We start from the raw sequence: 53,375 nt of genomic DNA, 5'->3' as shown, positions 1-53,375 counted from the left end.
AAAATTTGTATTCTCTAGGGTTGTTATATAACAACCATAGGGAACATATCAAACGTTATATTTTATATTTAATATAAGAGACATTTAAATAGGAGACATATCAGATATCAGCCTAGGAATTGGCAATATAATATAAAGAGTAAATGAGAATATTTGCATACGATTATGAATGTTTAGGGTCTAATAAGCCTTTCTGGAACTTTAAAACAACTTTTCATTTTTTGAAATATAAGTAAAAAGAGTACTTTTCTAACATTTCTTTTCCTAGTTTCATGTGGGCAGAATCCTGGACATCTAATAATATACAAAGCTTCTTCAGTATAACAGAGATGGTAGTTTAAGAAATTATAATTTTTGCCATTGAAAGATTCTAATTTACCTTGTGGATTCATAGCTTTTCTGAGTCAATGAGAATGATAGAAGTAAGAGTTTATACCTTTTCTTAACACATCTTATTGTGATATCCATAAACCTTGTATGAAATATCCATGCCTTGATGTCATAAGCACATGGGAGAGGTATACATATACTTCTCTGTATTTCACAGACATATTTTTAACATTAACCTAGGGAATTTCTTCTCCCTGGATTGAGAAATCTTTTGAGAATTATTTTCAATGAGTAACTATTTCCACAGCTGAGATCACATTTGAAACTTGACCACCTGACATGATCATGCCTTTTACACCTCCAAATAGATATTTTCTTATCTTGAACTGTATTTGGTTATTTTTTAACCCATAATATATTTTATGTTCAATCCTATTATACTTCTATAAATACACCCAAGTTTCCTTTACATGTCTCCTATGGAACATGAAAGCCTCCCACAACAAAACCTAATTCCTGAGGGTAATTATATTTATTTCTATAAAATACGAAAGGCTCTTAGTGTAATTATATATATATGGTTTCTTGAGACAGGGATTTCTGTATAGCCATGGCTGTCCTAGAACTCACTCTGTAGACCAGGCTGTCCTTAACCTCACAGAGATCCACTTGCCTCTGCTTCCTAAGTGCTGGGATTAAATATGTGGTGCTGAGGAAGATACAGGATGTGGTATTTGGAGAATCCCAACATTAATGAGGTTGGAAAATTAATAGACAGGTGGTGATTGTGTCCCATGTTATTAATTCCAACACTTGTGAGTTTGAGGCAGGTAGATCTCTATGAGTTTGAGGCTATCTTTTTCTACATAGTGATGTTTAGGTCCTCCAGCACAGCATAATGATATTCTTTCTCAGAAAACCGATACTTTCTCAGCCTAGATACATAGCGGATATCCCTAGGCCCTGCTCCAAATGATGTAACAGACTTTTAAGATCCCCCACATAAGGCCTCACTCCCCATGGGGAACACAAAGGTGATGAAACAGGGGGTCCATGGAAAGCAGGGCAAGAGGGGAGGGAGAGGGAACTGGGATTGACATGTAAAACAAGATTGTTTCTATTTTAAATTTAAAAAGAATTAATAAAAACAAAAATAGATTATACCCTATTGTTGTAGATCCATGTAAAAAGTAATAAAAATTAAAGAAAATGAATTTACACATTGGAATTGTCAACTGAATTTGGGAAGCTACAGCAAATCTGTCAAATAAAATTCAGGAGTTTCAACAGTTTCTTGTGATCCTGTTCTTTTAACAATATGTCCTCACCATGTCATGGACCATCTTTACATTGACACACTTTGACCCTTTGCTAATATTAGCATAGCTCCACTACTAAATACCTGACATTCGAGGATATATTTACATTATAATTTTTTATATACAAGCAATTAACAAGACTGATCTTATTGAGAAAAAATGTTTTCTTGGGCCTATAAGGTTAAATTCATTAATAAAATTAATCTGGACACATAAATATATTTACAATAAAGAAATAATTTCTATTCAATTTATTTGATGTCCATTTAGCTATTATGGATGAAAATTGCTTTATTTGGGCACACTAATGGGCATAGATGTAAAATACACAGTTTATAAATATGTCTTTTAATAAAATTCTCCCATTTGGTAAAGTTCAGCAAAGAGACTCATAAACCATCAAAGTTCTAAGAATGGGTGGCTGTTCTGTCCCTATCCCTAAACTGGACAACAATATCTCTTTTGTAGGGACCAGGAATAGGGACTGGATGGTTTTATGAACCAGAAGATGCATAGAAAATCTACAAAACTTTGTCTTCTGAATATGTCTTGCTTTTAAATCATGGACATATTAAAGATGTAGTTACCTGTACAGGCTTGCAAACACATACACAGAGAGAGAGAGAGAGAGAGGGAGAGAGACAGAGAGAGAGGGAGAGAGAGAGAGAGAGAGAGAGAGAGAGACAGAGACAGAGACAGAGACAGAGACAGAGAGAGAGAGAGATAGAGAGAGAGAGATTTCACGCACATGCACACACACATATATACACAACACAGAAGGAGGACGAAATGGGTCAACCAGAGTGGGAAATGGCTCAGGAGAGAATATTAGGTTCTGAAAAAGAACAAAATACAGTGAATACTTATAAAACTGATAAAAATAAACAAAAACATTATCAAAAAAGAAAATAAATTCTAGTGATTCAATTTCTGCTTTGTATCCAAGAAAAAATAATTTCCTTGCTTAGATAGAAATTTGCATGCTATACCAAGGGAATCCATGCATTCTATAGCTATACATTCAGCATCCTGAAGGTACAATGTGATACTTCCCTTATAGTTTTATTCTTAGTAAATATCTCCACCGATTTTATGCAAATTTCATGAACACATATGCACCATGCATGGGAATGGATAAAACAACTATATTTACATTCAATTATATAATGCCCTCTGACTACATTCATACTCCAAATTTCTCTCTTGTCCCCTTTTCTTCCCTCCTGCCTGTGTCTTTCTTACCAAATAGTTCCCTCTTCTATGTCTGCATCATATGCATATACTTGTGTTTGTGTTGAAATATTTGTTTTGAGGTGTACCACCATACACAGGCTTATATGATTCTTACTAATACTAAAATTAATTATTTTCTTTGAAAATTCACTTTATTTCCCTCCGATTAATGACTATCTTCCTGCAAATACTAAAAGATTAATAGAGAAGGGATGAGCAAATGAGGCAAGGCTGTGCTGGAGAAACCCACAGAAACAGTTGATCTGACCTAGTGAGGGAACAGAGACCTTAGTCATAAATCTGGGGAACCAGCATTGGACCGAACCAAGCCCTCTGAATGTGAGTGCCATCTAAGAGGACTGGGCAGTCTATGAGACCTCTCACAGTGGAGCCAGTGTTTATCTCTAGTGCACAAATGGACTTTGGGAGCCCATTTCCTTTGGAGGGATACTATTGCAGTCCAGATACACAAAAGAGGGCCTAGGACCTCCCCAAAGGATGCGACAGACTGATGATCCTCCATAGAAGGCTTCACTATCCTTGGAGACTGGGTGGGAGTGTGGGTTGGGGATTCCTTTGGGAGCATGGGAGGATGGGAGGATGGGAGGATGGAAGGGAGAGGGAACAGGGATTGATATGTAAAATAAGAAATAATTTAAAAGTTTTTGATGAAAAGATTAATGGAAAGTAAGATCAACCTATCTCCCATAAAATTAAATACCTATCAACTTTCCTTAAAATAAATGATGTAAATATACTTACTTATTTAATTTAGATATTTTTAATATTTAATAATTACAAATATTTCAATATTACAAATGTTGTTAATTTTAATAAGGTGGTAAAATATTCATACTAAATGACTGTAGAAAATGCAGTGAACAACAGAAATGACCATGAATTTTGACCTTAAGTGAAATTATAAATACAGAGACATTTGGGATTAAACACTGATCTAAATATAAATAAAATTACTAAAATTACATGAGAAAATATAAGAGGATAATCTCTTATTTTTAGAATAAGTTTCTTAAATTATTAGCTTTCCCTTTATGGCCACATAAGTATCATACAAGCTTACTGGGAGTACTTTGTGTGGTTTTAATAAATATAAATACACGTTGAAACATAACAAAAAGAAGGACAATTAGATATCCATTCTTTCAATACTGTATATTTTCTGGTGAAAACATTGAAAATCTTCTGTTTCAACTATTTTATAATATATGATACCCTTTCACTGTAGTCATTTGTCTTTGTAATTGCACATTTGAATGTGTTTCTCCTGCTATCTACCTAGATTCAATACAATGATTGACTAACTTTTTATCACCTTCTCACTCTACTTCTATTTAATGGTAGACATTCTTCTAACCTCCTCTATAAGATCCACTTTTCTGGTGCTAGATATGAGTGAGAGCTTAACATTTATCCTTTTATTCCTAGCTAATTTCACATAGTTTCTTCTTGAGTCATCCATCTTTTTTTAGTCTAATGATGAGATTCTTCTAGAATATTGAAGAAAATTCATATAAAATAAAGTAGAGCAAAGGCTCAAAGGATTCTCACAGGTAAACCATCATGGGAGAAATGGCAGTGAAATTGAAATTAAGGTATAGAGGATGAAGAATATCTCAATTTATTTTTCAAGGTCTGTGGACTTTAAGGATTATTTAATATGGCTGAGCAGGGGGCATTACACTGTTCAGTGTTACATGCTGTTCTAAACACTTTCTCTGTGCTCCTGGGTATTCCACAGGACATCTCCTCTGTGAATCTAAGGAGCCTCATGAGCATTAGATTAGCACAAAGGAACTATGGCTACTGAACTTACAGAGTGCTTCCTACATGATGCAAAATCATCCTCACTATATCATACACTATAAGAGAGTATCCCGCTTAGAGAAGATCAAGGCAAGTGAGACTTGAATGCTGAACACAAATAAATGCATTGTATGCTTTGTATTTGAATCATAACTAATAGGTGTTTGAAGAAATTGCCTTGCTAGTTTTAAAGATTTTTTTTACAAATATCTTATTGTTCATGAAAGAATTGTTTTCTGTTATGGGGTGATTTCCTGTTATGTCACTTTTGATACAAATTGGAAAAACTGTTCCAAGAAGTCAGTTGAAGCAAAGGAAGTTTGGACAATAACTGTGAGTAAATTGTCTGTGTAGGCATGGTCAAAGTCTTTAGGTAAAAGTTGGAAAAACCTGTGAAATGTTTGTGAAAATATACAGCATGATAGGAGGTTCTGATGTGCCCTAAGAACTGAGTGTTCATTTGTTGGCTTCCTGTAAGCTCTCTCTTGGGCTCAAAGTGTGATGAATTAAACTGACATAGGAGGGAAAAGAAGGAAAACTAACAGGTCAATAGTTAGCAACTGGTGATCAAATAACAGAGTTAAATTAATCCAGGTGACAAAACACCCTTTAACACATCTGATATTTATTAATGGGTGACTAGTTGCCACCAAATTAACTGCCACCATATGTGTACACCTAGGAACCTAGGGAAAGATGTCTTAGTAGGAACCATTTTACTTATTTTCTCTGGATAGAGATTATACACATTGTCATCATCAACTTAAACTTATAAGAAACAATGATGAGCTTGTAATTATTGCACATATTTACTGAGATCTATTGTATTATTTACATCAGTAAGGTTTCTTGACTAAACGTTATGAGAAAAAAACAAGGTGTATTCATTTGTTTTCTTATGTTCATAATTGTGCTTAAAATAATGCCATCTTACATCCAAATTATGAGTCGTATATTTGATTATCTAATACCAGATGCCATTTTTAAGAGGTTTATCTTCTTTAGTAAAAGTTAGGGAAGTATGCAATTTTAGAGTAATCCCTTTTCCTGGACATATTAAAAATCAGTATTGAGCCATCTATACTAAACTTCCAAGTTCCCAAAAATGAAGCCCAAACCCAACAAGTAATTTGGAAGAAATATCAAAATTCACCAAACAAGAAGAATTTAATTGATGTAATACAAATATGTCATGTGTATTTCATGGAAAGGCAGCCTGTGTTGTGTGGTTGGTAGCTAACTAACAACAATCCTACTGATAAATCCTTCTCTTCCTATCTAAGAGTGCAACTTTAACACCACCGGTCAGCTTCTGCTTACCCTGTTTGTGTTTCTTTAGGATTTCTGTGTCTGAAAATAAAACACCTCTGCACATGGAACTTTTCCTGTTCGGCCAAATTGAATGGTCACCCAATGCTAAAACAGAAAATGAAGTTAGGAATATTTAAAAAGTAGTATGTTTTCCCCTTGAAAATATGAAATTTGTATAAGTTTGACTTTGACGGATGTTAAATCATCCCTTTCATTTTCTATGATGTTTGGTCTTATTATACCTTATTTGAATGCTCAAATATTGAGTAATGATACCAAAGATTAGCAGAAGCCTTTTCAAAGATGACATATCAAAATAGTTAGTAATCAGGCATCTGTACTGACCTGTCCTTGGGGTTCTGACAGGATAAGCCCTCAGCGGCAGCCACTAAGAGCACCAACTGTGCATATTCACTATGTTCCCTTTTAAAAGAGGTCTGCTCACCTCCCATTCTTCTCTCTCTCTTTCTCTCCCTGTCTGTTTGTCCTCCTTCTCTCTGTCCTCTCTCTCCCCCTTCAATTTCTCCTTTCTATGATTCCTTTCCTTGATAAAACAAACCCTTCTGCTTGAATTCTGTTGCATGATGTCTTTCTCTTTTGTGCTGTTTTTCTGAAATTACAAGGAAAATGTCTTCTAATTCTTGAAGCACTTGAATATTTTAAAGTCTCCATATTTTATTTCTATTTGGCAAAAAATCATTTCCTTAAATACAATATATATTTATCTTATTAACTATACTTCTATAAAATGAAAAATTTACAATACATTTAAATATTTAATAACAAAATCAGAAATTTGCATCTGTAATAAATTTAATATTTTTCTTTTCTTCTTTTTTCATATTTTATTTAAATTAAAAACAAGCTTGTTTTACATGTCAATCCTAGTTCCCTCTCCTTCCTCTCCGCCCCCCTCTCCCACCAACTCCTTTCTGCTCCCCAGGGAGAGTGATGCCTTCCATGGGGGATCTTCTAAGTCTGTCATATCATTTGTAGCAGGGCCTAGGCCCTCCCCAGTATGTCGAGGCTTAGAGACTATCTCTCTATGTGGAATGGGCTCCCAAAGTCCATTCTTATATTAGGGATAGATACTGATCCACTGTCAGAGGCCCCATAGATTGCCCAGGACAGGTTCAGGGGTTCTGAGTCAGTCCTATGCTGGTTTCGCAAATATCATTTTGGAGTCCATGAGCTCCCCTTTGTTCAGATCAGCTGTTTCTGTAGGTTTCTGTAGCCTGGTCTTGATCCCTTTGCTCATCACTCCCCCCACCATGCAACTGGGTCCCAGAGTTCAGTTCAATGTTTAGCTGTAGGTGACTACTTCTGCTTCCATCAGCTACTAGATGAAGGCTCTAGAATGGAATATAAGGTAGTCATCAATCTCATAATCAGGGAAGGGCATATAAGGTAGTGTCTCCATTATTGATTAGATTGTTAGTTCATGTCATCGTTATAGATCTCTGGACATTTTCATAATGCCAGATTTCTCTTTAAACCTATAATGTCTTCCTCTATTATGGTAGGTCTTTACTTGATCTCCTCTATTCTTCCCCTGACTCAATCTTCCTGCTCCCTCATGCCCTCCTCTCCAATCATCTTCTCCGCTTCTCTTTCTTCTAACTCCCTCTTCCCTCCCCACATGCTCTCAATTTGCTCAAGAGATCTTGTCCCTTTCCACTTCTCCAGGAGACCAGATATGCCTCTCTTGGGGTCCTCCTTGTTTCCTAGCTTTTCTGGATGTTGGGTTATAGGTTGGTCTATGTCTAAAATCCATATATGAGTGAATATATACCATGTTTGTCTATTTGTGATTGGTTTGGCTTGCTTAGGATGGTTTCTTCTAGTTCCAAAATTTGCCTGAAAATTTCAAGATTCCATTTTTTTTCTGCTGAGTAGTACTCCATTGTGTAATGTATCACATTTTCTTTATTCATTCTTTAGTTGAGGGGCATCTAGGTTGCTTCCAGATTCTGGCTATTACAAATGATGCTGCTATGAACATAGTTGAACAGATGTCCTTGTGGTATGAATGTACATCTTTTGGGTATATGTCTAAGGGTGAAATTGCTGGATCTTGCTGATTCCCATTTTCCTGAAGAACCGCCTTATTGATTCCCAAAATGGCTGTACGAGTTTGCACTCCCACTAGCAGTGGAGAAGTATTCCACTCTCTATATATCCTCTCCAGCATAAACTGTCATTGGTGTTTTTATTTTAACCATTCTGACAGGAGAAAGATGGTATCTCAGAGTTGTTTTGATTTGCATTTCCCTAATGGCTAAGGATGTTGAGCACTTTCTTATGTGTCTTTCAGCTATTTTAGACTCCTCTATTGAGAATTCTCTATTTAGTTCTATACCCCACTTTTTAATTGAACTATTTGGTGTTTTGATAACTAGTTTCTTGAGTTCTTTGTAAATTTTGAAAATCATCCCTCTATCAAATGTGGGGTTGGTGAATATCTTTTATCAATTTGTGGGCTGCCATTTTGTCTTGTTGACTGTGTCCTTTGCCTTACAGAAGCTTCTCAGTTTCAGGAGGTGCCATTTATTACAATGAGTATATCTTCTAATTGTTGGAGCACTTGAATATTTTATTTTTAAATATCACTTTGTCAAAAAATCATTGCCTTAAATAAAACATATATTTATCTTATTAATTTTACTTTCTATAAAAAATGAAAATTTGAAATACAATTTAAATATTCAATGACAAAATCAGAAATTAGCATATGTAACAAATTTAATATTTTCTTTTGCAGATAAAGCTGTTGATACTCCATAGGATGGGATAGATTACCTGAGCCTTTGTAGCATTTTGCCAATGTGGGTTTGCAATTCTAGATTCCACACCTAAGAACCTTCAAAGAAATGATCTGAAATCCTATCTCTGAATTTTGGAGTTTGTCCTTGTCATTACTTACTAAGCCTGAAATATCCCTAGTGTTAACATGGTAAACAATACAACACATCACTATATTTCATTTTTCTATCTAGTTGGTATTCCTGGCTTGGAAAATTTTCATTGCTTCATCAGCATTCCTGTATGTTTCCTGTTTGTCCTGACCTTGCTGGGAAACAGCATAATCATTGCTACTATCAAACTAGAACCAAGCCTCCACCAGCCTATGTATTTCTTCCTTTGCATGCTGGCAATGACTGATATGCTTCTTACATGTTCCACAGCCCTGAAAATGCTGGGTATTTTCTGGTTTAATGATCACTGGATTGAGTTTGATGTCTGTCTAACACAAATGTATTTTATTCACACACTTTGCATTTTTGAGTCAGCCATCCTGGTGGCCATGGCTTTTGATCGCTTTGTGGCCATTTGCATCCCATTACATTATTCAACCATCCTTACAACATCTATGGTTATTAAACTTTGTGTAGTTGGCTTGAGTCAAGCTCTGTTCATGGTTTTGCCATGTCCTCTTCTGATTAAGCGGCTACCATATTACACAAGCTATATTATTCATCATGCTTACTGTGAGCATATGGCTGTGGTAAAGTTAGCCAGTGCTAACACTCTCATTAACAGAGCATATGGAATCTCAGTGGCCCTTTCAGTGATACTGCTGGATCTATGGCTCATAGCCACATCCTATATAAAAATTCTCCAAGCAGTGTTCCGGCTTTCTTCTCAGAATGCCCGCTCTAAAGCCCTGGGCACCTGTGCTGCTCATATCTGCACCATTCTTGCCTTCTATACACCTGGACTGTTTAGCTTCCTAACTCATCGAATTGGCAAGAATGTACCTCCAAGTGTCCACATCATCTTGTCAAGCCTGTATCTTCTAGTGCCCCCCACAGTGAATCCCTTGGTATATGGTATCAAGACAAAACAGATTCGGGACCAGGTGCTGAGCCTCTTCTCACATTTGAAAATTACTGAATACTAAATTATTAAAATAATGTTTGTGATGGAAAAACATGCCTCATGAAATCATGGAGCCCGAACTTTTACTATGATGCCATTGTAAAATGCTACTTCTCTTTTATGTTGTATTTCTTTCTTTTTTTCTACATTGTTTTGGAGGCTGTCCTGGAACTCACTCTGTAGACCAGGCTGGCCTCAAACTCACAGAGATCTGCTTGCCTCTGCCTCCCGAGTGCTGGGATTAAAGGCATGCACCACCAGCTACTGGTTATGTTGAGGTTTATGGTGGGAAGCAATATTTTGTATAAATGTTCTCATTTTAACTTTATGTAAACCACGTCAGTTTATTTTTTCATTTAGTGTCTTCACATTACACAGTCCTAGTTCAGATTATGTTTATGTTACCCATCATAATATTTCTTACTATCATTTTCTCTATAGATTTAAGTATATATTGTAACTCTATGTTTAGTGTCAAGTTTCAGAGCAAAACTAAATGCAATGATTTCTGTTTTAGTTACATATGTAGAAATTTGAATACTGTCACTGCTGTCTGTACTTCAGAATAATTCACAGCACTTGTGGCCATCTGCACAATAGCTGTAAGAGATCAAGTCAGTGAATGAACAATATATATCTCTTATTATGCTCAAGTATGATACTTTTATGTCTAATGTCAGCTGAACTTTTTGAAACATTATCTTATTTATATCTTAGAGAAAAAACTCAAAACTGCTCCTATGTCTTCCTTTCATCAGAAAAGTAAGGTTAGCTAGCAAGTTTCTGCTTCAACATCTGGAGACTCAATGAATATAAGCAACATGAACTTACTTAAAACAAGAACATTTGAAGCAGGTATGTTGTGCTGTATTAGAATTTTAAATAGAAATTTTCTGAGATACTGAAATTAAAAGAGGTAAAAAAACTTGAGTATATGTGAAGAAAGAACATACCAGAAAAGAATCATGCTAAAGCATCAATTTTGCCTCAAAATATTTAATTTATTATTGCCTAATTGTATCAAGAAAAATATATGTAAGCATAGATAAAAAGGAGAACAAATTACATGTTGTATTCAGAATTTAATTTTTTCTATGGAAAATCTGGTATTGCTTTTCAACATTCATTTTAAATTATTATTAAAAAACATGAACAGTACTTGTATCCCAAGTAGAAATTTAGAGATTTTTGTCTATTAATAATGGAAGTCATTTCATGAGCTTCAAATTTTTGCTCTCTTCCTGATTGAGATTTTCTGAATCTCAGCCATGGCAATAACAAAAGAGAAGGCCTGTCTTCCGCATAAATAATGATTGGTTGAATTAACTGTTAGTTGCCAAATAATGAGTTCACTGAATCATTTTGCATTTTAATAACATTTATCAATGTGTTATGAATATATATGCATATATATATATATGTAAAAACAGTACTTGAAGCTGGGCAGTGGTGGTGCATGTTTTTAATCCCAGCACTCGGGAGCCAGAGGCAGGCAGATCTCTGTGAGACCAGCTTGGTCTACCAGCTAGTTCCAGGACAGGCTCCAAAACAATACAGAGAAACCAAAACCAAACCAAACCAAAAAAACAAAAAACTAGTACTTGAGAATGAGTACATGAGTATGAAACAGTGTAAGGATAGATATATGTGTGGATTTTAATGGAGGAAAGCAAAAAGAAAAATGATGTAATATACTATAATCTCAGAAAACAATTTATTAACATTTTTACATATTATTTTTATTACATAGTTGTACATATTTACATAAATAATTACTTCATTTTCCCATTTTTCCATCCAACCACTCCCATGTGACCTGTACCTTATTTAACCCCTTCTTAAGGTTTTTGTTTTATATGTTGTCATTTACACACACACGCACTCATATGTTTGCATATACCTAAATATAAATATGCTCAGTCTGTGTAGTGTATGACTTCAGGGTTGACCACTTGATAATGGCTAATGAATCCAGAGGCTGTTTCCTAGGCAAGCTATTTTCTCCCATTCTTAGCATACCTTAGCTTCCTGTAGGTTTTTGTCTAGGCTTGGTACCCATGAAATGTATCCCCTTCCATATTCACATATCTGTTTGTGTTGTTCTTGTTCAGATTTTGTTCAGGAAGCCATGCTATTGAGGCTTCATGCTATAGTTTCCATGGCATTCCCAGGAGATGTGGTCTCACAGCCAATAATCTCTTTCTCTAGCTCTTAACATCTTTCGTCCACAATGTTTCCTGTGCCCTGGGTACAGGAGTTGTTTTGTGAATGGATCAACAGGGACTGTGCACCCACAATCACTTATTTTCTCCTTTTTGATTGGTTGTGATTTTCTGTAATTGTTTTTATCTGTTACAGAGAATATTCTTCGTGACAAGAGCTACATTTATCTACAGGTAGAAGCATAAACGTTTAGAATGAGGTTAGGAATTACACTAGTTAAATAAAGTGGTGACTATATGTTTTCTTCTGTGGTGATATATCATTTATGATCTAATTAAACCACTGATGATCAGAATGTAAAGCCAGTCACACTAGTTAGCTATAGAAGCTAGGTGGTAGTGGCATACACCTTTCATCCCAGGACTCAAGAGACAGGCAGATGGTTCTCTGTTAGTTCAAGGCCACAATGAACTAAATGAAATTGATCCAGTTCAAAAGAGAAACAGTTCACACAGAGGTTATCTCAGCACTTGGGAGGTATAAAAGGAAGAAGCAAAGTGTCTCATGAGAGAATTTGTCTTTTGCCATTTTAAGGAGAGCCAGCAGTCTGCGATTGGAGTCTTAAGTTTGGCGGTGACAGGATTGCCATTTCAGTCTGAGGCAGAGATAAGAACTAATTGCTTGGCTGCTTTGCTTCTCTCATCTTCAGCTAGAAGCTTTAACTCCACTATCAGTCTCTGGGTCTTTTATTATTATGGTATACTCCTCTATGACCCATGACCTTAAAAACATAGACAATTGTCTGGGTTTCAGATACCAGACAGATTTCCTTCTTGCCAAATCGGATTAGAAAGCTGTTGATTACAACCAAGAAAAGACTGCCACTATGGCATTTTGTTTTAATTCATATGTTTCTTTTTCTCATCTTATTGCTCTGGCTAAGAATTCACACACTATGTTAAATAAGTGATGAGAATAGAAACTATTGTCAAGTTTAATATTTTATTGGGAATAGTATATGTTTTTTTACACTTACTATAAATATTAGCTAGTTTAGTCTTATATACTCTTCATTATTTTAGTAATTTTTGTTCATTTCATAAAATGAATTTTGATTATAATTTTCCTGATATCCTCCCCTTAACTTCCATATTAATTAAATTTAGGCAGTGTGGGGAAAACAAAGGAGGATTGAGTGGATATAATGATGTTTATTACTCATATATGAAATTCTCAAAAATTAAATTGTCTAAGCAGTACCTATACAAGATCAAGCCAGGCAACGTGTCTAGTGTTTAATATACTGATATTCTGGTTTCATCTGGACTTAATTTTTTTTCTAATTTTATTTATGTCTACTTGTGTCTCTCTTTGTTTATTTGCAACAAATGTCTGGGTACTTGCAGATGCCAGAAGAGGGCCTTGGATGCCCTGGAGCTGGAGTTACAGATACTATTGGGCTTCGCAACTTGTATACGTTGAATCTAGATTCATTCCAAATGGCTTTCATGGTGCTGGAATGTTCTTTGCATGCTACTAGGGGACAAAAGTAATCAACAGTGTCACCAAGCTATGAACTCTGTTTGCTATACTAACAACTGCCCTAGCAAGATAATCATGTCAGTACAACTAAGTATATGGGTGCAACCAACAACTTTCTGACTAGATTTAATGTCTGCTCTCACATTGCAGAACTCATACCAGGTACCTTTAACTGGAGCTTAACTAAGTCAGGGTGGTTGTGTTCCTAAGGGACAACCTAGTAATATATTACTGCTTAATAGACAGAGTATTAATTTGTCTACCACAATGCTCTTTTCTTTTAATCATTAGTTAGTGCATCTCTCACTCCTCACCAGAGAAGCTTCTTTTTAGAGTAGAGAGATGGCAATTAATATAGAGATCTATAACTGACTAATGTACAGAGAAAAAAGACTGTAGGGAGGACATTGGTTTTGAACCATCCAAACAAGCTCATAGTCCATCATGCAAGATATTATGGAAAAATGTTAACAGCTAGAGGTAGCAATCTTCAGTGGGGAACTACCTGCTGTATGACAAGGCCACTGCACACATGACCTCATAGCAGCTGTGACTGCAAGCACAAGACCTACACAGAATCAAGGCTGCCAAAATAACAGTATGGATGTGGGGAGGGTTTTTGACATCTTCAAACAATCTGAGGAGCTATTGTCAGTGATGGTTGCTGAAGCAAGGAGAGTCATATTTTTCACAGACTCACCCCAAGAGAAGCTACTCATGATCCAATTTGATAGTCCTACACCATGCCTACATGTAACTCCAAGTGAACTCATTGTGATTAAAGACGAGTACATAAAGTTGGTGGCTAATATTAGAGAGGAGTACATTGTGGGTAGAATTGATCAAGGTAACTATGTATGAAAATCTCAAACAAAAAATGAAATAAATGTCTAAAAACATTATTGAGCAGGAAGTCAAATTGAACAGGTTGAAATGTATGATTCATTAACTTCATACCTATTTTTATTTCTTAATGTGCATCAATAACATTTCTGAACTATCAGTAAATGAACTTTCCTAAACATGATAATTTGGGAAAATTTGGGAATTTCAATAAATAATTTATATTTAAATCCAACTTTAATCTTAATTGGTTCATTTATGACAATGCTATTCTGTAAATACTGGAAAGAAGACATCTGGTACCATTTATCAAGGAATTAAGGCTTTTGGGGGAATTAACAATTGTTAGTCATTTCAGTATAATAAAGCTAGATTTATTTCTCTTAACCAAATAACCCAATCATAAGTTACATATATTAAAAACAAAATAATTGTCTTGTCTTCTCCATTTTAATCATAAATAAAGCACATTAAAGGATACAAAATATACTTCCCTTAAAAGCATGTTATTATATTCCAATATGTAAGGAGCTTTAAAATTTTATTTGCTTTTGTGAACATGATGTACATGAGGTGCATAGATATACATGCAGGCTAAACATTCATATACACAAAATAAAAGCAATTAAATCTTCCAACAAGAAGATCTTCTATGTTGTTTTGCATAAAGATCAAAACAAAGTACCACATGCTTCACAAAGCTCAGCAAGGTATCTGGAACTTGGAGAAATGATAAATATTTGAGTAGATATGTTCAAACAGATTATAAACTTACCCAGCGTATATATACATCAACACATCAAATTTACCACCTTTATATCAATATATATATACATATATATCAATTTGGATTACTTTAATTTTTAAAAGAATCTTTTCTCATTAATTAGTAAATAAAGTTATATGGATATAAAAGAATAGGAGGCAGATATTATTTTTAATTTAATTTTAAGGTTTTTTTTGCATACTAATCCCATTTTCTATACCCTCCCCTCCTCCCACTCTCTCCACCTTTCCTCCACATCTACTCCTCAGAGAGGTAAGCCTTCCCATGGGCAGTCAACAAAGTCTGTTGCATCATTGTGAGGCAGGACCAAAGTCCTCTCCTCTGTATCTAGGCTGAGCAAAGTATCCCTCCAAAGCGAATGAGCTCCAAAAAGCCAGTTCAAGCACTAGCAACAAATACTGGTCCCACTGCCAGTGGGCTCACAGACTGCCCAAACCACACAACTTTAATGTAAATGTTGAAAAACTGTAGTCCCTTTTGCAGTAGCATATCTGAAGAAATATCTAAAGATCTATAGTGTGGGCATTTGTTCTACTTGAAGAATCTGAGAAGTGGAATTTAATATGTATGATTTCAATAAATGAATGACACTAACATACACACTTACTCACAAACACACACACACATACACACACACACACACACACAGAGAGAGAGAGAGAGAGAGAGAGAGAGAGAGAGAGAGAGAGAGAGAGAGAGAGAGAGAGAGAGAGAGAATAAGAGACTGAGAGAATGGGACATCCATAAAATTTTCCATTCTTCTTTTGTGAAATTCAGTCACAATTATAGTAAATATTGAACTATGAATGTTGTTATCACATCTGTCATCATCTCATTACAGGAAACATATTTCTTAAGAATCTGTCTGTGCTATTTGTAAACTATTTGCTTATCTTACCAGTGTGGAGGTCCTAAGACAAGAAAGGACAATTCCATACTTGAGTTCTGAGTAGAAGCCCATGGGAAAGTTCACCATGATTGCCACTGCATTTAAAAAGATTTATATATCTTAAGCTGATATGAACTGTTAATTGATGACTATGTTAACCTTCATGATTCCCCATGATCTCTTTTCAAATAAGCCAGTGTATTGTGTTTTATTTCAGTTAGCATCAAAACAGTGGATTTTATTAAGGCAGATCCACACGTGCGTGCGTGTGTGTGTGCGTGTGTGAGTTTATGTGTGTGACTTCATATTATGTTCACCATCCCCAAACACACATGCTTTCTGCCAGCCTTCCTCCAATTTCTTGCCCCCATTGTCTCATAATCTTGAATTTGTCGCATTTTATTCTTGGACTATTTCGCTTTTTGACAATAAGAGGCATGTATTCATTTTAGTTTTCATGTATATAATAATAAGTAATAAGACTATAATTGATGTCTTGATTTATTTTCTGAGTCCATTGCATACTTGAATCACAAAAAGGTATATAATGAACTTGATATCCTACCCGCATTCATTATACTGCCAATGAAATGTGTTACCAATTCTCATTTGGTAAATTGGAAAAAAATCTGAAAATGATTTTTAAAGATTGTTTTCATAAAAGTTGAGATTAGAATAGTGGTTACCAGAGGTTGCAGAAATTATAAAGGCAGTAAAGTGTGAAAAAATATCTCCAAGGAATCAGTGTTAGAGCTAGACAAAATATAGCTCAGATGATTCATTTTACAGAGGATAAATCTATTCAACGATATTGAGTTTTATATTTGAAAAATACTAGAAGAGAATATTTGGAATACTTTCTCCAGGATAAAGATCACTGTTTAAGATAAGGAAAGTGCTAATTGTCTTCTTTGATCATTTGTCAATTCATACATACATTTAAACATCATAGTTTATCCCATAATTATTATGTGTTATTAAATCAAAATAATATATAATTGAGCAATATGCATATTTAAAGTAAATGTATTGCTACACTGAATGACCAGTACTATAATGTCTTTTATATATAGGAAAATAACTTGATGTAATGAACAAACAAGATCTTTAAATAACCAAGATATATGCAAAATTGCATTGTTAGGCATTTTATCATTGCCACGTGAAACTATAAAACATATATTTTTGTAGCATATCCACTAATATTTTAGATCATGAACAAATACCAAAAGAATATTCAATCTTCATTCTTCTGATTCTCTTACTTGTTCTATAATTCACTTTAGCATGACATTTTGTTTTCTTCTGTTGTCTGCAGTTAGACAGTTTGTTGCTTAGGTTCTACCTTAAATGCCCTTTAAGCTCTTTTCTTAATTGGATGTAAATGAGATATTCAGAAAGTGAAGTATATACAATGAAATAGGGACCACATTGTATTTGACGTACTGTAACAGATCTCATGTATTTGACTTTCAAGCTATCTACTGATCAACTGGTTATGTCAAAGACTACTGAGATTCTCTAAGGAGACTAGATTGAAATTGTATTTACTCTTATACATTAAAAAAACTGTTTTGCTAACTGAGACAAATAGTTTTGTAGCTGTAGCATCTTTGAAATTTCTATTGAACAAGATAATTAATATGAAGAAGTGGAACTGTAGCTCCATGCTTTTATTTCTATGGGAGAAGATTTAGTGACCCTGGGTATCTCCAATGCTTGCTCCACCAGACCAGAAGATGCGAAGAATCCTCAGTCGGATTGGCTTAGTCTTTATGGTATAAACAACTGGATTGAGCACTGGAGGAGTGAGGAAATGAAGATAAGATAACAACACACGACTACACGGAGAAGCCCACTTGCCAAATCGGTGTATCATGGACAGGCCAATCATAGGTGTATAGAACAGCAGTACTGAACAAATGTGGGAGACACACGTGTTGAGGGCCTTGAGGCGCTCGGTCCTGGAGGCAATGGACAGCACTGTGTGCAGGATCAGAGCGTAGGAGAGAACAATGAGTACAGAGTCCACACCCAACGTGGAGAGAACCACAAAGAGACCATAGGCACTGTTGATGTGGGTATCAGTACAGGCCAGCTTCATAACATCTGGATGCAGGCAGTAAGAGTGGGAGAGCTGGTGCTTCTGGCAGTAAGGCAGCTTCTTCAGCATGATGGGGGCAGGGATGTGGAGACCAATGCTGCGAACCACAATGGCCAGGCCCAAGCTGGCAATCCGAGGGTTAGTGAGGATGGTGCCATAACGTAAGGGACTGCTGATGGCCACAAAACGATCAAAGGCCATGGTCAGCAGCACAGAGGACTCCATAATGGAGAAAGTATGAATGAAGAAAAGCTGGGCAAGGCACATGTCTAATGCCACCTCCCCAACACCCATCATGTAGATTGTGAGCATGGTGGGCAGTGTGGAAGCAGACAGGCCCAGGTCTGTCACTGCTAACATGGATAGAAAAATGTACATAGGCTGGTGCAAGGAGGATTCTGACTTTACAACCCACAGGATCAGGCCATTCCCTGCCAGAGCGGCAATGTACATGATGCACAGGGGAATGGAGAGCCAGACATACACAGCCTCAAGTCCGGGAAGGCCAGTAAGAAAGAAGGACGTGCTGGAGTGGTTGGAGTGGGCCATGACAACTATGTGGGAAGGCTTCAAAATCAAGTGTAATCCAGGACCTGATCCCAGAGATTCTGTGAGCTGGGTCTAATGAAAACTCTTCAAAATGTTGCTGTCACAACCAAGACATCTAGTTTATCTCAGCTTTACTTTTAGTTCACAATTAAGGAACCCTTTAAGAAGATAAATTTGTTCAATTATTAGAAAAAAAGTTTTTGTATGTAGTAAGACTGCATAATGCAAAGATATTTAATGCTTAAGTTAGAATTTTGCATATGTCCTTAGAAATGAGCTAACCTTGTTGGTTCCAAGTCTATACTACAAATATTGGGAATTAAATTCAAGCTACCTCCCAACATAGCTAGTATATCAAACCCAGCCTAGAATTCAAGGCCCCCTTCCTGTTAATTTCTTCACATTCCTCTCCTTTTCCAAACTAGTAATAATGATGAATTCTGTCACTTTTTCCACATATAAAAATACACTGTTACAATTCATTATATGCCTTTCACTTAAAGAAACAATTTTATAGGCACCATTCAAATAATTTTTAAGTTCTATTTGTTTTATTTTGTTTGCATAAATATTTTGTATGATTGTATTGTGTTTCTGGTGACTGCAAGGTCAGAAGAGAGCAGTGGGTCCTCTGGATCATGGTTATTATCCATCATGTAGGTGCCGGGAAATCAAAGTCTGGTGTTCTGCAAGAGTAACAAGTGCTCTAAGGCAATTAGCAATATCCCAACTCCATCTTGAGGCAGATGAGTATTGGAACATGAGGGATTAAGTGTGTGTGTGTGTGTGTGTGTGTGAGAGAGAGAGAGAGAGAGAGAGACAGAGACAGAGAGACAGAGAGAGACAGAGAGAGACAGAGAGAGTACATGGAGAGAAATTTGGACTTGAGGGCATTTGGGAGGATGTAGAAGTCTAGTGGCATCGAAACTTCCTGAGATCTATGAGGATGACCCTAGTGTAAACTCCTAGTAGTGGAAGATACACAGTCTGAACTGACAAGTATTTGTAGCCAAGTAAGTCTTCCAGCTGTGGGACTGGGTTACATTTGACTGACTTGTTGGCTGAGGTGGTCCTTTGGAGAACCCTAACCATCCCAAACTGATAGTAGGATAGCAGGTCATTCTCTGAAAACTAACAGTAGTTCCCATTGCCTAGGAAAACTACCACAAAGCTCTTTGAACATAGAGAGGTTGAGCTGGTGCCTGCTTGAAGCCTTCTTCCCTATGTCCTAGTATCTTTGGTCAGAGAAGGTACTCTACAGGCTAATAAAAGTGAAACATGGACTCCAAACCAGCCATGAATCCCTCTACCTGCAGTCTCTCCTGCCTGCAAGATGTGCTAGGGTAAATGGTACTTTAGAACTTGTGAGAGTGACAAACCAATGTTTGGCATAACTTGAAAGCTAGCCACAAGAAGGATCCCATGGCTTATACTGCCTGGATGGCCCCGAAATGGACTATATTTCCAGAGATTTGGGGTACAGCCAAACATGACTGGAAAAAATAAAGAAGGAAGGAAGAAAAGAAGGAAAGAAACCAAGAGGGGAAGAGAGGAAATCAGAGAGTCAGAAAAAATAGTGAAAAAGCTTCCTACTGCTATACTCCTAGATTTGTGCCTTATCTAGTAGTCATCAGAAAGGTTTCCTGTGACAGCAGACAGGAGCAGATGCAGAGACCTACAGAGAGACATTATGTGAAGAGTCTATGTTGAAGGCCTCTAATGGGAGGTCAGGAAGGGGTGGGAAGACTGTAGAAGTCAGAGGGGATGGTGGACACTAGGAGATCAAGACCCATCAAATCACTTATCAGGACGCCAATGGACTCACAGAGTCTATGGCAGCAATCAGGGACCTTCTTGGGTCTGTACCACGTCCTCTGCATATGTTTTGGCTGTTAGCTTGGGATTTTGTGGGACTCCTAAACAATTGGAGTGGATGCATCTCTTACTCTTTCCTGTTTTTTTCCTCCTATTAGGTTGCCTTGTCTAGCCTCCATAAGAAGGTTTTTGCCTTGTCTTATTGTACCTTCTTTTGTCCTGTTTGACTATTATCTCTTGGAGGCCTCTTTTTTTCCTGAAGAAGAAACAGAGGAGAGTGAATCTGGGGGAGAAGAAAGGTATGAGAGAAGTTAAGAGGACTGGAGAGGGGAAACTGCGGTCAGGATGTATTGTCTGAGAGAAGAATCTATTTTCAATTTATTAAAAAGAAAGAAAAAAGAATTGAAGTCTATAATTTTGACTTTTGGTCTGTAAAAGGAGGATCCAAGGCTAGAAATAATTTTGAGTGACCTCCTGCTTTGAATTATGAGTATTGTGGTCAGTAGCTACAAACAAACATCAAGTTCTAATGAATATACTGAAAACAGTCAGAAAGCCTATTGTCTTTAAAGATTTATTTTTATTGTTTAATTATGTGTGTATGCATGTGGTTTTATATACACCAGGCTTAAACTCACATTAATTCTTTTTTTTTTTTGGCTTTGTTCTTTTCTTCCATTTCTTAAGCTGTATTCCTCTTATAACATATTTTCTTGCCCTTCAGCCAGATGCTTGTGATTTTATGCAATAGTAAAGGTATGTCAGGTATTGTCTTAGATACAGGGATTAGAGCTATAACATGCTCAAATAATAAAGGGGTAAATAAACATCACAATCAATATTATATCCAATATGAGGAGAAAATAAAACAAAGGTGAAAGAGAAGGAAGTAGCATACTAGAATGAGAATTTGAGGAAGAAGAGAAGATTCAGATCATTAAAGTCAATTCAGTACCTAGGAACACTTCATGTCTCCCAGCTGAATAAGTGCTAGCTCCCTGCTATATTAAACATTTATCTGTTTGCCCTGGCAATAGTGACACAGAACTGGGCAGCTTTAGTTTGAATAGCAATCTGTGAATCATGCAGCATATTAGGTCTCTTTCAATCCCCAGCAAGTCATTGTTTCCTGGGTTGAAGCCTTGCCTTTGGTGTTTCAACATTGCCTTAAGATGACTGTGTAGCATTTCAAAGTCTGAACTGCTACCACCATTAAGTGTAGGATTGCAGTGTAAACAGCTAATTGTCAAAGTCCCAATGAAACAGATCCAGGAGAGAAATCAGGGCACCCCTACCCCCAGAGTTTGGTCCATACAACAAAGTACTGAGATGGTTCCAGCAGGCAAATTTACATATAAACTCAGATATATTTAGTATTAATTATTAAGGACCAGAATCATGATTACAATAAATAATTATGCCAAGAACTGACTAAGCATTTACTAGGAAAAGAAACGAATTTTTACTAAGATAATCAGTCTGGCTGCTAATCTGGGATGTTGAAAATTAATGAAAATCTGAAAAAAGATAGAATATTTGAGGACATTGACTGGGGAGAACTCAGCATTCAAATGTTTCTATGGTGGAATAATTCTTAAATTTAGCCTGTAGTATGTCTTTAAATCAGACAGAAATATTTTTAATAAGTTAAAAGGGTCTCCTTTTACCTGTGGATCACAGTTACAGCGGCATAAATACAACAAATGCCCTTGTAATATTTTTCAGATTTTGGTTTTATTATCTTTTGGAAAGAAATGACTTGTGAAAATAGACAGGCACCAGATTATTTTTGTATTTCTGTATATATTAAGCTCAAATACTGCCTAGGAAGGAATTAGTAATTGTGTATACTCGGGTTTTTTTTGTATTTTAATTGTTTATGCATACTTTGTGGAGGGGAGGGATTGAATGATAAGTAGAGGAATGTTCTTGAAAATTCAGGCCATCTTTCTAGTGGTGGGTTCGACACAAAGACTAGAGGAGAAACAAAAGTTGGATAACAATAGTCCTTAAATATGCGTTATTTCTCTAAAAATGTCAAAAAGGTATTATGGAATTTATCCTTTGGAGAAACTCTGCACCTGGCTCACTAGTAGAGTTTCAGTTAGTTGAGGTAGGATGGGGATAGCGAAGTCAGAAAGCCATGCTGGACTTTCTAACATTGGCATCTTTACAATTTGAACCATAAATTTCCTTCTATACTGGAATGAAAAAATACAAATAAAAATTTCATGTCCAAAATATTTTCTTGTATAATACATATTAATAATTGATTACATATTTTGTGCCATAAAGGTTTCATCTTTATACAAGGGGAAATTTATAGATTGTATTACTTCTCATAGAACAAGATATGTGTGTGTTTGTGTGTGTGTGTATGTGTGTGTGTGTTTGTGAATAAAATAAAAAAATTGGAATGAATGTTCTCTAGCATTCTGGCGTGTTAGAAAGTAGACAATGATTGTGAATATTTGTCTTAATTTCTCCTATGTTCTCACCTTAAAAGCTACAAGGTGCCTTTCATAGATGATTATTCAAGGATATAGAAAGGGCTGAAGTCAACAGGGATCACAATGGATTTATTCATTGAGATCATGTTTTTCTTAAAAGAAGAAAAAGAAATTAAACTATTTCCCAAGTCAGCAACTTTACATGATGATTCTGTTCCTAAAAGTTTCCCCAATTTTAGTTCAGATCTGCAAAGTTATACATATTAAGACTTCTACCGATTCACATCATGATTCATTTAAGTGAGGAATTGTTGCTGGTAATTTATCAGTCTGTCTAACATTTTTGCATTTAATTGACTTTCTTTACTACAAAAGGACATTTAAGAAATTTAGTATGAAACCTATCCATTAGTTCCATGATAGCTGAAGCAAAAATATTCTCTATTTACTCTTCATAGTCAATGATTTTACTTCCTTTTTCCCTAGCTTAATTCAAATTTAGCCCTTTTGTTCTTCAAAACCCACATTATTTACTCACCCACAAGGAAACAAGGACAAAGAGCATGTCTCCTCCTCCTCCTCCTCCTCCTCAGGAGTCCAGTGGCAGGGAGTGCTCGGTGAAGAATATTTTACAGCAAGTTAGTCAATGCCCAGGTTGAACCCTGATGAACACAGCAGGGACCATGGGCCTGGTGGCAGCCAATGACTTTAATCATGCCAATAAAAACAAGTTTTACATGTTCTAAAGAGACTATTATAATTGTTAGTCACGTGGTTCTTCAACCATCTGAGTTTTTATTGTTGGTGGAGAACATTTAAAGAATAGCTAAAAAAACACATGACCAAGACATTAACTAAAATTTATCTCTATTTGCTTGCATTCTTTTCAGTGATGCAATTTTGAGCCTTTTTATGTGTATGAATTAAAATAATACAGTATGTGTGAGATGTATATATGGTAAACAACAATCATCTGAAGCGAAACTGTGTTTTGGAAATTCAACACATAAAGCTTTTGAATATTTGCATGTTTTTGTTTTGTTTTGTCTTTTGATTCTGAGTCCTTCCAATGTCTTCATTGGAATAGTAAAAAACACAAAGATAATTGCATTGACAATTAAATAGGATATTATATTTAAAAACTCAGGACACTTGCTAATACTAAATCAATAGCTATGATACCATATTTACTGACAATATTAGACTACATAATATAGCTATAAAAATAGCTATGTATGGGAATCACTTTCTAAAAATTTTAAATTATTCGTTAGACAATAAATTATTATCATTAAATCTAAACAACAAAGGAAAACTGAAGCATTGTCTAAATTTGCAGAGATAGCCCTAAAGTTGGAAAACAAGTGGAAAATTACCCAGACTACTAAACACAAAGGAACATAACTAATGCTGTTCCCCGCTAAAAAAATGCTAAATAATATGTTTGACATATAAGAAAAAAGCAAAAATTTCAGTCTTAGTTTTAGGCTTACTTATTTGGCTACTCTATGAATACATCAAAACAGAAATTTATAAAATCATTGAAGTAAACAATGGCTCTCTTGATTGGATTAGAGGATTGCTCCACAGGAAGTTCTGCAAACATGGTCCCTGCCCATGAATTGGGAGTTTCTAGGCCCCAGTGAGGAAAATACTACTATTGTTTTGCTAAATAATCATGCTGTTATACTGCCATCTAAATGTGTATATTTATATGCATAGATTTAGGCTGCTTTCAACTGTTAAACTCATAAGCTCAATAACAGCTATGGTTACCTGCACAATATCTGCACAAGACCAAGCCAGTTTAAAATAACAATATGGCAGGGGATAAAGAATGTCCCATGCACATGATGAATTTTCATACATGCAGCCAAAATACACATACAATATAAAGTTAAGTAAATATATAATTTTTAAAAATTCCAGCACATAGTGAGTGGCTAAGGGCTCCTATCCTTCACTACGGAGCTATTTAGCAGCTAATGGTACGATGGAAGAAAGGTTACTTTTCTTGGTTGGAGTAACCATTAATAGGTTGTTCACCTCTTAGCTGACAAGCACATACCCCTGTGCATACTTACAACACCAACTGAAAATAATGGGTTAGAAATTTATATATACTGTCATGATCTCTATGAGTTCTTTATGTGTGTCAACCCTGTTGTGCCTGGAAGACACTGTTTCTTTGCAGTCATCCATTACCTCTAAGATCTTAATGTCTTTCTGCATCCACTTTCATGTAATTCTAAACTTTGAGGGGAGGGGGTTGAAAATGACATCTAATTTAGGGCTGAATGTGATGATGTTTCTCACACTTTGCACATGGTCTACTTGTGGGTCTCTAGAATAATTATCATCTACCGAAAGAAGCAGTTTCTCTGACGAGGAGTGTTGTGTGGTGTACACATAAGACTTGCACAAGTTCAAAACAGTCAAACATTCCAGGACAGGAAAGAGCAAGTGTAAACAAAGTCCCAACCCTAACCAAGAAGCTATTTGCAATCTGTATCTCCTTGGAAAGGGAAAAGGGAGTGGCACTCGGTATATCAACCACACTCCAAGGGAAGGATCTATGCCCAAGAGCAGTTGGACAAAACAAAGTGAACTCCATTTTTTGTGTACTTTAAGGTTTGCTTTGGCTTGTATTAATTGCCCCTCCACAGTAGAGAGAGAATGTGTATGTGTGTAAAAGAGAGAGACAGAGCTAGATAGAGAAACAGATAAAGATTATGAATTTGGATAAGTAAGGAGACAGAGGGGAGCTTGAAGGAGTTGGAGAGGGAAAATATGATCAAAATGTATTTTATTTTAGTAATAAAATTATTAAAATTAAACTAATTTTAAAGGCAAAGTTTGAGGATTCTTTAGAGAATTGGAGCAAAGGAGAATGTGGACATGTTCAACATACGTTGCATATTTGTGTAAACTATTAAAAATGAATGGAAATTTGAAACTTTTAAACGCAGTAATGTACTAGAACAAAAGAAAATAAGTCCCAATTTAGAACATCTGAAATGGAGCAAATACTGGATAGGAAGGAATTGCTAAAGAGGGAGTCTGAAAAAAATGCTTAGCTGTCCATTTGAGATCTCTACCAAGTACTAACATGAAAGTTCATAATGAAGATGCAAAAAAATCTGGAATGAATTCAATGGATACTGAATCTGTTAAAATACTGAAAACATTAGGAAATTAGTCTTTGTGAAATTAGAATATGGATATCTTTTTGAATGTCCCAGATTTACTGGATGGTACAATAAGACCTAAATTTAATTTTTTCAAAAGTAGCAATATAAACATACAGTACCTCATCATCAGAAATCAACACAAGCAAGTTTGCAACATATTTGGGAACCACAAGCTAAAGAATAAAAAGAATTAGACTTTTATCTGAGTTGGTACATTTATATCTGATAAAATACAGATTAGCAATTCTAAAATTATGAGTGATGACCTGATGAAAAAAAAAAAGCTGTGAAAAACTAGGACCAGACTTTTCACTGCTACAGAAAGAAATTGCAAATATGAAGAAATATTTTTAAGGATGCATGAAAAATGAAGAATTTTAAGAATTTTGCAACTTCTAATCGAACATTTTTTATCATTAAGGAAGTACTGCAAAGTTAGACAAAATAATACACTATGTCACTATATATCTATGCTAAGGTAAATTTAATGACACAATACTAAATATTCACAATTTAAAGTTTAACTATGTCATTAACTTTTGTATATGTAAGGTTGAATATAATATTGTTCAAAAATACAAGAAAACATTACATGAACCACATAAATTAATCTCAGCAGGGTCCTACTTAGTGAAAGAAACAATATCAAAACAAATCTATTTGATTGACACACACATTTTAAGCTGTGGAAAAACACCAACTAATGTACTTGAATTGTTTGTGGAAAAGGTGTCAGAGGAGTATAAGTGGCTACCCTGAGACTTTGAAGTTAGCAGATATATGGTTTATCTTGACTGTGACTATGGCTCCAAAAATTGTATACATTTAAAAAACATACCAATAGGTGCATGGTAAATATGAAGCATTTAGTTCATGCCAATGTTACCTCAGTTTTTAGAGTTTACATAAAAATAAGTAAAGTAGACATGCATAAGGTATGAGACCATGAAGGAGTTTTTCTTGGACAATTAGAAAAGTATGGCAGGAAGGTAATCAGAAGCATCCCCAGTCCACTGATATTGGATCTGTACATGTAAGGAAGGGAAAGAGATACAGGGCTATCAAAAGAAGAACATTGGGTACTACAACAGACTTTGAAGAAAAGCTTTTGTAGAAGCTTGTTACCAGCAACTGCAAGATTTTCATCGAACACTTAGCTAACACTGTGTGACTGGAAGGCACAAACTGAGGCAGGATCTATGGAGAGGCATGGCCATCATCAGGAGCACTACATTTCCTACACATGTTTCATGTTTGTAGTCTTCAGTTGAAACTTTTTGTTTCAATAAAATGGCTCAAAATCACAGTGGTCAAATGGGCTCACTCTGCCATGTGTTTTCAGTGTAGAATTCTCCTTCCTTCTCTAAGGACCTAAGACAAACTGAAAAATTATACTCTTATACAGCATCATTCCCCAGTCCTTTTAGTATTTCATGCCTAGAAAGTAGCAGTATATTTTGTTTTCTTTATACTTTAATCAAGAGGTAGCTTAGTGCATTTGATTACATGTATTCATAGCAAATAGCTAGGGTGGGATTTGTATTCTGACATTGTATTTCTTCCTATCTCTCTATTATAACATTTCAAATGAATTTGAAATATAATCTGACCTTAAATATCAGCACTTAAGTTAATTCCCTACCTGACTGATTGGTATTTGTTTTCTCACTGAAATGATTTCATCAGGGAAGTTTGTTAAAAGTCAATCTCAGAAAGCAGCCATTATATATTGGGTCAGTTATGAAAACACCCTTCTAAGTTTCCAACCAGCTTACTTCTTAACATTGATCCTAAAGGATTGAAGGAAATATAAGCTGTACTCTGGGTCATTTAGCCAATAGCTATAGTGATCCTTGAAAACATGGTGTTTCCATGTATATACTGAAGAATAAGGGGGTTGGTTAACTAGACTGAGAAAAATAGATGATGTTAAGTTTCTATCCATTTCTCAAATGATGACCTTTAAGGAAATATAAAGTTGCATATTTAGTGTTTGACACAACATAATTCAAGAATTAATAATTTTATTTCTTTAAATATACATAGTTTCCTTTGGGACATTTATTCAGTTACAGTTTTCCTTGGTAATCTCTAATTTATAGTTATTATAAAATCAAAAGTAAGATATACTGTGATTGAACATAATTTCCACTATTTCTAAATGCTAAACTAAATGAGGCCTTCCTGAGTTTACATTTTCAGAATTGTAGGTATTTATTTTGCAAACCCCAACTCTTACAATTTGTCCACTTTTGCATGTCAGTGTATAAATAATCTCATGACATAATAGATTCTCCTATAATAAAACTTTCATTGATAAAACTGACTTTTGAATAGTAAGAAGTATAATGAAGGGGGGAATCCATGCTTGATTCCTGTTGATGTCTCTGAATAAATAGTTGACTGATGATCTGGTAAAAGTGGCACTCGCTACAATGTTGGAATGTCCTCAGTTAGCCAGTCTTTACCTAGGATTGTAGAACTGTCCAATGAAATTTCAGTATTTGTTGGGATGGATCATCTTTAGAATGCGAACCCTGATCTCTTTGGTTTTGACACTATAGACAATTGGGTTGAGCATTGGTGGCATAAGAAAGTGAAGATAAGAAAGAAGCATGTATACCTGAGCTGGTAGTTTTTTTTTCCCAAAGCGATGGATCATGGACAGACTCACCAGTGGGGTATAAAATAGAAGGACAGCGCAGATGTGGGAAATGCAGGTGTTTAAGGCTTTAAACCGTTCAGTATTAGAAGCAATGCACAACACTGTCTTTAAAATTAGCACATAGGAAAGGAGGATGAGAACAGCATCCATCCCCAATGTAGAGAGCATTACAAAGAGCCCCAAGCCACTGTTGATGACAGTACTGGAACAGGACAACCTTAGGACATCAGGATGAACACAATAAGAATGAGACAGAGCACTGACAGGCTGGAATGTCAGCCTTCCCAAGAGCACAGGCAAAGGCAGATGAAGGGCAGCACTGCGGATCACCACAGCCAGTCCAATGGCTCCAATACGTCTTGTTGTGAGGATGGTAGCATAGCGTAAAGGCTCTCTGATGGCCACACAGCGGTCAAAAGCCATGGCCAAAAGAACAGCTGATTCAATGACTGAAAATGTGTGGATGAAGAAGAGTTGTATAAAACAGGTTGCAGCTCCTATGATTCTCTGGCCCAGGAGAAAAACCGCTACCATTGAAGGCAGTGTGGAAGCTGAGAGGCCCAAGTCAGCCATTGACAACATGGAAAGAAAAAGGTACATAGGTGTATGGAGGCTGGGGACAGACTTAACAATGTGCATTATGGTTATATTGCCAAGCACAGAAAGAATGTAAATTAAGCAGATGGGAATTGCAGTCCAACAATGAGAAGCCTCTAGTCCAGGAAGATCCATCAGTATGAAAAAGAAGTTGCTAGAGTTACTATGTTTGGAAACAGCCATAACTTTAGAAAAAGATTGCCCTGGAAAACTGCAATGAAAACAAACAAACAAAAATAACCTGTTTATTTGTAGCACTCACCTTGCATGTTATCTTAAGTGGCACTGCTGCTCTGGCTGCACAGTTTTAGCGATACTCACACTGCTGAATCCCATTCTATCAGTTGTTTCTACTCTGAAACAATGCAGACTCACTTCTTAACAATTGCTTCATTTTAAACAGCATATTTGGATCATTAACATGAAGAAACCCATCTTTTCACCTGGAAGATCTTCAACATTTGAAATTTAAGGACAACTACAAGTTTAAAACATATGGCTTAAACACATGAGATACATTATTTCTGATAGTAGAATACAGACATGATTCGAATGGATATGGACAATTGTGCTAAATAAGTATATGGAAATTAGAGTATGACTTATAAGTAATTAATACTAAATTATAAGATACAACTTTTGTGCTGAACTGGTCACAGTGTCAAAAATATATTTGAAGACGTTCATTCGTGTGTTCATTGGCTTGATTTAAATCTTTCTCAGTCATTATGCAAGGTATTAACTAAAATTTGGAATGGCTGGTGTGAATCTATGAAACACAGATATAAAAAGTAGACAACATTCATATTTGGAAAACGTATGTTGGTGGAATCATGAATCAAAACTCATTCTCACCAGGCATTGGTGGTACATGCCTTTAATCCCAGCACTTGGGAGGCAAAGGCAGGAGGATCTCTGTGAGTTCCAGGCCAGCCTGGTCTACTGAATGAGTTCCAGGATAGCCTCCAAAACAATACAGAGAAACCCTGTCTTGAAAAACCAAAAAAAGCTCATTCTCTATAGTAAATATTGGTATTAACAGCAGGTGTCATCTGGTTTCTGCCTTTGAAGGTCTAATGACTTACTGGTCAATATAGAGTTTGTATAAACTAGATCAAGAAGCACTGACTTTAGACAGATTAAGTGTATCAAATATTAATCTTCACCCTGTTCTTCATGCTTACCTGATTAAAAATGATCCCAAGTGCTGTCAAGAACAGTTATCAAAAACTGAAATCTGAGGATGTGGAATTCAATGGAAACCTTAATCAGATATGAAAATAGTCCATTAAATGGTATTTTTTCTTCTGAACATCTTAAATAATTTTCCTTAAAGATGAAGATTTTTAAATGTTCTTGAGAAATATGTTACGCAGCATCTTGGAATAATAGGGCATTCTAATTCTTGTCTGAATTAGACATTCTAATTCTTGTCTATCAGTAGATCCTAGCAGTATGCCATATTTCAAGAAAAGGTATCTATAATCATCAATCCGCAAGTTAACTGTTGATCTCAGAGAACCCTGGAGTAGCAATTTTATGAAGATTAAATAAGGATGTCTCCATTAAAGTGGTATACAAATTGAACACTAGGCACGTTTGATAGCAAATATAGAACAAATGATAGAAGAAGCAAAATAACAGTTGTTCATAAAAAGCATTAAAGTTGTGGCTTACCTATTCTACTGGGAAAAGAAGATTAATAAAAGAGAGAACTAGTTTGTGTCACTCACTTCAGGAGATGCTGAGGGGAGATAGCTCCTCAGAATCATCTAACATTCATTGAGAAAATTCTGAATTAGATTGTGGCAGAGATAGAAACAAAGAGGAAATTTTTCTCAATCTGTCTCTGACAAAGTTTATCTATAGCATGTTAACAAGAGTGCTTCCAAGAACCTGTAAAATCACATCCTTTTCCCTTTGAAATTGTTTGCCAATGCCCTGAATTTTTTACAAATTTGGAAAACTTTCCATTGCACCCATTAAAATTGGAACACTTATAATTTAGCATCTCAGAGTGGATTTTAACATCCAATTTAATTTACTTGGCTAATACTTCCCTGAAACATTATTAGATGGGCTAACATGACTTGTTAAAAAGCAGAGTTCTACAAAACAGTTCTATGGGCATGTGTCAAAGTGGTAAACACTCAACAGATGGGCTTCTGAGTATACTGGGAGGTCTCGACTCTGTCTTCACCTTCTAATAGATACTAGTAAAGAGAACTCAGTGATCTCAAACCCACGAATTTAGGTGCAGAGCATAGATTCAACCCATATTCATGAGTCAACCCTGGGTCAGATACTGAGCTACGTGAGGACCCAGTCACTCTGCAAATCCATGTTTCCACGTATCCATAGGGAGGAAACTTCCCAAAGTATTACACAAGCATGAACACACAAATGCAGAGGGACAAAGTCTCAGCTAGTCACCTATGATAGAAAAGTAGGAAAAGAGCAATGAGGAACTGTAATCAGAGTGGTTAATTGGTATTTCTTCAGTATAAGACCATGTCCATTACATTCAGATATTGCTCAATTCTAGAGAGTGATAAGGGCTTCTGTAAGGCCACCTTTGGACAGAGTAAAGTTATTACGAAAATAGGCCAGAATTATATGGATTATATAAACCAGATTTTAAGAGACAGATGTTCTTAAGAGACCTAGCCGTGATGCTGAACATGAAAAGACTCAATAGATAGTCACCAGGCTGAAAGTCTGTTTTTCCCTATCTGTTCATTTTTTGTGTGGGAGAATATGAGGAAATTATTCCTTCTCCATGAACTTCTACCAAGATATCTCCAATCACAAATTGAGCAATGAAAGTCTTTATTTGTCTTGTGCCAAAATAAAAGAATAAAAGTATATGTTACACCTTTCAAAGTCAATAATAAACACATTGACTTTGTAATATCCTTTATCACAAAAGTAAAAGTAAATGCCTTGTAAGGAAATTATGTAAACTTTGACATTTAAATAGTTAAAGAATTCTTGAAGGAGGGCCTAGACCCTACTCTGGATAACATGACAGCCTCTGGAGATCCACCAGATTGGATTTGGAGTGGAGATTGGGTGGGGGACTGGGGGTGTCTGGTGGGGAGAGATGGGGAGGAGGGGAGGGAGAGGGAGCTGTGATTAACATGTGAAACAAGCTTGTTTAACTTAAATTTAAAAAAGGAGAAGAAAAAAAGAATTCTACCTTCCTGTAAAGGCTTTTTTTTGTACGTACTAGAAAAGTTTTCAGAGTCATTAATTAGCATTTTAGTACCTTGATATTAATTGTGAAAAGTCATTTTAATCTGTTTTTTTGCATACTGCATTGAGCCAAATTATTTCATTTCCCAGTTTTAAAGGAATGTGTGTATGTGTAATACATAGCCCTGATCTATATATATAGAAAAGTTTACTCATTCCAGAATGTTGAAGTTAGCTCATGTTTAAGTGCTAACTTGCGAGGGCTTATTACAGGAAAGAAACAAAGAAAACCAACATTAAACAGGAACAAGTTTGTAGGCAAATCTTGATAAAAATATATTTTCACCATGACTCTCATTTGCCTAAGCAATAAGAGATGGACCTTTATTGAGGAGTGTCTGGTATTTAAGGAAAATTTACTACCTTTTAAGAATCTTAACTTGTTGTATAATAGTCAGTTTTATGAAACTCGAATTTCTACATTGCTTGTATACTAACAGCTGATGTTTATTGCTCTGAGATGCCTTTTAGGAAGTAAGACTGCATAAGATCTTTAGAACTAAATATTTTCCCAAAGGAATCTTATAAGAAAAATACCACCAGTATCTCCTCCATCTGTTGCATATAAGAGAAAGCTTTTCAATATTCCTTTCGAAAGCCTCTTGATGGCAAGTTGAATTGCCTATATTTAAAAAATTGTATGACAATTGGAAGGTACATTTCTTGTTCTTTTGTCTATTTCTTTTCTTCCTATCTATTATTCTATGACAATAATTTCTTGTCGATTCCAGTATTCAGCATATGTATTTAACATATAAGTTTGAGTTGGTTTTTATTTGATTTTAAACCTCAAGAGAAACAGGTGAATGACTCACAGGTGAGGAAAGAGGGGTCAGAGACTGTTATCTAAATGTACTATCATATGCATCAATCAGTAGAACTGAACAACTCCAACAAATGTCCTTTCTGCCTTGGAGAGCTTCATAAAGAGTTTTAATCTGTTATGTGGTACAACCTCTGACTTCCATCCCAGGTGCCACATGACATTATTTGATCTAACCTAGATCCAAATGTACTCACCTGACTCCAGGACAGAGACACAAGCTGGGCAGAGCCTCAAGAGGCTCCCTGCCTTAAGTGCAAGGCCAACTGAGCAGACTTATAAGGCTCCACTTCAGGCTTCCCCTGAAGACACATAGCTAATTCCCATGATATAGCTTGTGAGTGCATTAACAACTGTTAATGAGTATTAGTCTTTGTGAAATTTTCCGAGTAATATTACAAACTAAGAATGGTTGTAATTCAGTTTTCTTTCTTATTCCCATCCTAAAACCATGCTAGCCCTAAGCAAGTCACTCTATGGGCTTACATGTTTGTTCTAGCATTGTTTTGCTTAATGTAATTCCAGACAAACAAATTACTCTCCAAACAAACTATTCTTTGTTGTTGCTGTTGTTGTTCCAGAAAAGAAAAATAAGTTATATGCATATTGGGGCTAGAGTGGAATTACTTTAGCACTATTGTGATACTTAAAGATGTTAATAAATGATGTCTAGTTTAAATTTATTCCCTAAAAACACATAAGGCATGCTTTTCTTTATTTTAGTTGTTTTTTAAATTTATTTTTCAGTTTAAATTTAGATAAGAAACAAGGTTGCTTCACAAGTCAGTTCCAGGTCCCTCTCCCTTTCCCTCCCCTCCTCCCATGCCCTCCCCCAACCCCCCCCCATTATCCCCTCATTTCCCCAGGGAGGGTGAGGCCCTCCATGGGGGTGTCCATAGTCTGTCATTTCATCCAGGGCAGGGCCTAGACCCTCCCCCAAGAGTTCAGGGTGAGAGTGCACCTCACATTGTTGGATGGGAGTCTAAAGTCTGTGTGTATACTCGGGATGAGTACTGTTCTACTGCCCAAGGCTCAATAGATTACCTAGGCCTCCTCACTGACACCCATATTCAGGGGGTCTTGATCAGTCCCATGCTGGATTCCCAGGCTGATGCCTGGGATTCAAGAGTTAACCTTTGTCAGGTCAGCTGTTTCCGGGGGTTAAACCAGCCCAGTCCTAATCCCTTTGGTCATCAGTCCTCCCTCTCTGTTACTGGCTTTCTTGAGTTCAGCTCAGTACTTAACTGAGGGAGTCTGCCTCTTCTTCCATCAGCCACTGAATGAAGTTTCTGTTTCCCAGACTCTCTGGCCATAGGATTGTAGGCTGGCACTCCCCAGATCTATGTCTAAAATCCATATATGAGAGAGTACATGCCATGTTTCTCTTTTTGTGACTGGGTTACCTCACTCAGGATGGTTTCTTCTAGTGTCATCCATTTGCCTGCGAATCTCAGGATTCCATTGTTTTTTTTCTGCTGGGTCTTGTGGTAGGTTTATTCCCATTTTTCTTAGGAATCTCCATATTGATTTCCAAAGTGGCTGAACCAGTTGGCACTCTCACCAGCAATGGAGGAGTGTTCCCCTTTCACCACTTTCACCCTTTCTAGCATTGTTTTGCTTAATGTAATTCCAGACAGAAAAATTACTCTCCAAACAAACTATTCTTTTTTGTTGTTGTTGTTCCAGAAAGAAAAATAAGTTATATGCATATTGGGGCTAGAGTGGAATTACTTTAGCACTATTGTGATACTTAAAGATACTAATAAATGATGTCTAGTTTAAATTTATTCCCTAAAAACACATAAGGCATGCTTTTCATTGATCTTCTCCCCTTTTTCCACTTTACATTTTCATACTGTGATCTTCTCATTTTCTAGGGAATAATTTTAAAGGATGAGAGAGATCAAACTGCCTCAACAGAAGTATACAAAATGAGTCTGGAATCTTTCTGTCAAGTCAAGAAAAGGGAAATACAAAATTAAAAAATGTTGCAGTAGGTGTAGGGATACTGTTCAGTTGAGATAGACACCATATTAGGAATAAGACCCAAGTGATCTGAGAGTATGCACAATAATTCATTGGTCTAGAAGAAGGAGTCATATGATATAATGTGAAAAAGTACTCATGATAAGACTTAACACACAAAGGATGTGGTGTACTATCAGAAGCAAAAAAGGCACAGGCAAGACACAATTCAGTTATTTATTTCTTCTCTCTTCCATTAGTCACTGGACCTGCAAACTCCAGAGAAACACGAGAGATCATTCTGTCTGTAAAGTGTATTTGTATTTTGGAGCCCAGCATTCTTACATGACCTGGCCAGAAAGGTACGTGATCTGTTAGGTGATCAGCATTGCAAACCCCATTCTTGACAATGTAAGTACACAGCAATTCTCATATTCCATTCCACGTGCTGCTTCACCCACCCATAGGCAAAGAACTATAAGCAAGTAAGAAAGCAAATATCAAGACTAGGAAAAATAGTATTTGCTGAGGAAGGTCCCTCTAATTGGTTATCCAATATCGCCTGGTCAGCCTTCAATAAGCAATGCTAGATGGACTGAGCAGGTTGTATTTAGGCTAGGAAAGAAAATGCCACTGCATGCATGTTATGTGTGTATGGGTGTGTGAGCATATAATAGTAACAACTAAAGAAAAAGAGGCCACAATTTTGAAAGGAAGAAAGTTGAGGGGTACATTGGAGAAGTTATAGGGAGGAACAGGAAGGGAAAATTATGTAATCAAATTTTAATTAAAAATAAAAAACATAATTATGGCAAATATGTACATATACATATACAAATATGTGAAAGCAATCCTATGCTAGAGTACAACTTTGACAAACCTCAATATGATGTCTAAAAAGTTAATTCAAAGTTGAAATAGTTTTTATTTTCTTTCATGGTTAAAAGGAGTATACAATGGGAAAATGACGTCTAAGTCATCAGGGAAGGGACTGGTGTGAAGTAGATGTGTTTAGGGGATAGTTACCAATATTTGAGAGACATCTGGGAGTTACAGAGAACCACCACTTAAGTCAGTAATGTACTATTGGCATTGGGAAACAAACTGAACTAGAGATGATTAATGTACTGTTATTTCACTATGGGTATCTAGTGACTGTATGAAGCACAGGGGTAAGAGAAGGAAACATATAAAGCAATTCCAATGTCTTGCATAGGACACGGTTTAAAAATAAGGCATAGATAGTCAGAGTCCTTTGAAAAACTGTGAGCTCTTAAGTACACATGAAAAAATGCAATGATCCAATTATAGAATTATAGAATATTTTAGGAACCATGAATTTCAAACTCAGACTTGAATTGCAGAAAATATGTTTTTTATGGATAGTAAAGATACCAAAACACAAAATAGAAGGAATTTTAAGCATATAATATATTTTGATCATATTTTCCCTCATGCCCAAATAATTTCTCTTCCCATCAAACCTCTCTTTCCTAAAAGTCCCCCTGTTTCTTTCCTATATTTTGCATATTTGTAGACTACTGAGTTTAATCAGGGTTACTTGCAATAGTACATATGGGGGTTAGTAACGAGAGTAAAGACAATATAACAGTGTCTGCACTACTGAGACTATGCCTCTCCTTCTTTCACCAACCATTGACTACATGTAGATATTCAAGGGGGTGGAACTTAAAAGTCAATATCATCCAAAATTGGATATGGATTGACATAATCTTGCACATGTTTTGTACACATCACAACTTCTGTTGAGTTTGTAGGTGCTGCTGAGTTGTAAGGGGATGACAGATACATCCCATTTACAGTTTTTCACTCAGTGGTCATTGCTTTTAGCAGTTTTTACAATGTATAATAGTTATGACTTTATAGATATTTTCAGTTCCAGTTTATAAATACATGTTTACTTCATGATTTCTTTTTTGTTGCCCCTTCTTGAACAGCAGCAAGAAAACCACATACATGTGGCAGTAAAAGTTTTGTAGCATCAGCACTAAGTATCAGAAGGTTGAGACAGCAGAACTGCTATTTCAAAGTCATTACAGCATAAATAGAAGGACTTTGTCTCAAAAAATTAAAACTAACAAAGAGCAAGGGAAAAAAGAAAGAATGACTAGAGAAACACATCAATGGGAAAAAGGAAGGAGGAAAAGAAGTGAAGCATGAAAGGTTTTCCTGTTACTCAGGGACATGACTCACATAGCCAATCATTTGACTTTAGCTAGTGTTTTTCTGTTCTTTGTACTTGTCCCAGTATCACCCCTGGTAGTATACTATTTTCTAAAATGTGTTGCTTATCAGTGAACTTACAAGTATTAATTATTTAAACTTTCTTTCATCTGATTCTATTTCAAAGGTCCTTATCTCCCTCTCACCTTACTAGTTCAATCTATTTTCTGTATGAGTTTGTATAACTTACTTGGTGTAAAGAATAAGAAACGGCAATGAAGGCAATGTTTTTGCTTTACTTACACATTCTAAATATCTATGAGATAAATAGAAGTTGTATTTAAGTGATGAACAAATTGATGTGATGATTAATAAAGGGTTTATCCTCTAGAAGAAAAAAGAGAAACATCAGTAACCTGTTCATGAAGCAAACTTATTAGAACATGGGCTGAAGAGATGTCTCAGCAGTTAAGGATATGTATTGCTCTTGTAGAAGACCCAAGATCACTTCCCAGTAACTGTATCAAGTGGCTAACAACCATCTACAACTACAGTTTCAAGGAACTCTGGATCTGGTACCCCCTTCTGGCCTTCCTGAGCACCTACACACTGGAGAATGTTCATACATGTAATTAAATTATTTTTTAAAATGCTGTAAAAGCTTTACCTTCACATTATTTCATGAAGTGCTGTATAAAGGAATTTATATGTTGTCATTAAACATCTGGATGGTTTATTTAAACAAGTGGATTTAAAATAATAGGGAATGAAAGAAAAATTCAAATTCTGTGGCATTTGAATGAAATATAATATGACTTTATATTTCTTGGTTTCATATCCATATAAAGCTCAGTAAAATGCAACAATTTAGAAAGAAAGGTTTCAACTAGTTTCCCCTTCCACTCCTTCCAGCCCCCCTTCACCTCCATTCTCCACCAGATCCAATCTCTTCTGCTTCTTCTGAAAACAGCAGGTCTCCAAGAGATGACAGTATAGAAGACAAAACAATATACTTACAAAACAACTCTCATATTGAGGCTGCACAAGACAATCCAATAGGCAGAAGAGAGTCCCAAGAGCAGATATAAATGTCAAATATACACCCACACTCACTGTTAGGTGTCCAACAAATATCCAAAGTTAACAGCCATAGCCTGTATGTAGAGGACCTGGTATAGACAGGCATGTTCCATGTTGCATAAATTTCCATAATTTATGATATAGATGTGATATGAGCTTTTTCTGTTGTTTTTATGCTGCAGAGATTCTTAATTTTGTCTCGGATCTGCTTGGTTTTCATCACATAGACAATGGGGTTAATCACAGGAGGAATTAGGAAGTGCATGTTGGCCAGTGTCACATATATGTATGAGGGAAGTGTTGGGCCAAAACGGTGCAGCATGGATAGACAGATCATTGGTGTGAAAAAGAGGACCACAGCACACAGGTGAGAGATGCAGGTGTTGAGAGCCTTGAGGCGGCCACTGTGGGAAGCCATGCTCAGTACTGTCTTCAGAATCAATACATATGAGAGGAGGATGAGGAGGAAGTCAAGCCCCATGGTGGAGAGTACCACAAACAGCCCAAAGATGCTGTTGACCCTAGTGTTGGAGCAAGAGAGCTTTATGATGTCAGGATGCAAACAGTAGGAATGAGAAAGTACATTGGAGTAACAAAAGTTCAGCCTCCTCAAGAGGATGGGGAGAGGCAGCTGCACAGTGAAGGTTCGTACAACAATGATCAATGCTATTCTGACAATCACAGTGTTTGTGAGGATGGAGTGATAGTGAAGTGGGCAGGAAATGGCCACAAAGCGGTCAAAGGCCATTGCCAGAATGACAGCTGATTCAAGGTCTTGGAAAGTGTGAATAAAGAACATTTGGGTGAAGCAAGCAGAGGTGGTCAACTCTCTGGCAGCAAGCAAGAAGATCCTCAACATAGTGGGGAAGGTAAAGAGAGAAAGACCCAGATCAGAGGCAGCTAACATGGCCAAGAAAAGATACATAGGAACATGGAGAGTCTGCTCCCAGTAAATCACAACTATGATGGTCATGTTGCCCACAATGGTAATGAGGAACATGGCACAGAATGGTATGGATATCCAGATGTACAGATTCTCCAGTCCCGGGATGCCTGTAACCAGGAATGTGGAGAAGGCAGAGTTGGTACTATTGACATGAAACATGTTATCAGGGCTGCATACCTCTTCTATATGATGTCTTGTCTCAGAAACAGACACTGAACCATGTCTCTATAATTTTTGTTCTTTAAATATATATATTCCCTTGAACTCATCCTCACAAAGTCATGAATTTCCCTTATTGATTTATGTAATCAAAGAGTCCATGGCATTTCCTCTGGTGTAAGTTGAACCTAATAAAGAGTAATTCTTCTATTGAACAACTTCTCCAGGTATGGTATGTTACTAAAGGAAAAAAAATTAAAATACTTTAGTTAAATCATAACACTGATACAATGAAGCTTTAAAATGAAAAGCTCATAACTTATCAATAACTAAATTCCCACTCAATAATCAGAATGTGCACTCTAATTACAGACATGAACTATTATTTGGTATTTTTACATTCTTGGTTATAATTAATAAATGATACATCAGCTTATTGGCTATTCAACGAACTATAGAAGTTTTGTGGTATTGGGATTGAAATCAGCTTTTTGTTCACAACAGACAAGACTTTATCAGCTAAGCTGTGAACCCAGCCATCAAATCTGAGAGTTGCCATTGTTTTTTTATAAGTTTTCTGCTGATATAAGTGCAAAAGCCAAAAGGACTTACAGTAACTTAGACATTTTTATTCATGTTTAATATAGTAATCCTGTTTCAACAGTTCTTTTTTACTTGTGTTTTACAATGCATTTACAAATTTGTTTATAATGGATTTGGTTTCTCTTATTGTCATCTTTCTATCACTACTTTTAAGAAGTACTGTGACAAGTGTCATATCATTTCTTAATATATATACATATATATGTGTGTATATACATAGTTTCTAAAATCACTTACCATAGATAATAAAACACAAATATTTCTACATAATTTAAATGTATCTATAATTGCAAACTATGCATAGTCATGTAACGTACACTAATTTTACAGTGAAAATTTTTAATTGTGTAATTATTAATGTACATAGATATTTTTCACAAGGACTATTGAATGTGATAATAAGTAGTTCATTTTTAGTCAGTATGTCAAAGTACATTACACTATGACTAATTTATAGATACAGTCCAGTGTTGATCATTAATTCTTTATTCAGGCCAATACTGCATATATGTTTTGATCATGTGCTTCATTCTGAAATACATTTTATGATAATGGCACAAATTAAATCTGAAGCAATTAACTAGTATTGTTAAAATGGTAGACAACTATCAATACATGAATAGAAAATAAATTAAAAAATACTTATGAGACGATTCCGTTGTTATTATCTTCATTAACCACACCACATTTAATTTAGGAAAAAGGGTATGGACATATTTAAATCTTTTCAGGTTTTCAAAATTCACACCTTCTCTATTTCCATATTTCATCACTTTCCATGTTTCTGAAGTTAAACACACAACATGTGTCTGGTATTTGCATCCCTAAGCAATGATACCATGAACAATAAATCTAGACATGTGGTTCTTCCCCTGTCCACTTGCTATCCTTGTCCCTGCTGCTATTTTTGGTGGAGGTTATACTGGGAAGTCTTCATTCCCTGAATGAGGGATGGCATACACTTCCATTTTAGTCTCATTGTTTTTCCTGTGACTCCTTTAAAAACCCTTTTCAGTACAGGTTCTGATGGAGAAAGAGCATTAAGGAAATTCTGAATTTCCTTTTTCTGATATTAGTTATGAAGCATTCATTTATACACTTCACAGATCATAATCTACATCTACATCAATTTAGATGAGACTCAGAAGTGATTGTAGTGATTAATTTATATTTTACACGCTATCTGAAAATAAAAGGCCAGAGATTAAATCAAACATTAGCCTCAGACAATGGGTGGGCAGTGTTCCCTTAATGGGGAATGTTGCTGTATCAGGGAAGATAGGCTAGAAAGAGCGTCCTAAATTTGATAGGAATACACTTTGCCAAGTCTCACTACTTGTAAGTGGCCCTCATAGTTAAGTGTGTTCTGCATCTAAATTCTAACTAATGTTTCTTTTTGCTTAGATTTCATTTTGAGAAGACTTTCTGAGTCTGTACTTTCTAGTATAAAGGTATGCTTACATTCAGTAAGGAGCCGAGGCTGGTGGTTAGCATCACCATGCCTTGAACAGTCCTCCACTTCTCCAATTCAGGAATGGCTGTCTCATTCTAATTGTTTTATTATCATTGTCCCATCACCTCAAACTTTGATACACACGACTCTGTCTCCAGACCCTGATTATTTCTCTTACTTGACTGGATAGTTCTGTCTCTTTGATCTAAATTTCATTTTCAAGCCATTCTCAGTTTTTCTCTCACCTGGCATCTTAAGCTGGCATTTTAAGCTGCCATACTCCCTAAAGTTCTGTAAGGACAGCTTCCCTTTTGTGTTGAACACCACGAATACCCATCACCTGAATTCAGATGCCTTATTATGTGTGTAGGTCTCTCCCGAGAATTAAAATCTCCCTACACTCCATTTTTGTAAATGTGAGAGTCAACAAAAGCCTTTACTCCCAGAGGCACTAGTACAAGAATGGCCCAGGTGTTTTTCCCCCCATTGGATGAAGTGATAGGAGATATCAAGATTGTATTAGTTCAATTCTGTTAGAAGTCAGTTTACCAATGCCTTATATATTACAGTATAATGTAAATTGTCTATAATATGCAAGAAATCTGGAGTGTTTATTTAATTAAAAGTTTTCCATTAAGTCCTTTATTTTGCCCTTTAATTCATTTCAGCAGTTTCAAACAAAACACTATTTGGTGATCCTAGAAATTATATCAGAATTCAGAAGCTATTGACTCATTTGCCTCTATTGCACTTCATTTGCCCATGTATTTTTTACAAATATCAATGCCAATGGATCATTTTTGCAATGTATTTTAAGTATCACTAAGGAAATCATGTGTCACTTCCTAAAACTTCATGTGAATCTAGACTGAAGATAATACAAGATTTTCAACAATTAATGAAAAGATTGTGTTTCTGGAAGTGGAGAATCTATAAAGTGATAAGTCTGGACAGTCTTAAGAAGTGTTATTTTTCATCTACTTTTCCAAAAAATATTTCTTATTTTAACTATCTTAGTAAAGACACAAATTATTTTAAGTTGACAATAAAAAAAATTAGATATAGGCTGTTTCGTTTGGGTCATCCCTGTAGATGCCCTACCATTTCCTCTGTACCAGACCTCTCTCCAAACCTGTACTGGCTCCCTTTATCAAGGCACCTTTTTTCTTGCTCTCCTCTATTCCTCCCCTGTCTCAGTCCTCCTGTTCTCCCCCCCCTTCTCCTCCTCTCCCCTTTCCATCACCCCCATGCCCCCAAATTTGCTCAGGGGTTCTTGTCCACCTCCCCTTCTTTGGGGGACCATGGGGTTTCCTAGCTCCTCTGGTGGTGTGGATTATAGGCTGGTAATTCTTTGCTCTGTGTCTAAACACCAGAGTACATACCATGCTTGTCTTTTTGTGACTGGGTTACCTCACTCAGGATGGTTTCTTCTAATTCTACCCATTTGCCTCCAAATTCAAAGATTCCATTGTGTTTTTCATCTGAGTAATACTCCATTGTGTAAATACACTATATTTTCTCTATCCGTTCTTCAATTGAGAGGCATCTAGGTTGCTTCTAGGTTCTGGCTACTACAAACAACACCTCTATGAACATAGTTGAACATATGTCCTTCTTGTATGAATGTGCATTCTTTGGGTATATGTCCAGGAGAAGAATTGCTGGATCTTGAGGTGGACTTCTTCCCATTTTCCTGAGAAACCACCATACTGATTTACTAAGAGGTCATACAAGTTTGCACTTTCACTAGCAATGGAGGAGTGTTCCTCTTTCTCCATATCCTCTCCAGCATATACTATCATTTGTGTTTTTGATTTTAGCAATTCTGGCTGGTGTAAGATGGTATCTCAGAGTTGTTTTGAGTTGCATTTCCCTGATGGTTAAGGATGTTGGATGTTGAGCACTTTCTTAAGTGTCTTTCAGCCATTTTAGATTCCTTATTGAGAATTCTCTATTTAATTGTAAGAATCTAGGCAGTGTTGGAGTAGCTGCCTTTGATGCCCTGCCCCTATAATGAGACTGATGACTACCTGGGTTACCATTCCTAGAGCCTTGAACGAGTAGCTGATCGAAGCAGAGACAGGCACCCACAGCTGAGCACTGAGCCATTCACTCACAATCAAGTTGTGTGTGTGGGGGGGGGAGAGATGAGCAAATGAACCAAGACAGAACTGGTTATAACCACAGAGACAGCTGACCTAACCTAAGGAGAGCATGCAGACCCTAGTCATAAAGTGGCAGAACCAGCATTGGATTGAACTAGGCCCTCTGAATGTGGATGCCAGCTAGTAGGCCAAGGCAGTCTATGGAACGTCTAACAGTGGAGTTGGTGTTTATTCCTAGGTCACAAATGGAATTTGGGAGTCTATTCCCTAAGGAGAGATACTATTGCAGCCCAGATACAGAAAGGAGGACCTGCGCCCTCCCCCAAATGATGTGATGGACTTTGATGATCTCCCCTGGAGGGTCTCACTGTCCCTGGGAAGTGTGTGGGGATGGGTTGGGGGGTCGGTGGGAAGCATGGGAGGATGGAAGGGCGAGGGAATGGGGGGATAGATATATAAATAAAAGTGGCTCTGAAAAAGCAACTGTTTAACACATGTATACATTGAAATTTGATCAGAGTATTTTGATAACAATTCAATATATGCATATTACATATTTTGTAGCGAGAATATTTAAAAACCTAGCTTCTTACCAATTTCCAGGAGATGTTGCCTGTCATCCCTATAGTATTTAATGTATTTCTCAAAGGTTCTCTTCTGTTGTAAAGTTTATAGCTTGACCTATACCCATGTAATTCTTACCTCCCAGTACTACCTAAGTGAAATTCTTTCAGCTTCTTTGAGTATAACTTTTTACAAATTCCAAATATATAATATTTGACTTTGTTCTTATTATTTTCAAATGACACAGAAAATATAAAATTGTACATGTTGATATGGTGTACTATGATGTTTTAAAATGTGTATAAACTGTGCCATTTAACACTGGGTAAATGAAACTATAGCTTCAAATATTTATCCTTTACCTATGATTTAAAAAAACTCTCAGATTTAGTTTTGTAAACATATATTGGAGGAAGTAAGAGGAAGGGGGAAGGGATACAATTGCAACTTTTGTTTTTGTTTTTGTTTTTTCAAGGCAGGGTTTCTCTGTGTTGTTTTGGAGGCTGTCCTGGAACTCACTCTGTAGACCAGGCTGGCCTGGAACTCACAGAGATTCGCCTGCCTCTGCCTCCCGAGTGTTCAGATTAAAGGCATGCACCACCAACACCCGGCTACAAATGCAACTTTTAAAAAATGTTATAAAAACATATATAGTATATTATCCTTGTGTTAGCCTACTCTTGTAACAGCACATTTGAGCTTATTCTATATGTACATAGTAGTTCTCCTTCCATCAGATGTTCTAAAATGTGAACACAATCTCATATGCCTTATTCAAATATATGTATTGATGACTTCTAAAGATTGAGTATGGCTTATTGTCCTTCGTACATTGCTGTGCTCAGGTTCAACAACAGGACACTGATATACGTGTGTGTTAAACAGCTGTGTGTATGGATGTTTGTATTTTCTGTTGAAACACCGTGAACAACTGACATTTGAGAAGTCTTACATAACTCAGAATAATTTTAAATTTTCAAGATCTTTTCCTAATTGGAACAAACAATAAAACATTTAAATCTAAACTGTGGAATTGCCTCCTGAAGTCTGAACTAAGTTCTTTGGTACTTAGATTTCACCTTATAATAAACAGCTTAAGTATCTGCACTCCAGATTTTAAACTCTATAAATATCCTAATTTGATTAATTAATGAAGTGCTTTTAAAATTGTTAAGTTAGTGTTTTCCTTTAGAGCTAGTTTTCATCTTTTACTATTTTGTGTTCCATATTCTGTTTTACAGGACTCATCTCTCCTAAGTCTCCTGAATAGACTACTCATTAACTCATTAATAGTGAGTTAAATCTAACATAGATGCACACTGTAATTTTTCACTAGTCTCCCAAATTATAACTTTATTTATTAGCTATTATTAATTAATATCAATTTTTAAAAAGCAATCTTTTCATGTTCAATTTAAGTAGAAGTTTTTCCCTCAGTGATTATTGAACTTGTAAAAGCATGTATCTCTCTGTGTCATTGATTAAAACCAGTGAATCTATAAGCAGAATTTCACAAGAAAGAAGGTAGATGCAGGTGACGATGTCAGTTGTGAGATCATATTAAGTCTTATCACAAGAAGGTCAATGAAATATGTCCATTCAATCTTTTGACATTGCAAGATAATGTCACCCACCTACAAAGCTCATACTAGTCACAAAGAACCCCTCATGACATTTTTAGAAAATTTGTGGTTTTGTGTTGGACCACATTCAAAGATACCTTGTGCCATGTGTGATCCATGGGGCACAGGTAGGGAAAGGCTCCCCACAAGTGAGGATTTTACTTTTGAGTTACTTGCTATCCTTTTTACAGGGATTTTCTCAGCTCTGTCTTTTCTCCAAAGAGTCTAGCCAGGAAGTAAGTTCTTTATGAAGTATTTTATATTTTAGAAATTAATTTTTACTGATTCTGACATTGAGATAGCCAGTGATTTGGTAAAAGAGCCAATGCCTGAGCTACACAAGCAATTAAATTTCCCAAATATTATCAAACATTTTTTGTTTCAATTCATGTGTGTACCCATTTCATGACAGATTGTGTATTCCACTCCTTGGTAACAGAGTAACTGTAGTTTATGAAGTTATTGCCCAAGTTAAATAGTTACATGAAACATAATTTAGAATTAAATCAGCTTCTTGTAAAACTATGTAAGTTTTATTACTGAGAGTAAAAAGGAAGATAAATATGACCTTGTGATTGTATAAAAAATTTCTAAAATATTTTTCATTCTGATGTTATTATAGACCATTTTATAGCTTACATTAATCAATATAATTATGTAGACTAATTTGAGGAGTTTATGGAATTATTATAGTATTTTGTATCTTTATAGATAGCAACAATTTCACAAATCAATAGAAACCTCAGTTGAAAAAGCAGCAATAGTTTTTATTTTTGTTAATTTAGTTTATTGATAATTTCATATGTGCATATAGTTCATTCTGATACTCTCTCCCTTCACCCTCCTTCTATCCCCATCATCCCCAAACCCATCTCACCCCACACTTCCCTATGCCTGACTCCTTCCCAGATTTGTGACTTTGAGTTGTTTTGTAGCCTATTTACTTTTAACCAGGGCCATCTGTGCAAGTTTTTTATGAGAGCCTGGTGGGGGCCCCACTGGCCACACAACTGAAGGTATTGTCTCCGCTCTTACTGAATTTCTCAGTAGCAAGAGTACTAAATCCCCACTTATCTATGCAAGAATCTTCCAATGAACAGTCAGGCACAGACAGACGATGGGATCATGGTCTAATCAGCTATTATTATTATTATTATTAATTTATTTTTGAGATTATAATTAAATTGTTTCCTCTTTGCCTTCCATTCCTCCAGTCCCTCCTATATACCTCCTTTAATTCCATTTCATATTCTTGTTCTTTTTTTTCATTAATTGTTGTTACATGCATATATGTAAATGGACATACACATATAAATACATAAAGATCATCTTCGTGTAGATTTATACTTTTGGATAACCAATTGGTGTGTTCTTTGTATTCAGAAAAATTTTACTTAAAAACTTAGGTGGAGCTGAGCAGTGGTCGTACATGCCTTTAATCACAGCCCTCGGGAAGCAGAGGCAGATGGATCTCAATGCCAGCCTGTTCTATAGAGTGAGTTCCAGGACACAGAGGACTGTTTCATTGAGAAACTCTGTTTCAGAAAACAAAAACAAAAACAAACAAAAAACCTTAGGAAGAATAAAGTAAGTGTAATGATATTTGGGTGACTTACATTCTGAATTCTTTAAGACTATAGATAATAAACAAATGATTTAGTGTTGGGCAAGACCACTGGAGAGTATATGACAGATGTTTCAGTGTTAATGTCATATGGGCTAGTGAAAGGAAAAGCCAAGGAGAGATTAAGTGTAGGTATTTTTCCCATTTACTCAAAACTGAAAAGGATATTTTAAAGAAAATATGATTCCAGGCTTATTTTTAATGTTTTGTGACTTTCCACAAGCTGTAAAATAACAGATAAATTATCTAAGGCTTCTCATTGGACAAATTCTAAAAATCCAAATAGAAAATAAAATTTGTAAGTCAACTAAGTGATTTAAAGTTGTATATTTAATCGCAAATGTATTAAATTCAAGGCAATATCTGTCTCTTAGCTATTTGAAAGCTTATTACTTCTTAGATGCTCCACTACATTTATGAATGCATAGCTCCTTTATACTTTTTCACTTCAACTTGCCTTTCACTCAAAGGCAGAAATAGACCAGATTTTGTTCACTTTCTAGTGAAAAGACACTTAGCCATCTCTCCAGTATAACAGGATACTAAGACAAGCTCTATAAGAAAAGCCGTCTCCTCAGATCTCTTGGGACAAAACTAAATGTAACCTTTTTGCCTAGGATAGTTAGGGATTCCCTGAACTTTAAAAATCTCAGTAGAGCTCACAGGTGCCTAGGAGACCCTTTTGCTAGTCTATAAATCAGCACTAAACCCTTGAGGTAAGCTCTTCCTCTCCACGTTGAGTGAAGGGTTTCTTGACTCAAGGAGGAGAGCCCGGCAACACATGCAACTGAACAAGAGGAGGCTGGCCCCTGCACAGTGAGTGAAGTACTCTAAGAAGAAGCAATAAAAGCTACTGAACGCTGAGAAAGTCCACTTGAACAACACTATAGAATAAGCACTTCATATTTAATTCAGTTTCTAAAATTTCAAAAAAATACCATCAGCAATTTGTTTCCTATGATAAAAATGATCAAATAAAAAATGATCAAAATAAAATGGGTTGTATTGCTGAGTTCGAAAGTATTTGACTTGGAAATTATATTAGAGAATTTTATGTTTAAATGAATATTTGAAATTAAATTATTAATTAGTCAGATTTTGTATGTGCTATTTATTGTATTTACCAAGAGTTTATTTAAGAGTCAATGTTCTGAGTGCATACTGTGTTTAGCAAAGCTAAATGCTTTTTTTAAAACGTTCCTGGGAGTCAGTTTCTCATGAATATGCTCTTCACACGTGCTTAAGAAGTATAGAAACCAGCAATCCATTTCACGTGGTGCTTTAGAGAATGCCACATGCTTAGAGAGATACCTCCTCTCCTCATGCAGCAGTTAACTAAAGAAATCCCTTTTTTGGAAATAAATGTTTCACTCATGCTTTCTAATGATATCTGTTCTTTTCTTCACAAATTCTAAGATGTTCAGGTATTCATATTGTAACCCAGACTATTCCAGGTTAGATTCAAACTACCAGTTTAAAAAGAAAACTCAGGATTTATGTTGGTGGGAAACTCTTTCCAGACGTGATAGTAAATTTCAGCCTTGCATACATGCTTCTGTTTAAACAGTTTTATGTGGCTGGTAATTTGCCCCTAACAGGTGAGTTCTCATTCAAAAGATGTGTGAGAACTTGTGTAATACTATCGTTAGACTTCAAGCAGGAAAATCTGTATAGCTCTATAAATAATATATTATTCAGTATTCTACATATCCTTGTCCCTTAAGTTTATTTACATAAACTATCAATAGCAATTACTTAGTCTATATGTTTATAGTAATTCTAGTATTATGACGTAGTAAATGTGTTGCAACTTTACCACTGGAATATAGAGATGGGTACCTTAGGTTTATTTAGACAAACTATTAATGTTAATTACTTAGTCTATGTGTCTATATGAACTCTAATATTATGATCTAGTAAATATGTTGCAACTTTACCACTGGCATATGGAGATGGACCAGGCACAGACTTTTAAGTAACTGAAAATTTCTTTCTTGCTTCTTTTCTTTCTTATTTCCTTATGTGTCTCTGAATATCTCTTCAATATTTGTTTATAATGTTATTTTCTTTCATCCATTAGTTATTTAAGCTAGAACTAGTGACTAGGAATTGGATAAAATATATAAGCTTATTTTTGTACAATATTCTAAAAAATGTAAGTGATTCATAAAGATGATATGTATAATTTTAATGAGTACATCTATATGTATACATATATAGTTTTGATCATACCTTATGAAAAGAATTTATGAATTTTAATAAATAACAGAATTTTATTTAAAATTTACCTACATATGTTGATAAATTAAATTCAGAATTAAAATGAATTCTATTGCAGAACAGAAAAAATGCTAATTGATTAACTTTTAGAAAGGGCACTATATTCTTTTTCACTATTATTTCATAATATTAATCCACATACCAACATTAAAATATAGTACCATTATTACAAATTTAACTACCAGAAAAGAATAGGATTTCTTGAAATCAACTTACTAAGTTCAATCATTGGAACTATGTCAAATTTATGTATACTTATAAAAATATCATTGATAGTAGTCCCTCATATATTTCAGAAAATGTGTCAAAGAAACCAAAGAGTTGGGAAAACAAATGTTTGAGTATGTGCAGATGGGGAGAAAAGCATAAACACAATTCTAAATCTTCTGAGTGTTGCTATAGAACTAAAGTTGCTAATTCTGTCAGGTGATTATATGATGTTCTTTGTAGGAGACAAATTTGTGGTTATTTAGACATTAATAAAATTTAAACAGAATTTCACTCAGTGGGTAAGAAAGACAGAAGGAAGAACATAAAGTCCTGTCACAGCACTGGGCTTGAGGAAATGGATAAATTAACAAACTGATAAAAGGATATAAATTTAGATTTCATGACCAACAAATTTATCAGCATTAATCTGTACTGAAGTAATTTATTCTACTTCTGATTTCAAGCCTCTGTGAGTCAAATAGCAGTATCCTTATTCTAAAAATAGGAATATCAGCACAAAGAGACATCTAATGACAAACCCCTCATGCATTGCAGATCATAATTCAAACCTATCACTAGTCTTCCTGGCTTCATATCCTCATAACCACAGAGCAAATAATCAGGTTTACTCAGCTTTCTAAAACATATACAAAAGACTACAAATTTAGAAGGGTTAAGATAACAAAACACTACATGTTGTATAATATATGTCCAAAGAGAACTTTGAGTATAGAAAAAGTGAGAGTACACATGCAAGGATTTAGGACCCTGAACACAGAAAACATTGAAAAACAAAATTGTTGGTGAGGTCACACAGCTCTGTTAGTTTACTCATTATGGCAAGGGACAATTTGCAAGGATCTAACAGCTGAGAGTGTAAGACATAGAAGCCTGAGGTTTGTCCTTGACATAAAAAAATGTTTCCTGTACTGTGAACCTAGTAATTTCATGAACAGGAACTTCCTTTAAGAGTCAGTTAAACGACAGGATCATGGAAGAAAGCACACACATATTCCTAAAGGCTTGCCACTGGTGGTATACATGCTTAGCCAGACACCGTCTTTGCAACTAGTAACTCCCAGTCTCTTTGATCAGCTGTACTTGAGAGTGATGATCCATTTCTTCATTTATATTAGATCATGCAGCATTCATATCTTGTTTTTCTCTTTTTTATATGACATGGTAAGCAATTCCTGCTGTTGTGCCTTTCAGTGATTTCTTCCTTTTAAAATTTCAAATCTCTTGTAGTTTACTTATTTAACAATAATTGTAAAACCATTTTATTCTCAGTTTTTGCCTATCATAAGAGATGTAATCTTTTATGTACATATGTTTTCAATTCTACTAAACAAATTCAAAGTAATGCAATCACTGGGTGAATATTCAGGGCATCAAAAATAGGTACTTTGCTTTAAAAGAAGCTGTCAAATCATTTTCCATAGAGACTGCAATCCCATCAGCACTTACTAAGAAATTCAGTTATTCTATAATCTCTACCTAAAATTTGATGACGAAGTTTGATATCGCCATTCCTCAATTTTGCTATTTCATGTATTAAATTATCATTTTACTTATTACTTAGTTTTAAAGTTCTCTGACTGTATTTCCGTTTTTATAGGTCTGTGAGTGTCCTGGATTGCAGCCCCGCCTATACCTCACCATGTCAGGTTCGAGTAATATTTCAAATTGGCCCACTTTTTCCTTCATTGGTATCCCTGGTCTAGAGGCTGCACATATGTGGATCTCCATCCCCTTCTGTCTCCTGTACCTGGTAGCACTTGGGGGCAATGTTCTTCTCCTCCTCCTAGTTAGAGCAGAGCAAAACCTTCATGAACCCCAGTTTTATTTTTTAGCTATGCTCGCCCTCACTGATCTAGGCCTTTCATTGTCAACAATGCCTAGTGTCTTGGCCATCTTCTGGTTTGATATCCACGATGTTGGTTTGGATGCCTGTCTGACTCAAATGTTCTTTATTCACACTCTTTCCTCTGTAGAATCAGGTGTTCTGGTGGCCATGGCTTTTGACCGTTTAGTTGCTATCTGTGCTCCACTAAACTACACAAGAATCCTGACGCGCCACACTGTTGTCTGCCTCAGTGGTGCTGCCCTCATACGAGGAGCTACACTATTGGCCCCTCTGCCTTTTTTTCTCAGAACATTTCCTTTCTGTGGGGCCAATATCCTCTCACACTCGTACTGCTACTACCCAGATATGTTGAACTTGGCCTGTGGAGATGTCACAATCAGCAGTGTCTATGGTTTGGTCTGTGTACTTTGCACATTCGCAGTGGATGTAATCTTCATTGTCGTTTCATACATGAAGATCTTGGGTACTGTGATGAAACTGGGGATCCAAGATCGAAATTGGAAATCCCTGCAAACCTGTGCCTGTCACCTCTGCACAGTGTTGGTGTTTTACTTACCTCTCATCAGCCTTGCAGTACTGCACCGTTACACCCAGGAAACTTCTCCACTTCTCTACACCACCATGAGCAATGCCTACCTCCTCATGACCCCGCTGCTAAACCCTCTGGTTTATAGTCTCAAATCCAGGCAGATCCAGGCTGCGCTGAATAAGCGATTTGGGGTGCAACGTGTTGTTGCTGGGGAATGAGCTTTTTCCATATATGAGAAACGGCAATGATCTTTAAAATATTAGTCATACTCTATTATGTGCCAAATGGTATTTTAGGCACCATGATAACACTAAAATGTTCTCATTTCCCTAAGTAAGGAAAGTAAAGGTGGAGAAGATGGGTAGAAAGCGTCAAAAAGGGGACAAATATGATTGTGTTTGATGATGGATGATGGTTGTTTGGTAGTAATGAGGACAAATCATTAGGAATCTAAGTCCACTGGTTTGTGGACTGACTGAGATAATACTACCGTGACTGAGAAGTTGAGTGATCAAGCTCTGCATTGTATATAATCTGTGGCTATATAAAGAAACCAAGATATCACATAATTCTTGATTTCAATGATACTTAAGACATTAAAAATAAAAATGTATG

The 53,375-nt window shown here is 35.9% G+C and overlaps 5 protein-coding genes and 1 pseudogene across 5 annotated transcripts; 2 read left to right on the top strand and 4 right to left on the bottom strand.

Annotated features, from left to right (window-relative positions):
• Positions 1-468, bottom strand: part of LOC101831581 — a 3,326-nt pseudogene extending 2,858 nt beyond the window's left edge.
• Positions 469-8,967: 8,499 nt separating this feature from the next.
• LOC101834815 (olfactory receptor 52K1-like) lies at positions 8,968-9,918 on the top strand. The gene has a single exon (XM_005074093.1). It carries the CDS (start codon positions 8,968-8,970, stop codon positions 9,916-9,918), a length of 951 nt encoding a protein of 316 aa, XP_005074150.1.
• Positions 9,919-17,813: 7,895 nt separating this feature from the next.
• On the bottom strand, positions 17,814-18,773 carry LOC101835073 (olfactory receptor 51G2-like). The gene has a single exon (XM_005074094.1). The coding sequence runs from the start codon at positions 18,771-18,773 to the stop codon at positions 17,814-17,816; it is 960 nt and encodes a 319-aa protein (XP_005074151.1).
• A 9,953-nt stretch (positions 18,774-28,726) lies between these two features.
• On the bottom strand, positions 28,727-29,674 carry LOC101835329 (olfactory receptor 51G2-like). The gene has a single exon (XM_005074095.1). It carries the CDS (start codon positions 29,672-29,674, stop codon positions 28,727-28,729), a length of 948 nt encoding a protein of 315 aa, XP_005074152.1.
• Positions 29,675-38,931: 9,257 nt separating this feature from the next.
• On the bottom strand, positions 38,932-39,903 carry LOC101835593 (olfactory receptor 51G2-like). The gene has a single exon (XM_005074096.1). The coding sequence runs from the start codon at positions 39,901-39,903 to the stop codon at positions 38,932-38,934; it is 972 nt and encodes a 323-aa protein (XP_005074153.1).
• Positions 39,904-52,024: 12,121 nt separating this feature from the next.
• Positions 52,025-52,978, top strand: LOC101835852 (olfactory receptor 51I2-like). Its single transcript, XM_005074097.2, has one exon. The coding sequence runs from the start codon at positions 52,025-52,027 to the stop codon at positions 52,976-52,978; it is 954 nt and encodes a 317-aa protein (XP_005074154.1).
• Positions 52,979-53,375: the final 397 nt, after the last annotated feature.

Source organism: Mesocricetus auratus, unplaced genomic scaffold (assembly GCF_017639785.1).
Source record: "Mesocricetus auratus isolate SY011 unplaced genomic scaffold, BCM_Maur_2.0 Super-Scaffold_4256, whole genome shotgun sequence".
NCBI lineage: Eukaryota > Metazoa > Chordata > Mammalia > Rodentia > Cricetidae > Mesocricetus > Mesocricetus auratus.
The sequence above is the reverse complement of the archived record's forward strand: the minus strand, read 5'-3'. Positions and strand labels throughout refer to the sequence as shown.

Excerpts from the sequence above, each read along its gene's own strand:
- LOC101835593 (XM_005074096.1), bottom strand. The coding sequence starts at position 39,903 with ATGTTTCATGTCAATAGTACCAACTCTGCCTTCTCCACATTCCTGGTT.
- LOC101835329 (XM_005074095.1), bottom strand. The coding sequence starts at position 29,674 with ATGGCTGTTTCCAAACATAGTAACTCTAGCAACTTCTTTTTCATACTG.
- LOC101835852 (XM_005074097.2), top strand. The coding sequence starts at position 52,025 with ATGTCAGGTTCGAGTAATATTTCAAATTGGCCCACTTTTTCCTTCATT.
- LOC101835073 (XM_005074094.1), bottom strand. The coding sequence starts at position 18,773 with ATGGCCCACTCCAACCACTCCAGCACGTCCTTCTTTCTTACTGGCCTT.
- LOC101834815 (XM_005074093.1), top strand. The coding sequence starts at position 8,968 with ATGGTAAACAATACAACACATCACTATATTTCATTTTTCTATCTAGTT.